This window comes from Sturnus vulgaris, chromosome 1, assembly GCF_052056855.1.
Source record: "Sturnus vulgaris isolate bStuVul1 chromosome 1, bStuVul1.hap1, whole genome shotgun sequence".
NCBI classification, from domain to species: domain Eukaryota; kingdom Metazoa; phylum Chordata; class Aves; order Passeriformes; family Sturnidae; genus Sturnus; species Sturnus vulgaris.
Window position 1 is genome coordinate 7,889,360 of NC_142243.1, and position 72,089 is coordinate 7,961,448.

The following is a 72,089-nucleotide window of genomic DNA, read 5'->3' on the forward strand; positions in this document are numbered from 1 at the left end:
CCCTGCTCCAGGTAATTTCTTACCCAAACCCTAAACTAGCAGACTGAGTCAGAGTTTGAAGTGATTATCCAACTTTAGAGTGCTCATCATAGTGATGTCTTTTCTTGCTCACGTATTTCTGTTGCTAATTGTAGCCCCAATTATTCTCTCTCATCCCATAGGGGAATAAACCAGCAAAGCAGTTGACCTACTAGTACATACACCCGGGAGGACCTTTCCCACTCAGGGTCTCCTCTAGTTTGGGATTTGGAGGGGACACTCAGCTCCCTGCAGATGTTAACTGCTCCCCAGGGCTCTCTCCTTGCAGCTTGCCAGCTGAGGGAGTTACATTCCTCACGTCGGTAGGTGCAGGATTCATCCCATGTGAAGGACAACTGTCACTTTATTAAATAGTGACATCAATGATCGTCTGCCTGGCAAGAGCTGTGCCTCGGTTCACAGCTCTGCACTCAGAAACCAGAGCATCTCCTGATCGGGGAGACCACTTTTTATAACCTCATCCCACACGGTTTTGCAGGCAGTAATACATCCCAGTGAGACTATTAGACAAATAAGGTCTTAAAATCTTATCTCAGATCTTGCTCAGATGCGAGATTTTTGTAATCATAAATGCTAAAAATACCACTCACATGTAAGAGCAATAACTGCAAGCAGGATCCAGGCTTGCCTGAAATTGCTGCAGTCCAGGCAATTCATAGTTAATACATAACTCTCTTGACAAACAGCTCAGATGACAACATACCTATAATTATAGTTATATCTGATCATGTCGCCTGGGGAAAAAGGAAGGTGATACTGCAAACACAGAGGGGCTGCATCCTACTCTCTATCTCCCAGCCAGTGCTCCAGACTCCCTTGGACCTCTCCAGGAATTACTGTTGGCTAGTCAGCCCTGGGAAGGGATCTGTTAGGGATGCTGTGTGCTCACCTGTGCCTCCCTAATTTTGGGAGCTGAGTGGTACCCATTTAGCGTGATGCTGGCAAATTAGAGCAGCCTGAGAACACAGGCAGGTAATAGAAGCAGGGTAGGCTTGAGCTTGTTTCTTCTGTCCCTGGGAGGTTTGCAGGGCTGGCAGATGGGAAACCAAGCACTGACACTGTTGTTACTGCTGGCACGGTGTCACTTGTGTGCCAGCTCCCCAGGGTGGGGACTGGCTACCGTGGCTGTGCAAGGGACAGAAAGGCCAGTGCAATGACAAGGGGGATGGAGAGAGGCCACAGGGCTGGGGAGGCAGAGGGGTTTGTGTCCTCCATCCTCAGGGTTCATCCTGCCAAGAGCCACCTTCCTGTGGAGCTGCCACATCAGCATCAGCCTGGGCCACCTCTTGGCTTGCCAACAGAAGTAATGCCCTTTGTACCCAGTCTTCAGTTTGGCAATCTCTTTGCACCCTATGTGCATCCTAAATATGAGAAAACCTTGACATGACTGACTCAGCTGGGTGGGTTTCTGCCTGTCCATTTTTTTTTCTCCAGGATGAGCATTTATCTCCATTGCATGCCCACTTTTTCAGGATGACCACTGTCTCTGGCACGGAGTGAGCACTGCTATCCTCTGTTTACACTGCTAGCAGAGAGACAAGGCTGTCCTTTTCCTTGAATTTGCTGTAAGCACTCACTGGATTCCCAGGACTAATATTTCCAGGATGAATATTCTTATATGATTTTGCAGCCTTCTTCTTTTTGGCTGAGACAGCAATGTTCCCTAATGTGTAAATTTTCCTGTTTTTTCCCTATGCATAAACCTTAAACTCTATCAATAACTAATTGTTTCATGTGTCTCAGACAAAGTGTAATCAACAGAGAGAATGGTGGGGAAGTGTGAAATGACAGAGTGACATTCTATGCTTAAATAAGCAAACTACACCCAAATCAAACAATGGCTTGGAAATGTTTCCATAATAAGGGTGCATAAATTACCTCTATTACTTGGAAAGCTCTTACTTGCATCTTACCAGCCACATTTGTAGTATTCACAAGAGCTGATACACTCCGATCATGATAGACATGCCTCTGTTACAGTAATTATAAAATGCTTTGTGAAAATATCATTGTGTCTACAGAGCTACTGAAGTTGTACTGTCTCCTTGGTGTTTGTTTATTGCCTCTGTGAATTTAAAAAATATCATTAAAAAGAGCAAGAAGAAATACCTTTGGAAGGAGATAGACCACTTTTTGATATTTATTCTCGGCAAGGGAATAAAAGAAATTGTGTCTTAGATTGTGCCAATATGTGATATTCACCATCTGGATAATGTAAAGGGGGTGTGATTCCTTGAAAAACGATGGACAATAATTCCAGATTGGATGGAAACATTTTAAGAGGATAAACTGATGGTTTCTTGTGTAAGATCTCAATCACAGGTGCATATGTCCATACATACAAGAAGGGCTGGGAGAAAGGAGATTTTGTGTGAGAGAGACAAAGCCACCCAGGGCTGGTGCTGCAGGTGCTACCTCTGGCTCCACACAACCCCTCTGGACCCCATGGAGGCAAGAAAATCACTCCTTGCTCTTGCTCTATCTCACAGTTTGAAAAGGGATTGCTAGTCTGTGCTTCTTTTATTTTTGGCATCCTACAACTTGAAAAATAGCAACTTCTATTTTTTTCTTTAAAGGAAAATCCTGTACAGTTTAAGCAAAAGCAGATCCCTTACAATTATTTATTCAGCCTATATATCTCATCATTTAATTTATTTTTCCCCTTCAAATATTTTGTTTTAGTTGAATACATCTAATGATCTAAAGCTATAAGTAGTCAAAATTCTTTTAGGGAATCATGGAAAATAATTATACTAATAAATGAAAAAGAAAACACAGTAATAAAAGAGATATGATTTGCTTTAATTTTGTGGCTGCATTCATCATTACACCAAGGCAATATAAAATATCTGACCTGAACATGATTTTGGTCCTTATTACAATCGCTGGATTCATTAAAAAGACCATGTTAACTTTATTTTAATAGTGTAGGATCTTGGAATAGAAGTATTTTTAAAATTAAAATCAGTCAACATAAGTAAAAGCCTTGAACAAATCTGAAAAGCCTTAAAGGATTGTTCTGAATTGATTTTAACACACAGTGTAAGAGGAAAATGTACTTATACACTGCTACTTTTATTAGAAAAATGTATGTGGAGGAAGTCTGGAGAGAAATTGTCCAAAAGCAGTGAAGTGCAAAGTGTGAAATATTAGATATACTCATAAAAAAAAAAAAAGAAATTGCCCAGTTTTAACAAGCCAAGAGGGTCTGAATGCATGAACACCATCAGCTGTATTTCAAATTAACCATAGCAAGTCCTACCACGTACCTGGAAAACCTGATCCAAACGCTAAGATTTTGTATGTTAATTTATACTGCAGAGTTCTTAACATCTGACATCGGCTGTAACATTACAAGTTGTGCTATGACTTTATTAAGGGATGATTTCCAAAGCCCTAAAGAATACTTATTATGTTGTAATATATATTTCTGAAGAGGATTAGGTCTTTGATGCTAAAACCTAGACGTTTTAAAAGCGAGTTTACTGAAATGAAAAAGATTACATATGTTCCTTTGTGTTGCACCAGGTAGAGCTTTTCCACCTTCATTTCAACTTCGTTTCACAAACCTCAGTGGTATCACAACCGAGAAATGCATTTAAAATCCCTCAGAGTTTCATTACTGAAATGGGATATTCTAGAAAAGGACCTGGGGCTTGTGCTGAACCACAAACTGAATAGGTAACAATGGGAAAAAAACTGGAAAAATACAAAAAGCCCAGGATACATCCCTTCCTGCAATGTGTTAATGTTAATATCAGACTGAGCAGCAGCTGGATTTCAAGGGCTGTGTCTGATTTTGGATGCCAGTCTTTTAAAAGAATTGAAAAAGTTGAATGAAGAGCAAGAACAACGAAAAAGTTTAGAAAAACCTGACCTGTGAGAAAAGACTGATGAAACTGGGTTTGTTTAATTTAGGAAACAGAGGACGGGTAATGGTTTTCCAGGATGTAAAAGGTTGTTGCAGAGAAAAACACCATCAGTTGTTCTCCAGATCCACTGGGGGTAGAACGAGAAATAATCAGCTTAATTTGCAGAAAAAAAAATGTAGGTTAGATATTAGCTAAAATGTCAAACTATAAAGAGAGTTAAGCACTGGGAGAGGTTACCTGGGAGTACTGTAAAAAATCTGGCACTGGAGGCTTTTGAGGCTGGGTCAGAGGAGCAGTGGGGGATGCTCCAGGTGCAGGACCTGCCTCAGGCATGGGACACAGCAGGTCCACGTCCTTCAGGGTGCACCAACACTGCAGCACTGCATGCTTGCCTCCACAGAAACAGAACCTTTTGACTTCACTGCTGAAATGTCTGGTCAGGTTGGGATTTTCAGACCAAGGGCATGTTGTAATTTTGTTTGAAAGACTCTTTCTTTTGGCATTCTCCCCTCAATTCATTGACATTTCAGCTCTCAGGTCAGTCCCTATTTTAATAGATATATTTATGTATATGTGTAGATATATAAATCTAGCTTTTAATAGGAAAACGGAATTATTTCCTTCTGCAAAAGCAGAAAGCTTCTTTTTTCCCCCCCTTCCCTGCAACTCTGGCCAGTCTCATCTCCAATACATGTTCCTCAGAGCCCAGAAGCCAAATCAAACTTGCCTTTCCCTGTGGGATGGCTCATAAATCTCTTGGCCCTCAGCACTGAAGTATACTGTATCCCCAAGGTCACTTCATGAGGAGATACTGGATATTGGTTGATACTGCCTTTCTCCTGCAGGGAAAATTCAACTTTCTGTTATTATGGTAAAATTCATTTGCTCAGAAAAGAACTTTCTCAGACACCCATTTGAAACAGTGTCATGAGTATGAGTCCCTTTACAAGATCCAGAGCACTGAAAACCCCACCACACCTGGGGTTTTACAGCAAAAATGAATGAAATCTTGGTTTTTCTAAGGAAAGGAAAGGGAAAGGAAAGGGAAAGGAAAGGAAAGGAAAGGGAAAGGAAAGGAAAGGAAAGGAAAGGAAAGGAAAGGAAAGGAAAGGAAAGGAAAGGAAAGGAAAGGAAAGGAAAGGAAAGGAAAGGAAAGGAAAGGAAAGGAAAGGAAAGGAAAGGAAAGGAAAGGAAAGGAAAGGAAAGGAAAGGAAAGGAAAGGAAAGGAAAGGAAAGGAAAGGAAAGGAAAGGAAAGGAAAGGAAAGGAAAGGAAAGGAAAGGAAAGGAAAGGAAAGGAAAGGAAAGGAAAGGGTTTTTCTTTTTGAGAATCTGTAAACAAATGTAAATCATGCATGGGCAAAAAAAGCATTCATTAACGTACACCACAAAGGCATTAAGCACAGGTATTAATAAGAGACTATAAGAAATCTGGAATGAGACATACTTTTAGCCTGACCCTACAGACAGGAGCTGCCATGCTCTTTTTTCCCTCTTTGCTGTGATCCTGCTCACTCCCACACCGGGGTTTGCACGGAGTCCTGTGTCCTTCCATGTGCACTCCCACCCTCCCTGCTTGTGGGCAATGCAGCTGGGGAAGGGTCTGGAGCACAGGTCTGATGAGGAGTGGCTCAGGGAGCTGGGGGTGTTCAGCCTGGAGAAAAGGAGACTTAGGAGTGACCTTACCATTCTCTACAAGCACCTGAAAGGAGGGTGTAACCAGGTGGGAGTCAGTTTCTACTCCCAAATAACACGTGATGGGACAAAAAACAGTCTCAAGTTAGAGCAGGGAAGGTTTAGGCTGGATAGGAAAAATTTCTTCACTGAAAGGGTTGTCAAGCATTGGCACAGGCAGTCGAGTGCAGTGGTGAAGCCCCCATCTTTGGAGGTATTTATAAAAACACGTAGATGTGGCACTTGGGGACATGGATTAGTGGCAGACTTGGTGGTACTGGGATAATGGTTGGACTCAATGACCTCAGGAGTTTCTTCCAAGCTAAATCAATCTATGATTCTATTGTTCTATGGGTGGTTGCAATGAGCACCAGCCTTTGTGCATGTCTGGTGCAGGAGTGGGAGACTCAGTGGGAGAGATCCTCATGAGATCATAGCCAATGGCTTAGGACAGGAGATCCACTGAATCTGTATTTTCTATTAAACTGGGTAAGATATAGAAAGTCAAGAAGAAGCTCTTCTTAGCCAGGGATAGGTTTGGTGAGGCTCCTTTTGGGGGATGCAGCTGCTGGTTGCAGATCCACCAGTGCAGGCTCAGCCTCTCACCCTGTATTGTCACCAGGAACAAATGTCTTTGTCTCTATCAGGGCTGCTGGAAACCTGTGCAAATCTTAAATGTATTTTAAATTTATGAGATGAAAAAAAAGGAGGGGGATGTGAATGGAGCACATTTGCACAGTAGCTCAACTTGAGAAGAAGTGTGTAAATCTGTACTCTTTTCATCCAGCTCTGTTCTCTTCTCAAAGAAAATCCCCAGTGAAATACTATTCAGAAAAAGAGTCACTTTCAAACATGGAAATGACAGTGCTTTTAAAGCAGCATCTACATGCCCTAAATCCAGAGAAACCTAAAAGACACATCATGAATCTGTGCTCAAGCACTGATGTCCTGATACCTTTAGACATGGAATAAAACTGCATGTGATGGAAAAGTTGCTTGCCAGGCTCTGTGTGATGAACAGACCTTGACTGTATCCTGGGCATTAAACCAAACACTTCTCTTGCACAGTAAAAAAGAGCATAGATCTGCAAGAATTGAAACAAACACCCACAGGTGCTACTGGGAGAAAGGGCACTGTGTTTAAGTGAGGTGTTACCACCCCACAGCCAGGTGACCTCAAGGCACTCAAACACTCACAGATCCCTCACCAGGACAGGGGAGCTTTTAGGATTTTTACAAGATATTTTCCCTTTGCTACTACATTTAAATTGTGTGTTTAAAATTTCTGTTTATAAGGTTCATCAAAGGATGATTTAGGATATTAGAAAGGTTTTAGAAAGGAACATCCCTGTTTGCTCCAATAGCAGAACTGCATCCTATCACTTTGTTTTATTGGTCCCTGATGTTGGCAATATTTGCAAAATTTCTGTAACAGATATTCTTCCACTGTAACAAAGAGCTCTTATCATGACCCTTTCTTACTTAGTATTTCTCCCCAACAAATTCTTTTTCTATAGAAAGAGAGTTAAAATAGGCTTCTCTTACTCTGCAAACCTTTTTATCAACTCCCAGAGACTCTTCCATTTACCTGGGCTCCCTGGCCTCTGACTCCTCCTCCACTTCCTGTTCTGCACCTTCTGTGAAGAATTCTTTCTCCAATTTTTCCCACCTTGACAAATACACTCGCATATACCTCTGGGGGAAAAGAAAATAAGAGAAAGAAGAAAAAGAAAAAAAAAAGAAATAGGAAAATTCAGACATGCACAAGAACGCAAATTTCCAGATTTTCAGTTGTGTTGATACTAGAACTGCAAAGGTTTTTGCTTTCCATCCCTCTATCCTCAGCCTTTCCTCCCCTGAGCATCCATCTGTCCTGTTGCTTCCATAGTGCCTCTACCGTTCTCATTTCATCTTTTTCTTTGACTTGCTGTAACCCAGAGCTTCCACCCATCTCTCCATGGTAGCTCACAGGCTGATCAGACACAAAGGGAAAGGCTGGAGTGCCCAGCCTGTGTCTCTTCTGCCCCTTTCCTTCCCTGGGCTGGAGGTGGAGCAGGTGCTGCACTCAAGGGGGGTCCACCAAGCCATGACGTGGGTTTCAATCTCCTTTCCCTGGGGTATTCATTGACACCTGATATAGCACCCCAAACCTCAGCTCAAATATTTGATTTTTTTCTTCTTTCTTCTCTTTTCTGCTCCCGTCTCTCCATGCACGCCTCAAGTGAGTCTGGCAGCCACGAATTGCTGCAGCCACTCTGCTGCATGCCCACTCCTTCACCAGATGCTGATGCTGTGGGCCATGAACATCTCCAATTTGGTGTTGAAACAAGGAAGAAATGGTGAAATACAGCCTCAGCTTTGCCATCACACACCCCAGCTTGTGGGGATAAGCACCTTCTGGCGTGAGCTCTGCGTCTGTATTATTCTGCCGTTTCATAACTCAATCCTGCCAGCCTCTGAACTATTTTTATTGCTCTCCTCTGAATAATTTTCAATCTGTCACTATCTTTCAGGTAATATGGTGCCCATAATTAAATACTGCAGGCGCTACCGCACCAGAGCCATATGCAGACGGACTATTACCTCCTTGTGCTGTGATGTCTTCAGCCCCAAATCAAATTGGCCTTTTTTTGCTGCCATATCTCAAGGCAAACTCATGTCTAATTTACTCCACGCTATCATCTCTAGATCTCTCACAGCATTATGGCTTCTCGGGTTTTTATCGCTGATTGAATATCTGGGGTTTAGATTATTTTTCCACAAATGTCGTAACTTCTATTTTCTATGTTGAATCTCATTTTATTCTCCACTCGTTTTTCCTGCCTTTTCAGATTCCTTTACATTATTTTTGCTTTCATATTTGGGATTTTCCAATCCACCCAGCTTAGTTCAGTTTGCATATTACGTCCACAAAACATTCACTCCTTCCTTTAGATCAGTGAAAGAGTTGGTGAACAAGCTCCCCGTTCAGAGACTCATTTCAGCACGTGCTTAAAACCTTTAGGAGCCAACAGTGCTCAGGTATGGGATGAAGCACCTGTTGGAACACATTGGTTTGGTAATAGGGAGAGCACCCCTCATATTTGATGTGCAGCAGGTTTCTACAGTAGGGTGAGGTGAGGGAGGGACAGGTGACGTGGGGCAAAGGATGCAGCGAATGTCACTGGTGAAGCAAACCCATCCCGGGCTGCCAGGTGCACCCTCACACCCTCACCTGCATGGCCAGGCCTGTATTAGGGCTCTGCCCTGTTGAGATGCCACCAGAGGCTGCCCCAGATCAGCTCATGGCCATTCCTATGTCCTTTCTGCTGAGAGACATTCGAAGCCACGTCAATCTGAATTAATGTTGGGAGTGAGACGCTGGGTGACAGCAGTGACTGTTTTATTAAAATCCAAGGACCCAACTGAACACTCCTGAACTGTGCTCACATGAATAATCCCACGTATTTTGAGCATCAGACTTGAATTCATAAATTTTCTATTTCTATAAAAAGGAACCCAGTGTTTGGTGGTCAAAATTTGCCTTATGTAAATCTATGCTGTTTCTTTTCTCTGTTAACCTCTAAGTTCCCAATCCCACCAAAGTCAATGGAAAGATGCCCTTTGGCTCTCAATATCTTCAGATCTGGCTGCAAGGATTTATCCACCTGGAGAAAAATATCTGGAATATCTATAGTGAAATAAAATAATTCCCAACATCCAAAATACATTATTTGGATAATCTCATCTAAAGTAAAAAACATTTGTTTCTGGAAAACTCCACTCAGAAAAGATGTTGATTATTTGGAAACAAAGCCTCATTATTTGGGGATAATGACCACATGAGGAGGTGCTTCAGACTAGCTATTTCTTGATCTGACTCTTTATTTTTCAGGGATGCAGGGTGGTGGGTGGTAACAAAGTGGCTTATTTTGGTCAAATTCCCTATAAAGACAAGCTCAAAGTGATGTTTGTTTTATTATGTTTGTTTCTTTACTTGAATTAGTACAGCAGATCTGTTATCCTTTCTAGAAAAACAGGACCATCTTTCTTCTGGCATCACAACATTTTCCTCCTAATTTTCTTACAGCTCTTCAGTTTTTCATTAAGAGAAGCAAATAAAGTGGCAGTGCTTTAGGAAATTTGTTAATTTCCTTAGTGGTGAAGAAATCCAGGTTAGGTACTTTACATACGTGGCTACATTATGTAGAATCAGACTGAATTGCCTTTTCCATTCTGCTTGTCCTTAAGAAATTCCATTTCAGATCGTGTAGATATTTGGGTAAAGAGTTTTGTTGTAGGATTACTTTGGAGGCTTCCACCCCCTGGCCCAGGGAAGAGGAACACAGACTCTGACCTCTCCTCAGATGAACTCACTTGGCCTCAGGTTGGAGGAGCAAATGCTCATAGTGAACAACTTGGTATCAACATGCACCTCACAAATAGTTTTCATAAAACACCATGTAAGGGTATTTAATAACCAACATCTCAGAAAGCTCTAATACCCTTCCAGACAGTCCACGACCAAAAAGCAGGAAAAAATTGAGCAGGTAATTTGCTATTTGTTTTCCCACTGTTTTTACCTCTGCTTGCTTATTTATTTTACTAAATTTTCTGACCTTCCTACAAAAATTACATCAATTAATTTAATTCTTAGTAAGAATAATTTATTTTTTAAACGTTCATCAGTCCAGCCATTTTTTTATTCACCCTTAATTTAATCCCCTTCTATTTAATTAATGGGCCTGCTGCCTCTCTAGAATGTATTTTCCCTTTGATATACATTTTAAAACCCTTTAAAAGTTCTTCGGTTAGCTCTAAATTCTTTTTCCCCCCTTATCCTTATTATTTCCCCTATAATCCCTAAATGAATTTGAGTATGCTTGTTTGATTCCTTCCCCTGCCCCCTCTTGCTTTCTAATTTTGACTACAGCTTTTTTCTTTTTTTTTTCTTTTTTTTTTTTTTAATTAAAAAAATTAAAGCCTCAGATCTTTACACAGTCCCTTATGAAGCCACATTGGCCGCTTCTTTTTCTCTCTGTTCTTCATTTTGAGAGGAGCAGGAGTCTCTTGCAGCTTAATTATGGTTTCTTGCAGGAGTCCCCCTGCTTCCCCTCGCACTGGTGGCTGTACAGTATTCCTCCTCCTCCTCCTCTTTTCCCTCCTCCTCCTCCTCTGCAGACTTTTGTTAAATACAGTATGCACAGCGCATACCAACCTTTTAGATCTACCAGATTTCTCCCTCATTGGTATAAAAATATACCTGCCTAAAGGTTTACACCCATGCAGGTTTTTTCCTGTCCTTTGCCTTCTTTCTGGAATTAAATCCACTTCTAGAAGGACCAGAGGATGCTGCTCCTTTTTCTTAGCTTCAGCGTCTATTTTTAAAAAATTGTTTTCCAGCAACTGCATCTTCGAGGTCACAGTTGATCCATGGCCAATGTTTTGGCACATTTCATACATTTCAGCTAAATACTGGGGCTGAAACGAGGGCCAGATTCTGTGCTGGGGTAAATCTCTGCAGCCTTTTACTGCCTTAGACCTGCTTTCTGCAGGCAGCAGATGCAGCTCAAAGTTCCTCAAGACACTTGGGAGCGATTTCAAAGCCCTTCTAATTTTCCTGATAATATTGGCACTCCTGGGTGCTGGTTTCCTGGTAGCTTAATTTTTTTTCTATATATATAAACCTGCCAATGTTGATAGCTTGAGTTTCTGGAATCAACTCTCAGTCCTCATGAAGCTATTTTAATTAGAATGGGAGGGCTCTGTTAACTAAAAGTGGAAGAAATATTGATATGAGGATGCTCTGAAATGTGCTCAGCCTAGCGAGCATCTTGTAACTGCTTGTGAACGCTGAACTATAAGACAATTTGGACAGAGTTGGGGGTGGGTGACTTTTCCCCCTCCTTTTAAAAATCTTTTTTCCACTCGTTTTTCCTTCCTTTCTTTTTTCCCCGACCTCTTTTTTTTTTTTTTCCTCCCCTCCCTTTCCCCCCATCATCTACTATTACCACCTAAAATCTTTTGTTCTCACATCTGTAAAATACCACATTCCCAGCCACCCTTTCCACAGCATGCACGGAAACCCAGAAGGTTTGCAGGATCTCCCCTCACCGCTGAGCCCACATTCGGTGCCTTACAGTCCTGTCTTATTTGTTTACATCCACTTGGGTTTAGTTCCTCGCTCTTTCTCCCTGCAGAGCCTTGCCCCCCGGTTCCCTCTGAGCTGCCTTTGATGCCAGCGGATCCTGGGTGGTTGGATGGTTGATTATCCAGGATAGGCGCGGCTGAGCCGGGCTGAGCGCGTTTCTCTTGTCCTGACAATTGTCCCGGCTGCTGGCCGCTCCCCGCTCGGATGCTCGGATGCTCGGATGCTCGGATGCTCGGATGGGTTTTCCCCCAGCGCTGCCCGCACGGTCTCTGTTGGCTCTCCCGCTCCTCCTGGGCTCAGCCACATCCCCACACGGCTCTGCTTCGCCTCCCCTTCAGGGACACTTCACCTCTTCAGCAGATTTTTGGCCATTTGGGGTTGGGTTTTTTGCCATCTTCTGCCGAGGCTGGGCTTTTTTTCTCAGAGTGAGCGTTGTTGTGCAGGCTGCCCCAATATTGATTCCCAGTCCTCCCGGACTCTTATTTTATTTCATTCAATGTTGGCACCATATGGCAGCTATGGCAACTGAATATATAACCCTATTCAGTTTCTGACTCCAGTCTGGTCTGTTAAAGGGCTTCGTGTTCTGGTCTGGAGGAAAAAAAAAGTGATTCCTATAGCACATAGTGGTAGAGAAGTTCAGATAACACTGCTCCCTTTAGAGTTCCCCTTTTCTGATACAGCAAACAAAAAAACAGAACACAGATCTATTTTACAGGGTTTCAAACAGGGCAAAGATATATGCAATTGAAAGAGTAACAGGTTAATTTGAATTAATAACACAGTTAATAGCATATATAAAATCACAATGTCTGTAGGGTCCACGAGCATCATATTTGTGGTTATTTTTGTTTCACTGTATTTGCAGAGAAAGCTGCAACCCACTGCTTCTCAGGAAGCCAACTGCTAATAAAGAACCTAGCTAATAAAGGGCAGAAATAAATGTCTGAGGGAAATATTTAAAAGCATGCCACTGACTTAGGGACATGTGTCAGTTGGGACACATCATTTATTTAGGCATTTTCAGAAATTGCAAGTGGAGCACACACTCTCTCACATGAGTAGTTTTACTTGTGCACTGCCTTTGAATTCAAGTTAAGGTTACTCATGTGCATAACTCTCCTCAGGACTGGGCCCTACGGCTGTTTCTTCCTCCTGAAAAGATACTGAGGGAACTAATTTTTCTGATGATTAATCTCCAACGCTGCACCTGCAGTGCCTGCTTTCACTTGAATGAGAAGAGATTGATTTATCTAGCTATCTTTCTGTCTGTCTCATTATCCATCTCCCGTAGCATCATGGTACCTCAGAAAATGATGACGAACTTATCTTCCCAACAGCTGTATGGGGCAGGACAGAATTATCTCCACTCACCAGATGGGGAGATCAAGGTGGGAATCAGCAAAGTGACATGCCTGAGGCCATGTAAGAAGTTCGTGTCAGAGCCAGGCAGTGCAGAGAGCTTCCTGGACTCCCAGACCCATGCCATAATTCCAGTGCCATCCAACTGTTTTTTAGATCCCCAGCAAAGAATTAACAAATCTTGCTGCTTGAGCCCAGCTCCACTTCATGGTGGAGAAACACTCGCTGTGGTCCAGCACTGCTGATATCCTGCACTGCTGCTTGAGCAGAGAGCTGCAAAACACACGTGCCCTGGCAAAGGGAGCTGCAGGGGGATAGAAGAAAGGAGCAGCTTTTCCTGTGCTTTGAGAACACTATCAAAGTTAGGATAAAAAGTAGAGATTTGAGGTTCCTCCTGTGATCCCTGTGGTGCAGGACTCCTGCTGGCAGGAGCAGCAGTGGGGAAGGTGAGCATGGGGGGGCTGGTTATGGGGAGCCCAGTGACCAGTGTGGCATGGGCAGAGCAGGGTTGGCATCTCCTTTGGGTGGGTGAGTGTGTGAGGGGCCAGCTGGGTGTTCCCACCACTTGGATCAATGGCAAACCAGTGCTGGCCATGCTGTGTGGAGAGAGAGCCCTTGTGCCACCTCTCTTGACACAAAGTTTTTGCATGAATATTTCAATGTTTGTGGGTGTGATGCTCTGCCAGTCCTGAGGGCTTTTCACACAGACATGCAAGTCCATCCACCTTCCAAGGTGAACCAACAGAAAGCAGCATGTGGTACACCTGGGGGAACCTGTGCTTTTTGTCTGACTCCAAATAACAGCTCGAATGCAGGCTCCTCTTAGGTGTGACTCAGTCCCTGACCATCCCTGGTGCTTCCCATCCTACTCTGTGAGTCCCAGCCAGCTGGAGTGCAGATCTGACCTGCTCCTGACAGGAGCTGACTCCATGGTGATGCCACCAGGAGTGTGCCATGAGAGAGGTCATCTGACAAACTCTCAGGTACCCCTCGGTAAGAGGAGGTGACATTTTCGCAGATATTGGTGAAGGCAGACATCAGCCAGAGTGCTGAGCCCAGAGCAGGGACATTGAAGTTTCTGGCTTGCCAAGATGAACTCCTACAGCTAAAAGCAAAATAGCATAAAATGACATTCCAAAAGCACTGGTTTTAACTAACTTTTATCCTGTCCCAGTGCCCAGCAGCATCTCTTGTGGGCTTACTGCTCCCACTCTACCACTGTCCATGGGGATTCTTTCTTTTTCTGAATGAGGCAGAGAGATGGGACTTCTAGTTGCTTTAGAAAGTGTGGTTTATTTTTTTTATCTTCTACAGAAAACATGAGTTCTTGTTACATGTATTGAGAACATGGCTAGAAGTCACAAGACTTATGGTAACAAGATTTTTTAAGGATTTATTAACCAATAAAACACCGTCAACAAAGATATTTGTTTCTAATCCAATAGTAAGAAATTTCGTCTAATTAGTGTGACCTTTCTTAGCCAATCCTGTTCTGATGCACAAACCTCTTCTAAGACTTTTTGTCACCTTTACACCTATTTTATTTTTTCTATATATTAAACTCTATAGCTAAACTTTTCTCAACATGTCTCTGCTTTAAGCTTTAAATCTACATTCTTGCTTCTAGCACCTAAGCTTGGAAGCTTTTCCCAAGGCCACAAGTCAAATCTTGTGTTCTTTTCTCTTTTATTTACAGGCCCAATGTTTTGAGAATTCCTTACATTTTGAATTCCAGCATCTCCTACCTCCAGCACCAGGACACTGCGGTGCCCACCAGGTGATGGTGGTGGCACTGTGATGCCTGTGATGTCCTGGCCAGGTGCCAGTGAGGCTGCTGGGGACACAGAGCCCACAGCACAGCCAGGTCCCAGGGGAGATCTCTGCTGAAGGCACTAACTTTTCCAGGCATGTCAGCTCCATTACTTTCAACAGTGCTACAAGCACGGAGGACCTCACCTTTCTTTTTTCTTAATGTGTGTCTTAATGTGCAGTCGATGGGGATGGTTATCCTGTCAGGGGCCTGGGGTGAGCGGGGCCTGATGGGCCCTGGCAGCCAGCAATGGTTCTTCGCACACCGCTTTGTAGTGTGCACCCAAGAATTACAAGCCTGGGCCCAACACAAATAAATAATTAAACACTTTTCCTGGGGCAAGAAAATGAAGACTTGGAGCTGTGGCAAGAATGAATAAGTGTGAGACCTCTAGACCTGCAGCGTGTGACTGACAGTGGGTTTCTTGCAGCCATCACATCAAAGACTCTGGGAAACCGCTGTGCTGGGAGAGGAGAGGAGAGGAGAGGAGAGGAGAGGAGAGGAGAGGAGAGGAGAGGAGAGGAGAGGAGAGGAGAGGAGAGGAGAGGAGAGGAGAGGAGAGGAGAGGAGAGGAGAGGAGAGGAGAGGAGAGGAGAGGAGAGGAGAGGAGAGGAGAGGAGAGGAGAGGAGAGGAGAGGAGAGGAGAGGAGAGGAGAGGAGAGGAGAGGAGAGGGAGGCCCCTCCAGAGGGGGGGAACCCAGCAGGCCAGGTGGGGGCTGTAAAGCAGCCCATGGCGCTCGGAAAATTGGGAAAATTTTACAGGAAAATTTGCTATTCTTCAGGTAGCACCATCAGTTCTAGCAAGGAGTGAAGAGGAGGGTAAAGGCCTTCCTCTCCCCAGCCTCAAAAGTGGAGAGTGGCTGCATGTGACAAACCAGACGCAGCCCAAGGGAGAAGCAAATTGTCACCTCTGTCCCCACAAAACTCCTGGCTCCCTCCAGAGCAGGCTCTCCTCCCATCTCCCACCTTCCATCTGCTTTTCCTGTCCTGCTCTTCTCAGGACTCAGGGCTCCCTCATCTCCTCAGAAACATTGGTACAAGCCTTAAGAAAGGAAGGAGCTCTAATCTCCGGTGCTAAAGATCCTCCCATCATGTAGGATGCCATGCTGGGGATGCCTGGAACTACCCCTTGATACCTGGGGCTCTCGAGAGGTGTGCTGGGAAAATGGGTCAGCATAAAAGCCATCCTTTTATGGACCATACTCGGGATGCTCCTAAATGTATTTCCAATATATAAAACAGTGTGGGGATGGTTTGGCATGGGCAGCAAGAAGGCTTTACACACACCTCTGTGCTCAGCTTTCTCCCACAGAGGGAAGGAGCCAAAATTAGATTCCCCAAAAATTCATCCATTTCATCAGCCAGGCTTTTCTGAGGCCAGCTGGAGTCTCTGTAGAGTCTCTCCATTTTGGAGCATGTCACCTTTGGGATGAGGTCTGAATGTTGCAGCAGGTTGATATAGCACAAAACACTGCCAGGGCATCACTCAGGTCTGCACATTCACCACCAGCTCTATCACAGGCTGTTGTAAAACAGACATCTGGTATCCCTGTTTGAGTTTGCATTTTGGCCTCAATCTTTTCAATAAACTGAGTTTCTCCTCTTCTCTAAGTTACTTTAAACTTAGCATTTATTTAATTTCCTTCAGGGATACTGATTTCTGTTTGATTTTGCAAATATATTTTCTCACCTTTGAGGGGAAAAGAATGCAGCCCAGTGTTTCCTGCATCCCACAGCAGTGATTACAGTACCACTTGCACTTACTGTTTGGGGGAAGGACTCTCAACATCTTCTTAGTTTCGAACAACTTTGCTAGTTTGTTCAGTTGTTTTTATTAAAAATTCCTCTAAAAGGTAATTAAAAAAAAATAGCAGTAGTACTTAATTTTGCCTGGTACATGTAAATGTCTCTGCTCCTGTCCTAAGCTGGTTTGGGTTTTCCTCCTTCCAGTTCCTGGTACCCCTTGTGCCTTGTGCAGTCCTACTCTAACTCCTGATCCACACTAGATCTTTTCTCTCTCTTGTCTTTATTCTCCTGTTTCCTCACTCCTTCGGTTTTATTCAGCTTTCCTGACTCCACCTCAGCTTTTCTCTTCTTTTCCACAGCCTGGCTCCTCCCCAGGGTTCCCCTTCTGCTTCTCCCTAGGATTTTGGAGCCTGTGCTGGGGAAGACACAAGCACTCAGAAGGACACAACTGATTTGGAAAATCATAAAACTATTTTTTTTCAGATCTTTCTCCTCTATAGGAGGACAAAGATGAAAAACACAACAAAAAAACATAACCTGTGTTTTCTAGATATAATTCATTCATGATTCAAGATGTGATCCTGAACAAGAGCTGCTAGAAATGGTATCTGGTGATGAAAAGACTGTTCTAGGTCTGCAAACTTGCAGACAAATGGAAAGATGTTTCTGTTGATATGGACAATGTCCATGCAGTGAAAAAAAATCTGCTGATTTGTTCTTAACTTGTGCAAGAAAAACTCAAAATATTAGATGACTTGCCTTGATTTGTTATAGAATTTTTATATGGCGATCTCAGCTCTCTGTGTTTCTATACAACCCAGCTTTTCCAAGAATCACCCATTCTTAAAAAGTCTAAGACAACTCCTATATTCTGTCTGAGCACCTTTTAGAACTGCCTTCAGGTAGTAGATAACAACGAAAAAGTCTTTTGAAATAGAAAAGCTTAGATTTTTTGAGGTGTGCTTTAGATGAACTCTCTGTGTCCCATGGAGGTTCATTAATTTCTGCTATCCAGATTTTAAAAATTTAAAGTATGGCAAAGAGTAACACTTCTGTGGAAGAAACAGCTGTAGTCAGAAATATTATTTGGACATTAGTCAATAAGAAAAACTTCCCTGTAATCATGTCAAGATGTTGAGTTCATTTCTCCTTTGGGAACATCAAGAGTAAGTTCAGTCAAATCCCTGCAATTTTCCTGGTATTAAATAAGTCTCATCAAGAAGAGAATGAAGCACTTCAAACTTTTTGGCAAGTGCTACATCACAAAGCAAGCCTAAACCCCTCCCAGTGTCTGTGGAACTGGAAGAGAGTACATACTACCTGAAAGGTGTTCTGGATACCTTCTGGAGATGTTCCCACAAACATCATCCAAACAGGACCTCCCATACAAACCTGTGGCTTATACACAGTCTAAAATCCTGAAAGCATTGCTGTAAATGGGAACACATTGTGGGGATTTGAAGAGAATCTCAGAACACTGCTGGTGGCTCCAGCCCACATTCTGTATGCAAAATTCTGGCTATATCCAAGGTACCACAAAACTTCAGCTACATGCTTTTCTTCCTTGAGTCATCCTGTAAATAAATGACCAGAAGGACAGGTTGTACAATCACTCCTTCCTTACAGCTTGTGGGAACTGGAAGTGTCTGGACAATAATTCATCTTGGATGTGGCTCTGAACAACCTGGTCTAGTGGATGGTGCCTCTGCCCATGGCAGAGGGTGGGAACTGGATGATCTTTAAGGTCCCTTCCAACCCAACCCAATCCATTCCATAATTCTGTGGTAATTTTCCCTGTGTGTTTCATGTGCTTAGAAGTCACCCTTCCTAATTCCTTGCACAGTCAAGACAAGGTCTTGATCTCCATGGGGCAGGTGCAGCATTTTCCATGCAGACACCAACTCACTGCTGAGACCTCTGATAAGGAAGCGGAACCTACCTGCCCTCCTGAATGCAGCCATGACAAATCAGCTTCCAGTCAAGGTAAACTAATATTTTATTAAAAACTGTTGTCACACAGAACTAAAACCCAAAGCTGTGAAGTATAAAAGAGGCTTTCAAGCAATCTTCCCTTGAACTGAGGCAGCTTAAGTCTTGTTGCCATTGATGAAGCGCATCAAGAAATCATTTGAAGGGCTCAAAGGTTAAGAATCTGTGTTTTCATCTGCACAGAAAGGTGAAAGATCAGATGGCTGACTTCAGCTATTTGTGTTTTGTCTTTTTATCATCATCTGCAAATGAATCAAGGAGCTGTTCATTCAGTTTCATGAGGGCAGGGCTTTCTTTCCTAGACATATCAGGGTCTTTATGGGCGTTTACAAGCTTTTCAGGAGAGATGTAAGACCCTTCCCAAAGAGAAACAGCCAGAGGTTGTGACAATCTTTGTTATTTCCATCACTGTATTGCTTCAGGAGCCCCCTGAAATTAGACAGCCCATGACGTTAAGTTTTGTACCAATATGAAACAAGAAACATGAGCTCTGTCCTTACTATTTGGAGAAGGAAAACAGGTGGAATCAAATAAGCAGATTGGACAGGAGGATGGAGGAACATCTCCCATGATGGAGACTTTGCAAAGTCAGTCAGAGGTGAGTGACTGCTCGTGCCTACACTGCATCCCACCTGGTGTCCACTAAGGAGAGAGCAGCTCTCTCTTACTCCATTTGTGGGTACTCCAAGGCTCTCCTCTGGTACTTTTTAAACCCTCCACAGTGCATTCATTCTGGTCAGAATGAACATGGGTGACAGAATCCCCACTGAGAAGTAGTCTTAACCTACAAAGATTCTTCTTATCATGGAGAGAAGATATCTGTTCCTTTCTAAGTATCTCACTGTCCTATTCCTTAGAGGTTCTGTGTGGGAAAGGGCTGCAGGCAGATAGACATTCATCCCTTTTTCGAATCTAGGACACAGCAGACAGGAGGCTTTCCTGAGAACTTAAGGACTGACTGTACAGGAGAAGAATGAACATGGTGCAAATGTGAGGGTCACTCATTTTGGGAGGATGAGGTAATCTGAAAACAGGAAATTCCCTGTGCACTATGCTATGCTATCACACCAGAAAGCCTCACTACCACAACCTGCCTTAGTTCACGCCTTTCCAAATGTTCTCACTGCCCTCAAGTGTCCCCAGCACAAGTGTGGCTCAGCCCAGAATGACCTTGGCTGTCATCCTTCCATGTGCTGCCATATGAAACACAACTCAGCCTCAGAAAACACCAAGCATCTCGAAATTCCTTTTGTGATCTTACCCAGTCATGTAAAGTTAAGTCTTTGAAAGTCAAAGCAAAATTACCCTGAGAAAACCAACCTCACATATTCCCATAATTCCTGGGATTCAGGCTGTGCCATCACCAGATGACCACAAATCCCTCTGCTTCCAAGTGGGTATGACATGGCCAGGAAGGCTCTGGGAAACAGTCACAGCCCATTCCAGGTAGGTGAGTACTGAAGTACCAGGGGAGTGTTGGGGTTTAATTGTGCATGGGAAGCTCCTTTAGGAAAGGCAACATCACAGGATGGGGGCTGGCACCACCACCTGGGATTAGGTACAGGGGAGAAGGAAAGGAGGGAGAGAGGGAGGGAGGAAGGAAGGGAGGAAGGGAGGAAGGAAGGAAGGAAGGAAGGAAGGAAGGAAGGAAGGAAGGAAGGAAGGAAGGAAGGAAGGAAGGAAGGAAGGAAGGAAGGAAGGAAGGAAGGAAGGAAGGAAGGAAGGAAGGAAGGAAGGAAGGAAGGAAGGAAGGAAGGAAGGAAGGAAGGAAGGAAGGAAGGAAGGAAGGAAGGAAGGAAGGAAGGAAGGAAGGAAGGAAGGAAGGAAGGAAGGAAGGAAGGAAGGAAGGAAGGAAGGAAGGAAGGAAGGAAGGAAGGAAGGTATCTGAAACCATAAAGCCTTCCAAATCCAGACAGTTCATTTTTATATTCTGAAATTCACTGTCAATGGGGAATTCAGAGGGAAGGACACACATGAAGCATATTGATAAGCAAAGCCACAGAGGAGGCACATCTCCAGTTCCTCCCTCCCTTTAGCCATGTAGGCCCATTTCACCCAGAGGCTCATGCAAAGTGCTGGGGTGCTCTCTTTGCATCCATCAATCATAAATTTCACAGATTAGCAATGACACTGATTCTTCTTCTTCTGGAAGAATCAGGAGGATCTAGCTGGATGAAATGGATCATATTTTGCAGTTTATTTTGTGTGCTGTAATGGGCAGAGCAGTGGGCTGGATGCACAACCACACTGTCCTGCTTCTGGCCAACATAGCTGAACACAGCTCAGAAAACCCCTAACTCAGCTAAATACAGTGAAAATGTGAATATTTAGTCATCATGATATAGGTTACACAGGGAAAGAAGTTGAGACAGGGCTCCATCTCCTTTGGCATCAGTCGACAGGCTTTTAATCAATCTTCCTTGTCCCCAAATAATACTTTATAGTAATTTAACATCCCTGTGGAGGCCAGAAGACATGGCCATGTGGTTAAGACTAGGCCATGGCAAGGCAAAGGTGTTTACTGTCTGCCCATTCTGAAGCTGTGTCAATGAAGGAGCAGTGATCCTGCATCAGCTGGTGTGTGATAAGCACTGGGTGAATTAACTCTGCTGCTTGTGCAAGGCTGAGCACAGGGGATCCCAATCCTGACCAGGGCTGAGAGCCACCCCTCTAACACAGCTCCTAACAAACAACAGTCATAATGAAACCCAAGCATAAAACAGATCAGCTCAAGGTAACCTGGGCAAGGTGAGTTGTGTGACACATTTTGCACAGTGCTCAATCTTCACTTTCCCACTCTGTACAAGTACTAGTGTCGTGCTGAAAATGACACCCCAACCCTCAGTCCCCATCAACAGCAAATGGCTGGTGCTGACCCTGTGTGTATTTGGTGTGTTTGGCCCTGATAACCATGGCAGCCAGGCACTGCTCCTGTGCCTTTGCAAGGCTGGTGCTGGCTGGAGCTTGGCCCTTGCCTTGGACATTTGCAGAATAGATCAACATGTGCAGCCAGATAAATACAGCCCTGCCAAGCACCAAGGCTTTCTGAACTCTCACCTTTTGCTCATGTCACATTTAATGTGATAAGGAAGATTTTTTTTTTTCTTTTTTTCCCCCTACCATTTAAGGAACACTGCCATATTGAAATATTTTTCCTTCTTCCTTCATTAATGTCTGTGTCACCTCAAGGGTTGTTGTAATTCCTTATTGGCTGCTCTTCTAGAATTTGCTTTAAGAAAACTTCAGCTAGTTTTCAATGTGGCTGCGAGGTTAACTAGAAATAGAAAATGTCATGAACATGCTGGATATATATCCCTTCTGCTTCCCTGCCACTAAGCCAGCTTTTCATAAAGTTTGAAACCGATATTAATATTTAACTTTTAACTCACAAGATCTTTCATGGTCTCAGCTCTGCTTAATTAGCTGACATTTAGCTCCCTCTATTCCACAGCATACACCTAGGAGTCCTTGGGTACTGGTTTATTAACATTCCCCAAAGTAGATTGGAGCAGGCGGTTACCAGAACCTTTATCAATTGCTCCCGAAGGCGATGGAATTTATTGCTGAATGCCATTAAACCAGCCAGGTCTGTAAATATGGTTAAAGGCACGAAGACATTCTTGTTTTCCAAAGCTTCTCGCTCGGTTTAAATGAGCTTTGTGAATTGGTCTCTCCTTCTCTCCCACTCTTTCTCAGGCAGCCTTGTTGAGGCGCTCCTGAAGAAAGGCTCAGTGTTAACCTGTGTTAGCTCTGTGCTGCATTAAGCACAGTTCTGCTGTTAATCAACGCTCGTGCAGCGACCGACGCTGCAGCATCGCTCCGGCACAGCCACGGCTGGGGGAACCTGCCCAGTGCTGAAACTCCACTTCGCAGTTATTTCCTAACCTTTCACACTCTTCCCTCTCTACAGGCTTTCCTTGTTCTCATCCAGTCTCAGAAATCCCCATGCTCAGGCAATAGAAGGTGTAAGGGCTGGGTTTACCTCCACTCTGTGCTCCCAAGAGCTTTTCTCTCCCTTCCCTACCCATTGCCACCTCTACCCTGCCTGTGGCAGAGGTGCTCCTGCCCAGTGGGGAATTCCAAGTGACTTGTTTCAGAAGTATCCAACCCAGCACTAAAAGTAAGGGCAATTTCCAGAGGCCAACACAATTTAAGATCACTCGCGACTCCATAACCAAAATGCTAATTACCTACTTAAGCCCCAGAACAAAGTATGCTGCACTCGGATGTGTACACCATAATTACAAGGTATTCCTCACTGCTCCTGCTGTAAGACCCACTAATAGTATTTCATTTTACATGAATCTGGCTCTCCTCACTTCTGGTAAACTTCATATGTATTAGGGACATCATAGGAGTTAATATTTTTCTCATAAAATTCTAACATGCTTGTTCTTTACGTCAGTGAAACAATGACAAGCAAGATGGATTTTCAAAAAACTGTATTTTGATGAAGTTATCACAAATGTTATACCACAAAGACAAATATGAATAAAAAACATGATTAGTTAGTGGATAACCTTGTTTTAGGGCTTATCTTAATAAATATAGCATTGATTCTGACCATTTAAGATCTTGCTTCATCCATTTTTGTTCTTCGGTAAAATGAACTTAGTGACCTCCACTTATTCAGCATAAGCCACATTTGAAATAAAATCTGTCACCAGAAAAGTGTTCATTCCCTGGTATATTTGGCATGAAAATGAAATTAACTGTTTTTAAATAAAAATATTAACAGTCCTTACGAACTGGGGAACTCAAATCTCCCCAGGTCAAATGTGACAGCTCTATCCCAAGTCAACAGACTAAAGCTACTGGCTTTGGGCAAAGATCTGGTTCTCCTTCCTTAGAAATTACCTTTACACTTCTGTTGCACGATAAAAGGCAAGATCAAGCCTTTGGATACGTCTCTGACTTCATCAGAGTAGGGTGAGATAAATAAGGGAGAAAAGACAGGATCTGAAGTCAGGACGCATTTCTTTTCCATATGGGTTTTGAGCTGTTCATTTCTTGGAGGGAACCAAGGAGACCAGCTGAGGACAGCTACATAAATATCTGCATAGATGGGACTCCAAGCAGTTCATGTCATGTCACATCATATATATCATATCATTTTATCTAATCTGCTAATTCACAGATGATAGAAAGCATGAATCTCTTTTTTCTTTTTTAATTGAGCACTTCTTACTGAACCCAAGAGGAGTTTGGCTTCACGAAGATCTTCACAAAATTTAAGTTTGCATCTCAGTCAGTATCCTCTTCGATAAAGTGACAGTGAAACAATCTGAGTATTTACCCCAAAAATAAATACCCCAGGGCTGGGGAGAGTGTATATCAGATTGTCCCACTGCACCAGGTCACATCAGGGTAAAACTGGAGCAATACTGGGGCGAATTTGCCACATCTCTAAACATGGGTGCAAAAAGCAACAGACACCAAAAAATTCTCTGGCAGTTTTGCAGTGTGAAATTCAAAGACAGATTGCAAAAGTGCAAATGTGCAAATCTTAATTTAAAGACAGGCTTTCCTTCTGGGGGAGGGATATCTCAGTGCTACCATCTCACAGCGTTTTCTCAGCACAAACCACACCAACCACAGTGGTTAATGCCTGCACTGAGCACAGCACTGGAGGACTTGATGCTCAGGAAAAAAAACCCAGCCAGGTTACTCAAGAACTCTTTTATAGCACGACTGTGATCAACTTTGAGGGCATATCAAAGCACAAGACAGCACTTAAATTTTAAAGAGACATTCTAACATATCTGCCTGAAATAATTCAGCACTTACTGTTACAGAAAACATAAAAGTTTCCTCTACTATAAAATACAAAGTAAAAAAAACCCAAGAGTTGCTCCCTATTGCCACCTTATTTTATTTATTTTGATAATTTTCTAATGGTTGCACTATGCTGTTCTCCTAGAAAATAAATTTTCTTAGTTACTTTTATGGGTTTTTCATGTTGAATGATAAAAAGGATGCTGGAGAAAAGTAAAATTATTTTTAAATTTTGGGGGAAAAATATATGATAAAAAAGGTGAGAATTAGCTAGACTTAAAAATAGCTGCACACAGAATCCCAGTGGCTGTCTTCCTTTTATGTGACATGGTAACATATGTTTTTTTAAACATACTTTGAGACAAATCTCTCTTTTCTACCCACCCAAAAAATCAACATATTTAACAGAATGGTAATAGGAGGGGAATCCAAACCTTTCCCATTAGTGTGATATGTTTATGTCTTAGTTTTATGCACAATAAGAAACATTTTCTTGCTCTCAGACTTTAAACAGAGCCAGCTTATTGTGAGTTTTGTGTGTGAGGTGAGCTCAGTATCCACACTAAAGGACCCACCTCAGCCTAAACTGGTTATTTGGCAGCAGAATGAAATAGAAAAGGAGTTCAAATATTTTAAAGTTTCTTTTAAAATTGCTTTTTACAAACACATCAAAGAAAGTGTTGGATTGGATTAAGTGTGAAGAAAGTCTTCCTTAAATACTGAAGGCATTATTTCCATTTTATAGAGTATAGCTGCTCCATGATACTCAAATTCTAACTTTGATAAAGCATTCTGCAAATTTAGTCTGTCAGTAGGATATGGCAGAGAATGTTCCACCTGAAGCAAAAACTTCAGTCTTTTTAAAAACATGAAATCAAACAACAAATCTTTGTGTTACAGATTTAGGGGACAAGACATTAAACTGCTGTAAATCAGCCTTGCTCTAATTGCTTCTGTGAAGCTCCAGCAATTTACAAGCATTGAATGATGGATTTTTATTGGAGTTTTATTGTTGAAATATTTAACTTTAGAAATATGGTAAAAATCTATAAATAAACTTTAACATATGTGACACTAACAGATTTTTAATCAGAGAGGGGTTTTGTTTTTCATGATACAATTCATCATTTTATATTCTTTGGTGCTTACTCAATCTGTAATAAAGGTGACCTATGTATTTTCAGAACTTTTTCTTTGTCAAAAGCTTACTTTTACCATAAATATTCTACTGCTTTCAATGAACTAGCCTTGTTACCTTAAAACCATGGCTAAGTAGTTAACATCATTTTAAAGTGTTTTTATAGAGTATTGGAGCCCGAAGCAGATATTCTCCCACTTTATCTTCTGGATACACAGCAACAACCTGAACTGAGTCCCATCTCTGGGTGAGATTTATGACCAAATGTTTTATACTGATTAATAAATATTTTGGACATAAAAAACCACCCCAACGATGAAAGGCATAACCTCTGTCAGGAATATTTTGATGTTTTTTGCCATTTCTTCAGCAAGAAAGCTTTAATTAAAAAAAGTTATTACACTAGTGGTGCTGATGTTGAGTGAACGTTTATATCAGGATCAGTAGGACTTTGATATGGAAATTTTAAAGGAATGGCTTGTTTTAAGGACTGCACACTCTCTACTAAGTTATTTCACCTTTAAAAGGACAAATGATTTCAAAAGTTTGTCATCATCATCTCAATAACAGGGATAGAAACTTTGCAGCTCTTAGCTATAAACTCTAAACTCTTTCTGCTCTGGATAAACAGATGAAAAAGTCATCTGTTAAATGCATGAAAAAAATAATGGCTTTTTTGTAGTTCTCTGATTTGCCTTTTTCTGCTGGAGCAGGAGACTCAGTTTTTATAAACTAGCTCTGTGACAATCAGATGTTGATTTTATGAAAATCAGCACAAGTGAAATGAATACCTTGGGGTAAATAAAAACCTGAACATAGAAATAAGGTTGAAAAACCAGTTGCCCATTAAACTCCACATTCTCATCAGAAGTGCACATTCTCATCTGCACATTTATTTCATATCAAAATATCAGAAACAGAAAAACAGTTAAAATACTACTACTACTACTACTACTACTACTACTACTACTACTAATACTAATAATAATAATAATAATAATAATAATTTAAAACTCCCTGTGGAATGTAGGCACATTCAAGGATTAGGATTAGAATTAGAAACCAGCAGAGATATTACAATAGCAAAAATTGACTAAGCAAGGAAAAAATGGGTGTTGTCATCTTACTTCAGTCTGCAATGAGGAGCTGGTCTCTTCTGCAACCTTTGTGAGCAGCAGCCTCTGCCCAGGCACCTAAGGTAGGAAAAGTTCCATGTGATTTACTGATGTCCTGAAGAGTAACACTTTGCTGAAAGTACCTGTTTCTTTAATCAAAAATACATATTTTTCAAACTAGAGAAACACAGGTATTCTTCTGGAAGCACTTCCACCAGTGAATGTGTGAAGGTGAAAATGAAAACATGTTAAACAACTTTGGGCAATAAATCAGGAACGAGGGACAGCATGAGGCATAACCATGACACATTGACAGTGAGTCAGACTCTTTGAGATATTTTCTATTGAATCAGATAAAGAAGGATTTTTAAAAAGCAATCTATTTATTCTCAATTCCTGTCCTCAAATGTGCTAAATAATTCAGTGTCTGGCTCTTCCCTTGCAGGGAAGGGACACAACTCATGCATCCCCATGTGAGAGGGCATTTTTGCAAAGCCCTGAAAACGCTGTCTCATTTGAATTGAAAAATTATCCCACCACATCAGGCTCTCTAATGATTGCCACATTACATAGACATAGTTTCTGGAGTTTTTTTAAACAGTTGCTGGAAAACCACCTAGGAAGCGCCCAGGCTCTCGTGGTGAACCTGTCGCTGCCCAGGTGGGTTTCACATCTGGCCTTGGGGTCTTGCTGGTGCTCCTGTGGGTTTGGCCATGGATCAGCCTTGCAGAACAGACCCCAGCATACTGCACAATATGACACCAATAAATACAGAAAATATCCTGGTTTCCTCTCCGGAGGGGCCCATGTTAGTCTTCAAATTTATTTCCCTTGTCTTCCCGGTATAACCTCATTGCTGCAGCTAAAATCTGATGGTATTTTTAGATCAAACTTTGTATTTTAAAACAAGGAGTGTTACAGCCCAGTTCTTTAATAAACCCCACCGATATGAATCCTCCAGCCCCTTGTAGCATTTGGAGAAATGCGTGCTCACAGATCCTATTTCAAGGCAGGGACGCAAAAGCTAATCTCTCTCTCTCCTGTTCTTTTTCCTAGTTGCACGGGGAGAAAAATGTGAGAAAATATGTAATTCCAGAGTGCTGTGGCAGCGTTAAACTACAGCTTCTCACCTCATATATTGCCTCTTTCAACCACAATCTTGCAGAAAGTGTTAAGGTGAGCGGTAAATGACTTAATGGCAGCTTAATATTCTGTACATACCCATAACAGACATTTTAGTTGCTTTTAATTGATGTAGCTGCTAGCTTTGTTAAACTCTCCAGGAGAGTAGTTCTCACTGGGAATGAGCCTCCTAGAAAGTATCAGTTTGCAAAAACACAATAGTTTGAGCGATAATTGTGCAGAAAAAGACTTCTGGATTTCTTTGCAGTTGAATAAGAGCGTTTTGTTTCACTTTTGTATAACTCAACATCGGGTGCCTAAATTATAGTCAAACTTTCCAAACAGCTAAATAAAGAAACACATGGGGTAGGTCATTTTTAAGATAAAATGGGGACTATAAGATTTTAACCAAACAGAACATTTTTATGGCTGTGAGCACATAAAAAGAAAATTATGTAGGAGAAGTCCTGCTGTTACTTAAACAGTAGCTTTCAGCACTCATAAAATACGTGGTGTTAAATTATTTTCCACTTCCAAATCAGCTGGCTCTGGTCTGTACATTAGCAAAAGCTTTAACTGGTTTCTGGCTCCTTACTGGCCTTCACATAACTCCATTTAACCCTGAATGAAATGCTGCTGGCATGCCACTGAGCCTCAACCATCACAACTAAAAATATATATAATCCCAGAAAGAGCACACAGAAAATGATTGCAATCAGCAAAGAAAATTAAAGGGCAATTAAAAAAAAAATCTGAGTTATTCCATTGGGCCGACTGGCAACCGCGTCTTCTGTTTGGGGGGGGGGATAAAAAAAAAGGTAATCTCCTCGAAAATTAACTTTTAGGGGTTTTTATAAGCTTGCAAAAATAGTAGAGGATCTGAAGGTGCGTCTCAGCAGGTTTTGCCTGCCTGTCTAGCACTGAGACTTTTTGCGTGATCAAAGAATACATGACAGCGAACGGATCTATGCTTGTAAATATCAAACGGTTTGATCACGCTAAAAGACTTTATTGAAGTTTCCCACTTTTTAATCAAACAAGAAACATCCATCTCCAGTAGCCATAAAGGAAAAGAGAAATTCTGGTATGATATTAAAGAAAAGTACTGAATGGGACTTGCAGAGAAGGGGTTTGCTTACCATAATATGGGACTTTCATTAATGCCATGTTTGTAGGCTGACAGAAGACTGCAACCCTTATTATTTTACCACAAGACGGTAGAAAAAGGACTTGATCTCACCAATATTAAGTCTGCAATGACCCACAAGAAATAAGGTATATTCATGTACACAGCCTTTTAAAAGAAAATGAAAAGTGTAATAATGAAATGAATACTGACTTGGTTTGTTGTTTTTTGTTGTTTTTTTTTTTTTTTCTCTCCTGCTTTATGGTGAAATCCACAGCATCAAAATCTACTACTGGCCTTGGAGAGGTTTTCTATACTATTTCCATCACTTAGTATGATAATTTGCACCACCGCCCCCCCCAAAAAAAAGAAGTTAAAAATGCCATTCTGAATGAACACACAGAGCTCTGAATAAAAGGAGCCAATAATTTACAGTAGGATGATAAAAGTGTAATATTGCTTTAATATAACGTATTAATGAAAATTGCCATTGTAAGATAGATAAGACCTAATAATATAAGTCTCATTGTGTTCTGTGAGTTGGAGGCTTTAGTAAGTTATATGTTGGTGCTGTGTGGCTGGCATGAAGCCTGACACAATTTCGAAGACTCGCCATTTCCAGTGCCACTGGTGCCTGAATTTTATTTTTCCTGGAAAAACCCAAGCAGGGACTTCTCTGCTTTGTCAGGTACTACTGTGCTCCTCTGCCATCTCCTGCCTGCTGCAGAGTTAATGAAAACATGTTTTCATTATTTTAATGCAATTTAATACATTTATTTTCATTCCATTTTAAACGCTGGGAGAACTAGATTTTAAAGAAGTCCCTGTGGCTTTTTTTAGTCTTTACTGTTAAATGTACTGACATTTTTAAAATGGGCAACAGGGCGATACGGGAAATGGCAGATTAATTTCTTGCCCTTATTTTACATCAGCGTAGCTCAGCATCGCTCTGTAGTGTTCCTGCTGCTTTTGCAAGCATCCTATATTTGCAACGACGAGGACTTGCACTTCTGTTTATTAAATGGCAGCTTGTTTATCTGTGCTAATTGCCAGGAAGAAAACTAAACTACTTTCCCCTCTGCGGACCACTATTTATAGTCAGGAAGAGCAGCCCTGCACATATGCAGGGGGGTATTTTTTGATGGAGTTACAGCAATCTCGTCTGCCAGGAGGGAGGAAATTATCTTTCTGGTGTAAGAAGGCTGGGTGAGAACACAGTGTGGGTTTTAAACCCAAAATATATTTCAAGGAGAGGGGAGAAAGCTTTTTGAGCATATCCATGAAAAAAAAAAAAGAAGAGATTTTTAACAGCGTGGGCTTGATACTTTCATATCAATATTTTGCCTGTGTCTTTGGAAAATATTTTTACAGTGTTACTAACGATGCACAAAACTGCAATTTGTTCTCCAAAAGGTTTAGAGGCTGCTATAAGAGGAGCCAAGAAGGAAAGCAGGTTTATCTCAGACTTCTCTGAAAAAATTACTCAGGAAGGTGATGATTTTTCTACACTATCTCACAGACTCTTCTGTGAGAGTTTTGGGTTTTGTTTCTGAAATGCTCAGAAAGTTTTTCTGTGCAAAACCCACTACCAGAAATCCTGCCGTCCATTTTGGAGGAAGTGTGTTGTTTTCAAAATCATTTATTACTCGCTGTGTCTGTTCTGGCACGACCAAAAGTAGCTCCATGATGGCAGAGATGACAAATAGTAAATATTTGCAATAAATCAAATTTGTTCTGGAAAGTTTATTTTTTAGAGTTTATTTGTCCAAGAAGATTATAGAGAGAACTTTGTGTCTTTACAGATGGAGTTCTCCTGTGCTCCAGACTATGTGTTTTCAATAAATATTACAAATACTCTGGTGCTTTAAAGTATACAAACTTATTTCTATGGACTTCTTTTCCACCCTCTAGTACTTTTCATGTCTCTTACATCCCAAATAATGCTTACAGCCTTTAAATCTCAAACCCACAAACCACTGTTTACAAGCGTTGATTTGGAGATCGATATTTTCATGCATATTCTAGCACTGAGGGCTGCATGCTGAGGAAGGATAACCCAACTTCATTTATAATCTTATAATACCTAGTGCCTCAAGTTATGTGCTTTTTACATTCAGAAATGAAAATAAAACTTGAAAAAATGCCACAAAAACTGAAAATGAGGGAAAGAAACAGACAAATGGAGGATGATTTTAAATAAGCTACAATTAATTTTTGAAATAATTTTCTTACTTTGTCAGGATTGAAAAGAGGCCTTACTTATATGGAATTATATATTTTACAGAGAAAGAAAACATTAAATGATTATAAAATACATTTTCCCCAGGAGGTGATGGCAGTGGGCTGGCCAGCCCTTCTAAGGACAGCTCCTGTCTGATGGCAATGAAGAGTTCACCTAAAAATGAACAGCACATTTCTAAACCTGCCCTCTTATGGCTCCCATTTCAGCTTAGTGGATGCGATTAGCAATTAAACAGGAGAAACAAATGCCTGTATTTTGTTGCAAGAGGGTTAGCTTCATTTCTGACCTGGAAATGACAGCACAGACACACAAGGAGCAAAAAGTCATGTAACACCAGGAGAAAAACACACCACATTAGTTGGGATGCTCAGATCATGCTGCATTAATATGCACAAAAGAATTAAAAGAATTAATAGCCTTAAAGAAAGGGGATGTTTGGTTGTTTTGTTTGTTTTTTTTTTTTTAAAGCCATGTAGTGTCATTGCTTATTCAACAACAGCCCACTTCTCCTGCAAAGCAGTACGCTGGGTTTGAAAAAAACACCCAACCCCACACGGCTGTAGAGAGAGCACATGTTACATCAGACACAGTACCTGATTTTTCACTGCACAGCTTGTCAGCTAGATAGTCTGCCTCTTGGGCGATAAGTGAGAATATTTCATCTTCATACTCCTCTATGATACTTTCCCACTGTAAGGATGGAAAAAAAAAAAAGGGAGGATACTCGTAGTGTGCCTTTTTTTCCTTTTCTTTTTTTTTTTCTTTTATCTTTTTTTTTCCTTTTCTTTTTTTTTTTTTTTTTTTTTTTTTTTTTTAATCTAAAGGCAAGCAGGGCGGCTGCGAGGAGCCCTCGGCTGGCTCTGCTCTCCCTGCCCTGCTCAGCGTGGGGATGAATGGGGGCTGCCTGAGAATTCATGCTACCAAATATTACTTAAACTTCATGCCCAGCCTCACTGTTGTTTCAAAACCACATTCATGAATTTTGGGGCGGGGGGGACACCCCTCCACCCGGCATTTCTCTTGGTTAGGGACACCACCTCCCCCCCGCCCCTTTCAGCACGGACTCACGGAGGAGGCACTGGAAATTTAAATAAAACGAGCCCATTTTGTAGTGTGGTATTAGTGGTGACGGTGTGCCATAAATGCAGCTCTGATTTCAGTGCAGATAGAGCTGCCGAGCTACCCCCCACCCCAGGATTTAGGGAGCTGCTGGCAATTCCCCTCCGTGCCCCAAAAAACGCATCCCTACCCCCGGGATGGGAGGGCGAGTGCAGGTCCAAGGGGGTGCAACACCCAGCCTGGCCTTTGGCACCTTGGAGGAACTCGGGGTGCATGTTAAAAGGGAATTCCTGCCTCCAAAAATACAGCCTCCAACCCATAAACAAGGGAAAGCCCTTTAAGGTGGGCAGAGAAAAACCACAGTGAAAGAAAATCTGCCTGCTGGAAGTCGTACACACACACACACACACACACACACACACACACACACACACACAGTCAAATAAAAGCCATTTGCTGTGCTTGACTGAAAAAATCAAAGCAGTACCTGCCAGGACACGCAATCACCGTGAGCTGGCAGGGACAGAGGCAGAGCTCCTCACTCTGCCTCTTTCAGTTGCTCAGAAGGCCACGGCCAGAACAACCTCCTGGCTTTTCAGGGGTTTTTTTTCGTTTGTTTGTTTGTTTTTGCTCACTTTCCACAACAGTTTAAAAAGAAAAAAAAAGAGGTCCCAAAAGCATTAAAGAAAAATACATAAAATATAATTTTGAAGAAGACACTGGCATGAAGCCAGGCGGAGCACCTCAGTGTTTTTAGCAGAAAAACCCATCTCTACACCACAAGGCCTCAGGAAAAAAAAAATGACATCCCTCCCCTCCTCCCCTAATTTGTCTATAAATATTTGAAACTCTAGTTAGTAATCTGAATTTTAGCCACTTGTACAATTCCCTTATTTCCTGCACAGAAATCTGCAGAGATTTTTTTTTTCTGGGAAATGCTAATTTATATTTAATCACTTAAGAAAAAAAACACAAGTAAAATGTAGTTTAGAACTGTTGAATTTTAGGAAATTTGTAATGTATAAAGCATCTGATCTAATCTGTGGGTTACTTCTGCCTTTTGTAAATGCTTTATTCATATTTATGAAACCCTAAATAGATCCAAATATGTTTCTAAATAACGTTTTAAAGCATCTGACAAAATGCAGTGTTATCACAAAACACTCAGCCAGTTTCTGTAAGGAACCAGTACGGACCATGTCTAAAATATGGCAAGAATATTAAAACAAGGCACGATCTGCATGAATTTCCAAGTGATGAGAAAGAGTGGGCACACTGACACAGCTGTGGCTGGAAAAATAAAAGGTTACTTGTTTGTTCTGTTGGCCTACCCCAAGTTTCAAAGGTTGGTAAGCATCAGATTAAATACTGATTTTTTTTTCTTTTTCTATAGGCTGCATAGATTTTTCTCCCCTCGCCCAGGAGTAAATCCATCCCATCTCCTTTTCTGTCCCAACAACTCTGTTAAGTTGCTCTCTGACTTTGCTAAAGAAACCTCAAGGAGGAAAAAACTGATTCCTTTTGCTTATTACACCACCAAAACCCCACACTTCACACAGACAACGCCTAGCTAGATGGCAGAAAGAGCAAAAAAGAGCATCCCTCTGGCTAGGTAGAACCGCCGACACATTACATTACGCACATCATTTCAAACGCCAGCTCCGGAGAAGGCGGCCCTGGAGAACCTGCGTGGGCCCTTCAGCTCTTAGCCCGTGCCCCCCACACCCCTCGCCCTCCTCCAAAGCCAGCCTCCCATTTGGAAACCTCCCGGCAGCCCGAAGACACGGCGGCGAAGGGACACGGCCGCTGGTGGACGTTCGGGCCATGAAAGCCCTTGGCGCTCCAGCCACTTGTTTCTCTGGTTGAAGCGCAGTTTGCCAAAGTCCTGGGCTCTCAGTTGTTGCTCTGTCTTTTAGCCGCTGCTCGCCAGCTCAGATGCAGCTGTTTAATACCTCCCAGGGGTTTTGTGCAGAAAATAATAGCTTACAAAACCTAGCTTCTCCCAGGTTCTACTATTTCAGCTTTATTTCCGAACAGCTGGTCCGTGTCTTTGTCCATCCCCTTCCCTCCCGGCCGCGGCGAGAATTCGGCAGGAAACCTCTGGCCGCTACCTACGCCCCGAGAGCCACCACCGCTGGTGGTGGGGGTCAAAGAGCAACCCTCGCCCTTGGAAACGGGGACAAAAAAACCCCCCAAACTTCGCACCCCGTCTAGACAGGTCAAGGTGCAAGATGCTCCTCTCCCTGTTGCGTCTTCCGGAAAGGGGCGTGAACCGGAGCCAAGTGCACAGCAAACACCCGCGCCGCATCCCTGCCCCTTTAGAAGACTTCTTCTTCTTTTTTTTTTTTTTCCCCCTTCTTCTTCTTTTTCTCTCCACCCTCTGCTGATCAAAGTAGGAAGTTTTCATGACAACCATAGTCAAAGGGCCTGCATCGCAAATGAACTCGATTTCGGCGATGTTGATATATCCCGGCTCCATTGTCTCTTTTCAGACACAGTATGAACCCTTCCGGTCTCAATGATTACATTACAGAAGGACTTTCACATGTGGGCTTCATTTGCACAAAGGGGTTGCCTTGCTTCACCACCATCTGGCCACAAATCAGATAAATAAAGGCAGGAGAATTAAAATTAAAGCTTAGAGGTTTTTTTTTTTTCCTCTCTCTCTCTCTCCCCCTTCGTCTTCTCCTTGCACCAGGCCCATTATGAAATCCCTCCCTCCCCCAGTCACATACGGATGGGGAGTCTACTTTTTATGAAAACTGGGAAGAGCAAAAAAAAGTGTCTAAAAAAAAAAGACACAAAAAAAGTCTGGGAAAAGTAAAAAAGTGCCTAGTAGAAAAAAAAAAAGGACAAAAAAAAAAAAAAAGACAGCAGCCTTTTAATGCCAACCCTGTTTGTAGGGAAGCATAACTTATTTTACAGCAAAGAGTGTCTGACAAAACTACATTTTGCTATTAAAATTCCATTGCATCCGCTGGGATGCAAATTTGTCTTTTTTTTTAGGAAAACATAATTTTCCAGTTTTGCAAACTGGAAAAAAAAAAAGCTGGTGGAGGAAGAAGGTGGTGGCAGAAGTGGAGTTTGAAACTTGTGCTCCAAACTCTGCTGCTTCTTCCTATCACCGGGACAGGGACTGCAGAGGCTCCGGCAGCTCAGCCACAGAGCAAGCACTTTCCCCCCCCCAAATTCCAAGAAATACGTGGCAGTTTCTGAAGGTAAAAAATAAAAACACCTGTGAACGTGGAAGGGAGGTTTTATAGCCCTTATGACAGAAGGTGGGACTCGACCTCACAGTCTAATTTCAGCCCTGGAATCCCTTTTACTGAGGTCAGTGTTGCTCTGGGGGGGATTGGGGGTTTTTTGAAATCTGACTGCTCTAGCCATAAATTGCACAAAACTTCCTCCTCTTTCTAATTTTGCATCCAGGACAGTAACTGAAGTTAGTTGATAGGGAAAGGTACTTTTTGTGTCTGTGTTTCATTTCACATGGAGAGATTCAGTATCTGCAGCAGAAGGGTTTTACTCTGCAAGTTTTGGAAAAAGTGGTATTTCTGTGGCTGCACTCCAACCAATATTCAGGTGTGTAGACATATCTCCTGCAGCCCTTTTCTGGCTGGTCAGGAATGTGTGAGTGTGGATGCCACAGGGTACCCTGCCCAAACACAGGGCACTCCCTTCTCCTGAACATTTTCATGTGCACCACAGCCAAGGACTGAGCTGGAGGAAAATGTATCCAACATCAGAAAGAAATAATGAACCCTCAAAATTCATGTGATGATCCCCACAAATTTACAGAGAGGGTTTTGCTGTGTGAACTTTCTTTTGGATGCACCAAAAGTAAGTTTTTGTACGTGTATTAGGACTTCTGTGATGTGGTTCAGGCTTTTATTTAGTATCATATTTAGATTTGGGAGGTATTCCCTTGCTACAGTAATGAAAAGTATTTGAGAGATGGCATAGACGTAGAGAAGATGAAAAAAAAGCACAAGAGATTAACTTGCCAAGAGCTGGATTTACAATTTTTTTTTGTTTCTGTCTAATAAATTATATATTGGATGCGTAATCTCTGCATAACTTTGCGTTCCCTCATATGTTTGGAGTCAGATTCACAGTTTGGGTAGGAGCTATAATTTATATGAGCCTGCTTCTTGCAAACCCATGGATGTAGAAGCTGCCAAGACTATCTGTTAGTTCCTGCTGTCTGTTTGTTGGGTTTTACCGAGGGAAATTTTTGCAGACATAAATGCAACTGGAATTTAAGCAAAGTATTTTTTTTGCTGAGCTGTGCTCTGCCCGGTGTACAGGGCTCCAGGCAGTTGAGAGTGCTCTTTCTGCAAGTGTTTTAATAGTAAGAGAGGAATAAGTATTTGGACAAGTGGTGGAAAACTAAAGCCTTTCTTTCTATACTGTGAAGATTTTGAATAGTACTTGTCAATAAAGCAACTCCTATTGTAATTGTACCGGAGACATGGGCCTCCACCCCGAAAAAGCTGTCTCAGAGATACTAACCTCATTAAAATATGAATGAAAAGGCAGCCATCATTGTAATGGGAGAAAACCTTGTACTCAGCAACAAACTTTATCTTCTATCTTGTGCAAAAATATAAATATGATTTTTCATTGCATTTGATGAGATTGAGGAACACATAAATTTTTTTTTAAGTTTTCACTTAAGTCACGATATTTGCTCCTTCACTCTCTGATTTTTCTACTGAGCATTTTAGAATTGGAAGCACCTCCAAATAATTTGAAATCTTTAAAAACAACAACAACAAAAAAGGCTTTGTTTCTTTGGGGCATTTTTTTGAAGGTTGAAGGAAACTTTTGCGTTTGTTTTTGTGGGTTTTTTTTTCCTTCTTTTTTTTTCCGGAATATCTCATCCAATTTCAAAAGAAAACAAGAGAATTCATTACAGACTACTGTGACAACACCTTAATAACAGTCAATTATAGGGTGCTCAAATGCCTGTTCATTACTATGTCTCTGTTAATCTAGTCCTAAATTTCTTGCTTGATAGATACCACAACTGGCCAAGAATACAATTGCATTACAAAGTGCAATGAAAAATATACAAAATGTAGCTGCAGGAAGGAGGCAGTTTCAAAATAATCGAACTGTCAATCCAACATTTGTCAAAATAATTAGACATATCTGGTCATTTTTTAAAATAAAATATGGACAGACTTGGAATGGATAATATGGGAAGGTTTTGGTTTAAATAGGAATTGTTTCAATGACTTGGAAATAAGTCTTTTAAAATGTTTCATGTAGTTTAATCATTATCTTTTCATCCACAAAAGTGTTCAAATCATTTTTGATATTAGTTAAAAGTCAATATTTAGAAGTGAAAATTCAAACCTCCTTTGCTCTAGGCTAAAACAGGAGCAACATGAATGCTGAGCTGCTCTAAAGGCTGATGGGATATATAATTAGCTATTATGTTAATTGAATCCACTGTGAGTTTGTTGTATGAGATTTCTTCATATAATATGCAAATAGCTTCGAAGGTTTAGTTTTATTAGACAATATAATTAGAAATCTTCTAAAGGACTGAATTCTAATGAGGCGTAATAGAGCTTTGTAAAATATCTGTTTGCTGGGTGAGCAGACCACCTGGGCTTAATCAATACCGGGAAGTTTGTTGTGTAATGGCACATTTTAAAGAAAGTTTAAGAATTTACCTTTCTAGTCCCATTCATCATAGTTTTATTTCAGCGGAAAGAGAGTTCATTTTGACAAGGAAGGAGATGAAATTCTTGTAATAAGCAAGGAGGTGAAATTCTTGTAATCTGAGGGAGGGGAAGTAACTTAAAAAATAAACTACTTGAATTGTGCTTATTTAAAATAAAAATAAATAATAATAAAAACCTCTCCCAGCTGTAGAGTCAGTTATGTGTATCTCTTAAAGATCCTTAAAGTGAAATGTTACATGAGCAAACTTAGCCATTATTCCTGCCATTAAATGCCTGCTTCAAGCAGATGTACATACTTTAGCTTCTGTAGTGTAACTAATCAGCGTAACTTCACTTTTAGTAAAATAGCCCAACATGTTAATATGTGGAATTAAACACTCTCTTCTAAAGAAAGAAATTCACACCAGGGTATTCCGGAGCCGGTCCTGAATTCCACCTTTGCATTCCACTTGCTTTAAGACCACCACCAAAGACAAAGCTTAAATTATTTTAGTTAATGCCAGAATGCCAAAAATGTGTAATCTCTCGTCTAATTCGCCTTGTTCACAATTTAGGCTGTGCCAAGGCTGCACTACTCAGTCTTAATATTAACCTAAAATAATGCAGACAGGACACTTTGTGCTGGTGTAGCATTCAGAGAAGGGCATTTTTTCTCTCCCTGTCAACAACAATCAGTAGCAACACATTAGGAAAAAATCAGAAGTGCTGATTTAAGCAGTAGATTTAACCAAATCTAGAGGAAGTATGATCCCAGTAAGTGGCCTGCCAGCCTGCTGGGAGGAGAGGCAGAAGACAGCACAAACTGCAGCCAGGCTGAGGCTACCTAGCAAATGTTTCATTTCTTTGTGCCTTACCAAATACTTCTGGCCCTGTGCTTCACAGAGATGCTCTCTGCAATGCCAAAAATCTGACAAACCCACACTTAAAAAAGGCGATGAATATATTGTTTTGAATATATTATAAACTTACCATGCTTTGCATAGCATATTATAAAACTGTTGTACCTATGTGTGGGTGGAGGCTACTGCATGGTACCAGTAGCTGTCCATTAACACTTTTCTGATCCATGCACATGAAATCTGCAGCACCAAGTGCTTGCTCCTCTGAATAATGAGAATCTCAGCATGATAGAAAAGGATAATACTGTATACACCATTTTCAGCTGAAAGAAAAAATCTTTGAGTTTGTTTTTCCAGGTTCTGCCTTAAGCTGTCCCGAAGTTGTTCATGATCTCTCAGAAACTCCCCCCACTCCCCACCACCATTTGAGGAAACAAATAGTCAGTCAAAACCAACCTTCCTCCCCAAATGTGAACTCTATTCACACTCTGTTTTTATTTCTTCCTTATATTCAAAGCGTCTAGAGAAGATAGCCTGGAGCAGCCTTCAGAAATCAGGACTGTGCCCTGGAGAATTAGTGTCAGAAGAGGATGTTACCTGTTTGCCTTGCCTGCTATCCTCCCCTTATCCCCTGAGGGAATAAAACCAGGCTGATTCTGCCTAATGTTAATTAAATCACTCTGTTAATTAGAAGTAAGGTGCTTTAGCAACAAGCAAACAAAGGGCCCTTTTCCTCCCTTGCTCTGCAGGATGAACTCAAATGCATTTATACGTTGACTGGATAAACTCAGGAAGCAAAAAGGACTGAGGAGGAGCCCATGAGCTTTGATCATCCCTTCCCACCTCTTCCTCAGGCACAGGAGCTCTCCTAATGAAGGGCTGCCTGCAAGAGATGCTGGATACTGCTAGGAAAACCTGGCTGGGCAGAGAGCCTGGGAAGAGTTCATATGTGTGACAGAGTACTCAGCAAAGGAAAGAAAATACGAAATAAAATTGAGTTTGAGAGTCTCTTGTGCTGGAGAAGGTTTAAGTGTTCAGACACAGAGGCCTCATCTGGGTAAGACTCAACAGGCAACACTGAACACTGAAAAGCAGCTGCCTGTGCTGGTGGGCTTGGGCTTGGGGCAGCTCTTTGGAGGGGATAGATGGGCAGGTCTGAGGGGTGAAGGAAGCCAGGGTGGGGATGAACACCCTGTCTTGGTCCTCACATCCATCAGGAGGCCTCAGTGCTGGAGAGTACACTGTGGAGTTTACCTGAGGAAAAGAGTGCTGAGATGAAGTGCTGGCCCATGGGATTCCCGTGGATACAGATCTGAGCACAGTAAGTGCATCCCTGGAGCCATCGGTTCCCAGAGAAAGGATGACATTCCCCACTGACCCACCTCCTGCCTGGGAGTGACACCCTGGGCTTCCTGAACCTCTTTCTCCATCCCTGGGAGCAGGTGAGTCAAAAGGGTTGCTACTCCCTGGTGCTCAAAAATAAAACAGCAAGTTCTTCTCACTGCTCCATTAAAGTTGTAATTTTAAAGCAGTGACATGCCTGCCAGGGGACAGGCTGTGACTGGAGTGCAGGAAATAGCACTGATAAAGGGAAACCCCGCTGGAAATTTTTAACCAGTCTTATACATGACAGTAGATAAAATTTTCTAATCCGTGGACAATTTCTATGCTTCACAGATATCCATGCTAAAATCTCAGAATTTCTCAAACTGCTCTGTCCTCCTGTGCCAGCAGTCTCTGCTCAGGAAGGCAGGTCTTCAGCCTCCCCCCATGCTCCCTGGAGAAATCCTCCACATCCTCCACCACACTAAACCTGCCCCAGGAGCCTCCATCCACCCCTGCTGTGTGCACACTCCCAGGCCTAGGAAGGGGTGGTAGGTTTCAGCTACTTGGCTGCAGCCCTCTAAGACCACCTATAGACTTAAGCCTGTTAAATTAACCTTAATACCTTCATTATTCCTCTGCTGGATGGTAACCATCTGGCCATGACTTCGAGTTACAGTTAACCTAGGCTCCTGCTTAGGTTTCAGCTGGAATCCCTGGGTTTTGCCTGCACTGTCACAGCAGTGATCGAGGCTGGGACAGCTTTAAGCTGGTACATGTCTCCCCAGCATCAGTAGGGATGTGGAGTGATGAATCCTGTTCCAGCTTACCCCAGAGCTGTGCCAACTGTACAGAGACTGCACACTGCTGATCCTCTGCCTGTCCTTTGGTACCCACACTCATCCTTCCATGAGTGCAGGGGTCTGGGGCAATAGGTCTCCAAGTAAATGATCCTTTTATCTTGGCTTTTCTCTTTGCCTGGGGACTCAGTTAAGGCAGTTCCATTTCCACTTAAAACTACCTCTAACATGGCATTAGCAGCATGGATGCTAATGCAGCTAGAGCTCTCCGTGTTATCTTAGAAATGGGATGGATTTTGTGTCTCCCCTGCCCACTCCATCCTCACTCACTCTATTGTGTCTGAGGTTACCCACAGAGCCCTGACCCTGGCACAAGGGACACTTCCCACAGCCCCATTTACCAGCCCCTCTTCTACAATGGGGCCTTTTCTGCCCTCAAGGTCCCATGAGCACATCCCCACTTTTACCAGAAATGATCACAGGATCAATTAGACTGGAAAACACCTCAGTCATCATTGAGTCCAACCTAGGACTGAACACCACCATGCCAGCTGACCATGGTACTGAGTGCCATGTCCAGTCTTTATCCATAAACATCTCCAGGGATGGTGACTTCGCCACCTCCCTGGACAGTCCATTCCAAGGTCTAAATGATGAAATACATTCTTGTGGACAGCAGCTTTGATTGACATTGCCTGTCCTCAGTTAACAGCAACAGGATTTTTCCCTTCCCTATCTCAGGACAGAAGGCAATACACCCTTTCTCTGCCCAAGAAAGTTCTTCCCAACTCTGTTAGGCCACCCCAGCCCAGTGACACAAGACTTTTGAGGAGAGAGCTATAAATTATGAGACAGAAAAAAGACTTTGCTAAAGAAACAGAGCCCTGGCTGAGCTGCCATGCCTTCTTATCACACCTCATCACTTATGATTTCTTTTTTATTTATTTATAGGGCTTCCTGTTGCACGCTGCATTGGCTTTTGGGTGTCCAGGAAACAAGAAGTGAGCAGGAGGTTTACTTTAGGGATGTTGCTGGGTCACAAAGTACTACAGAGCCATGGCAAATTGTCCATTTGAGGTGTGTTTGAAAACATTGCAGAGAATCATGTTATTCCCCATCTACAGTCAGTGTTCTAAGCACTGATGCTTTAACTCCAGCAGGACAAAAGTGTATACCTATGTATATGTGTGTTATATATGTAATATTTGTATCAAGCTTATGGAGGGTATCCAAGCACACTGGATCCAGAATGTCCAGAAGAGCAAAAATTCAAATCCACTGGATCCAAAATGTCCAATTCTGCAGCACAAGATAAATCTCTGAGTGTGCCTGTCCTGAGAAAGGGCATCCAAGTGCAGCTTCAGTCTGCCTGAATGTTGGACCAAGAGCAGAGCTGATCCAGGTGAGCTCTGCACACAGAAGAACAATTGGCTCTCCAGGAGGTTTATGTATTTTATGCCAGGTTTTCTATGGCAATGCAGACTCCCAGCCTATGTCTTGCTGGTATAAATCCTGCTCAAAACTGGGGAGAGCTGAGCATGTCCCAGCTGCAGAGCCCTGCCAGAGACAGCTGAAACTCACAAAGCTGGGGTGCCTGGGACATGGACAAGGAGTACAAAAATCACAGGTCTGCTCCCCACTGCCCCAAAGAGCATTGCCAGCATCTCAGCAGCTATGAGAAAACCAGATACTGCCTCTTCCCTCAGTCTGAACAAAAACAAGGGCATTTAGCATTTGTGAAAGGTATTCTAGGAATGCTGAGGATCTTGTGGATTTTTACCTTGTCTTTTTCCAAAAAATATCTACTGCAAACATTTAGAGCTGCCTTCTAACACATCTGCCTGCATACCTGCCCAGAGGAAGCCAGCAGAAATTCATAACCTCACCTGTGAGCAATCTAAACCGAGCTTCCTTATCCCCCCAAAAAATTGACTCTGAGCAACTTAGTGGTGAAAAGAGCCCCAGTTGATAAATAAACATCACTGAGTAATTCTGTGCAGACTTATCAGCTATCACTTACCAGAGGCACAGGGGATTATCACCCCAGCTGGCAGGAGTGGCTGCCTCCCTGCTGCACTCACAGGTACCAAAGGTCAGCTCCTTCCAGCCACTTGCTGGGACTCCCTGCCTTTCTCCAGGGAGTTAACCCCCATTCTGCAGAAAACTAAGATCTGACTTTACTTAAACACTGGGAAATGTTTATACACGTAGGGAAATTACCAGTAAGAAGTAGTTTGTGGTTTTATCTTATGGGGATGGCTGTCCCTAAAGCATCCCTTGTGTACAGCTGGTGGGGCAAAACCCAAGTCTGTCTGTTTTTCTGTTCAATGCAAAAAAGTATTTGGTAAAATTGGATGTTATTTTAGTTAAAAGAAAATATGGAGAACAGTTGCTTTCTTGAAATAATCCTAATTTTCTGAGTTAAGTCTTTCTAATTTCTAGCTTGGTTTTTAGAATGTTTCTAGGGATGGTGTATCCAAATATTCCAAGCACATGCATATTTTTATGGGCCATCTGCTCTGAGGATATATTTGATAGTGCCTTAGATACAGCTGTGTAACTTTTCCAGATCGCCCTAAACATTTATGAGTGCTTTTTTTACAGTAAAAGTGAATAGAAATCTCTAAATACCACAGTCATCTGTTTTCAAAGCAAATGCAAATGAAGGGGGATGATTGCACATTGAAAAACGCTGTACAAAAGCAGGCATACCTGCATGCCATGAGCTAAACACCCCGAGCATAAATCCGTGTTGGAGCCCAGGCACCCCCAAACACCCTCCCGACCCCATTCCCCATCCTGCAGCCACAGACTCCACGTGGTGTTCAGGAGATGATTACCAGCACATTACCCCACCTAGCACTGCTGAGGAAAGGCTCCCACGCTGAAGGGAGTCACAAATAATTAAATGTTTCAAAACACAATGGATATGACATGCTTTCAAAATAGCATCTATAGAATCACTTCCACTAGGGCGAGGAGCTCTCGGGAGGAAAAGCCCTTTCACTCACTTCAGTTGATTACCTGTATAAAAGGGCTTAATTTCTCTGGAGCGTTTCCTTTCCAAATCACCTCTTTTCACCAAAGCCATTGCAGCAGGAGTGGCAGATACTCCTACAGCCCACGAGGTGATGCTTCCCCAGACAGATCTATGAGAACGTGGGTCCCAGCTAGACTTAATTTTTAACATGCAATTAAAAAAAAAAATAAAAATAAAGGAAGAATTGGGGGAAAATTGCCATTCTTCATTTCGTAGCTCACTGGCAAAATGCCCAAGCTATTTACCAGGTCTGACCATGATTTGAGTCTTCAGGATGTTTCAGCAATGTCTAGGAGCTTTTTCTTGGAAATCACCTTTTCCATCCCAATTCTGCTAACCTAGACCTTTTGAGAGATGCCCTTTTTTTTTTCTCAGTTTGACAAGCAGAAGGTTCCTGAAGGATTTTGACATCCCCAGACCAGCTCCTGGCCTCCTTCAACACCCATTTGGGAAGAAGGGGTTGCCCAACACCCTTGGCCATGGTGCCCTGTAAGTCATTTCCAGACTAAAACCTTGCATTTCTTTGATGGGTAACTGGGTTTGTGTCCTAAACTGGTGATGCCATTTTCAAATGCGTTTTGATGGGAGATACTGGATAGTCTGTGGTATTCAAAGATTGCCTGGCTTCTTTCAGTAAAGAAACAATTGTTGGAGAATTGAACTGCAATTGCTCTTTAAGAAATTCTTGGTCAGGTGAAAATAAGTTCCTTAAAAACTCTCTCCACATGTTAAAATCGACAAATACATTAAATACTTCAAGAAAAAATAAGTATGCCATTATAAAGCTGTGTAAAACCAGATACCCAAAATTGTAGGGAAAGACAGTGCAGGACACAAGGGAATTATATCAACTTCTGTCACGTGAGGTGAGCCGTGATCAATTCCCCATGATCAGTGATTTGAACAACTGTCCCTCCAACCCTCCCAGCCTATGGCTAAATCAGGATCTGTGTCCCATTGAAAGCAATAGTATTCTCCATTTATTCTGATGGAAGCCAGATCAGGTCACTGGATACTTCTGTGTTTATTACCTTAACGTGCTTTTAATTCTTCGGTAGTGTGTATTTATATCTGGGCTTCCTGGGGGGTTTATGATCTTTTTAAGGATAATTACAACCTGCTAGGAAAATGCCCTTAAGTTCTATAAATACATTCTCAACTCTGATCTTCATTTTACACAGATGTTGTCTCTGGGATTTTCTCTCATTTAAAAACATAAAATTTTAAAGGGAGAAAGGGAGTGAGAAAAGGGAGTGAACAAGGGAGTGAGATTAAGAAATACAAGATTTTTGGTAGGCATGCATTGCTGGAGTGTTCATGGATTTGTGAGCTTTCCCAAGGACTTTATGAGACCTAAAAGTTTTACCAGCTTGAGACTAATGAGGATAAATCACATGTATCTTCCAGAGAAACTTGATGGAGATAAATACAGCTAGTCTGGGCATTCTTATTGTTGACATTGCATTTCAGAGGGAAGGTTGTGTGTTGGCTGACTGATAAAAAAAGGATGTTAGTGTCCCAGTGTGAGCACGGGCATGAGGCTGCTGCCAATAGAAATGCAGCTAGAAGAGAAAAGGCACAGGTTTTAATACCTGTGAGTTTGAATGTGGCATTTACTGGGCACTGGGTTTTTTTCTCTGGAATGTTGTGCCTGTCCAGCTGGCCCTGATACCCTCTGATGCAAATCCTCATTAGTGCTGGTGGAACCTTTTTCCTCAACACCTTTGAGCTCTCTCTTGGGGAAACCTCTCTTCAGAAAAACTCAAATCACCAAGCAACTAAACAACTTAAAACTCCAATAGTGACAGAGAGAAGAACAAAAGAAGAATAATTAAGCATTAAAAATCCTATGTGAAAATGACTTCATTCTCAAGTGGGTATAAAACTAATATACGTGTGGGACGTTTGAAGAACACCAAAGGCTCATGAGATACCGCGATGAAATTTAGACCACAGCTAATTTTATCTTCTCTGATGGAATGGGCTTTCCTTCTATCCTCTGGTGTCCAAATTTGCTGTGCAAACTCTGATTTCCTCTATTTAAAATATACCTATTTTTACTATTAAAATTGTTTTGATTAGAAACACCTTTGGGCAAAAGCTGATTTCTGTAGTGTCTTTGTGCTGGGTCATGTAGAGTTGGTTGCTCCATGACTCAGACTGTTGGCTGTACTGAGGTGCCAGCACTGAGCAGTAGCAGCTTCTTAATGCACCCTTCTTTTTGTATCTCATCCCTTCAGGAGAGGTCGTGTAAATACCACAAAATTGGATAATTGAAGAAAAATCTATTTGCTTTGTAACAAAATTAAAAAATCATTTCCCATGAAAGTTTCTGTTTAGCTTCCATACAACAAAACCTTGGAAAGATCTGGGGGCGACAAAGGATCTGTTTCCTTCTTCAAAATCCTGCACAGCAGCTCTCCATAGAGGAGGTGACATGGTCCAGTGAATGGTGGCACCAGGCTCCAGATCCCTGCTGCCAGGGTCACTTTTGGCTCTGTTTCCTCATCAAACTCTTCAGAAACAGCAGCTCTGCTTCTGTGTACATGTGAGGGGCTGCTCTTGGCTTGGATGGAAATTTTTATTTCCATTAGGATTGTTTGGAGGGGTTTGGGGAAGCAGACAGCAAGGATGATCTGTGCCTGTATTCCACCAGCATCTTTGAGGTGTTGGACTTTGTCTTCAGCTTTAACTCCTCACCAGGAGTGCACACCAGTAAAATGGGTGGCTCCCAGGATGGGAGATTAAAGCTGTTCACACCCCAGGGGATATTGGAAGTGACAAGAATATCTAAGAAGAGCTTTAGAAGTACAGCTTATCCTCCTTACATTGCCAATCTGCCTTTTGCTGAGAGCTGCTTGGGAGTGGATTTCCCATAGGATTAATTAATTCTAATTATGACCTTCCATCATCTACCCATAAATTGGCTTGGTGTGGACGTAGGTGAGATTTCAAATACGGGCTGCACATTAAATATGCAAAAAATATATATATATATGTGTGTGTGTGTGTGTGTGTGTGTGTGTGTACATCTGTGTGTGTGTGCACATGCACCAGCAATTCTCCATCTGGGACTGTGTGGTAAGTGAGCTGGATGCTGTGTGCACACACCAGCAAAGGATTTTCCTGTCTCCATTGAATGGAACCAGGCCAACAGGAAGGTCAAGAGCAGCATTTTATAAGTGACCTGTACTAGGTGTTGGGCTTTGACCAGATTCCTTTTTTCTTGGTTGCCTTTTCAGCAGACACACCCAGTCACTGCTTACCCTCAAGACTCAATGTCGGTTTAGATTCTGGTTTAATTTTCACCTCTCAGTGTTTCTGTGGCTCCAGTGTGCTCCAGGATCTCAGAACCATCTTGATGCAGCAGTGCCTTTGAGGCTGTCCTCAGGGCTGCTGCAAACACTCCTAAAAGCACCCACAGCCTCCACTTCCATCACACTGCAGAGCTAAAAAACGTATGGATGTATACAGGATACTGACAAATAAATTAATATTAACAATTCTGTTTAAAATAACACACTGGTGAGGGCCTGATGGGTGCCAAGCCAAGAAAATGACTGTAAATCTTCCATCTGCAGTTCACCCCACTGAGTGTGGAATGTGCAGTCTATCTTTGCTTGACTAACCCAACTTCCCAGACTGGACCAAGGGGCCAGGGCTGCCCCAGGCTTGCAATTTCCTGCCCTGGGAAGCACCGAGAAGGCAATATTGTCCCTGCCAATGTGAAGGTCTTGCAGTGTCAGCAGGGAGCTCAGCCACTGCCACATCCCTTGGTGATGTGCATGGCAATACCAGACATCCAGGCTTGGCCAAGTGTTTTCTTCTTCCCAGGAGAAGTTCTGAAGAAAAGTGCTTTTCATGCAGTATTTTGCTCAAGAAGATTAAAAAAAAAAAATTATCCAGATAATCTAAAGGGAGAGGATTTCCTTTTCCTGATACTCTGCTGTAAATCTTCTAGCACAACAGTTGCAGTAAGTATCAGCTACTGTTTGCAATCCATATGTGTGGAGCCAAGTGTGTTACAGTCTGGATTAAAGGCAACCAGAGCCCAACTGATCTTGGTTGTCAATAAATCCTACAGACCCAGAAAGACTCAGAGGAATCTCAGGAATTGAAAAGCTTTAGTTACATCTTTGGCCTATAATATTACCAATGATTCATAGAAAGTTTAATACTGAGAATACATAGAAAGTTTAATACATAGAAAGTTTAGACTTAAAGAAAACTCTTAACTAGTTTGAAAACTCTAGTCAAACATAACTACTCTGAAAATGCTCAGAAAGGGTCTGTTTTGAGAGCATGAAATCTGAATTGCAGGAAATTTCTGAAGAAAGTCAGTGCCATTATTTTATAAGCTTATTTTATTTTCGAGTGAAAAATTAATATGTACAGGATTAAATAATTTCGGTGATGTTTTTGAGAGCATTTCCCCTTTAACAATTTTTTGCGAGATCTGAATAATGGACAAGTAAAGCTCAAAAAGCCTCATTAGTTTCTAAATTAAGGAAATAAACGACAAAACAGCTCTTCCTTAAACCTCAAATCCACAGCTCCTCCCATTACTCACTTAAACCAAGTGCAAATTTTTCCTTGTTTTTTTTTAATTTTTTTTTTTTTTTGTGGAAATGAATAGAAAAATTATACTAGTTTACAAAAGAGGTAGTGCCATCTTAAAAAAAAAAAAAAAATCTCTGTTTTTCCCCTGTCTCTGAGTGCTGGTCGGGTCATCTTTGGGGGCATCCTTTTGGGAAAGCACTGCCCCGAAAGAGTGCCTGCCCTGCAGCCCAGAGGTGTAAAGGCAGAAGTGCAGTCCAGCCCTGCTCAGACCTCGGGGTGCCTCAGGGGCCTCTTCTGACCTGGCTGATTCTTTGCATTTCTCTGTACAGAGACACATCACCATCACACACACAGAACGGGGTTTCTGCCCTCAGTTACTGTAAAGGTGGCATTTGCACTACTTAATTAGCGGCTTGTTTGAAGTTTCTTTTGTTTTTACTCAGAGCTAGGATTAAAAAACACGAAGGAGACGAATTTTCTTGTGTTTGGGCTTGGTTGTTTATTAAATTTTATTTAAAGTACAAGAGAGTTCTGCAAAACTTGTAGCTACCAGCTAAAAGCCAGCAAAATGGAGATGAACTTAGTTAGCTACAAGGTCTCTTAAACAGTCCAATAGGGAATTAATACCTATATTATTTATACTTTTGACTCAATGACCAAAATTTTTGCCCTGCAGTACAGCACTAACTGTTTAATCAGGAACTACTGCCTGAAACCATGAAGAAGGAGGAGGAAGATGAACACTGAAAGGAAACACCACCCAAAATCCTCCATCTTGTCCCATCCCCATTACTATGTTATAAAAACCTCAAATTTAAACCCCTTGACCATGTGAAATCACACACTTCTATTTAACTACACACCTGTCACTTTAACTCCATCACTCAAATTTGGAAGCCTCTCCAAGGCCTCAGGTCAAAAGCAGTGTTCTCCAGGGGGTCAGTGCCAGAAAGCACAGAAAGCTCAAAAATCCCAGGTTTCTGGGATCCAACAAGTTACCTTTTCATAAACCAGGAGAGAATGGTACTGTACACTCAAGTTCCAATCTGTGAAATAATTACATACAGGGTTTTTTTCTCTTCCCGCCCCCCACCTTTTTTTTTTTTTGTTTTTGTTTTTGTTGCTTGGTTGTTTTTTTAAGGAACACTTGCTGTTCGTTTTACAACTCTATGCTGCACCTGGAAGCAAAATTCCTTCCCTTTTTGATTTTCAGCGTCCAGGTATCACAGATGAACTGAACTGTACTGTACTGAGCCCTGAGATGCGCTGCTTAAGCACCTCCAAAACACATCCTCAGTTGTTTCACCATCCAGAGCTGGGAATCCAAGGAGTTGCCATCAGGTCTGGGAGCCCATGGCCAGGGCAGCTCCCAGGGCTGACACTGCACGGGACAGGGAAAAGCCTCCATGGATCACAGTGTGCTGCTATTTCACCCCTTGCTGTCTCTTGCATTCACCAAGTGCCACCTGGGTGTTTCCTGCTGCTCTTACGAGATGCTTCAATGGCTGCACAAGTCATTTTCCAGTCTTTTATAAAAGAGAAACTCCTTTATTTCATTGCAGGAGTGAGATCTGCCCTGCTGGATGTTTTTGCAGCTGGGAGACCAACGCAATCAAATCAGGCAGATGCAGCATAGAGGAAATAAGGACTTGATGCCAGGGAGATGACACTTCAAATCATGTGCCATTTTAGACACAGGAAATGAAAATCCCAAAGAGATTCTGAAGAAATGAGAGGTTGCTTAATATTTTGATATTTCTGTATCAAAATCTCCAGGTTACAGCCAGTACTAGTCTTCAGTAATTTAGGAGGCTTAGCAGCATCACAAGGAAACAGAGATGAAGACTGCCAGAATCCAAATCCTGCAGCAACAGGGGGGACAGTGGGTGGTTTACTTGCCAGCAGATGGGTGGTGTTCAGTGGTGTACAACCCTCAAAGGCAGGCAGGTTACATGTCAAGCTGTTGTATAAAACATCTTCCTTGTATCTAATCTTTTAGCTTAAAAACTTTAACTCTTGTCCTATCACTATACGGCCAATAAAAAGTCTGTCCCCATCTTTCTTGCAAGGCTCCTTTATATACCAAAAATCTGCAATAAGCTCTGCCCAGAGCCCTCTCTTCTCTGAATTAAAAACCCCAACTCCCTCAGCGTGGTGGAGAGGGGTTCTATCCCTCTGATCATCTTCATGGCCCTCCTTTGAACATGCTCCAGCAGGTCCATGTCATTCCTTTGCTGATTAAAGTCATTTGGGAAGGTGGCACAAGGTAGATCATGCAGCTGATGGGACTTCTGTGCATCAGAGTTCAGTGTCCCAAAGGTGGCACCAAGATCTGTCTAGTTTTAGGAACAAGAAGAGGACAGAGAAGAGGGAGAAATTAATCTTTCCTTCCCCACATCACTGGGAAAAGGGGATGTTCTGCACAGAAGCAGAATTTAGTTTTGGATTACATTAATTACATTAATATTATTTTACATTACATTACATTACATTTCATTACATTAATATTTCCTGAAATGCCTCCAAAAGCTTATGGAGACACCAGCATAGCCCAGCCAGAGTTATCACTTCTAGCAATTTGTCATTTGAGGCACTGAAGTCCAGGCCAGTCTCCTTTCAGGATATGGGGACAGAGGAGATAGGGCTGCACTTGGGCATCCTGACCAGGGTTAGAAATATGGTGGTGTTAAGAAGAGACCAAACAAAGGCCAGGAGGTGCCACAGCTTTGTGGATTTCAGAGCTGACTTCAGCCAAGGGCTACCTTGGCACAGGTTAGTGTGTCCTGCACTGCTGCTGCTTGGGCATTCCTGGGGCTGCCCAAACCCTGTTCTTGTGATGCTGTTGTGGAAATAGCTGGAATCAGCTGGACCAGGCACGATGTAGAAGCATACAGAGAGAGATACCTGAATGTCTCCTGGTTTCCCTGGTAGTCTTCTCCATCCTGAGTCATGCAGATTTATCCTGAGTTCACACAGGCCCCATGACAGTGGAGTCAATCCTGTGGCTAGTTCTGGCTGAGTAAGATGTGAGATGGGTCAGCTGCTGAATTCTTCAAACTAAACTCAAATTAGACCAACATATATGTCAGAGCAGTTATTTGATGACTATTTTACCGTGAAGACCTCGTGGAATATCAAAGGGTCTAAGTTTCAATGCCCTGAGGTTAGACAAAAAAGCTCAAAGAAACACAACACAGAAAAACATCCCTGACAGGGGACTTTGGGGACAAAGAAAAACAACATGTATATGCACTGTGTGATAAAGCATCCCAGTATTCCTAGACAACATGCCTGTTCAAGTTGAATAGTATTTGTCTGTGAAAAAAAGTAAGGGTGCAGCATTAGAGGGAAAATAGGTGGAAGTGAGACTCATTAAAGAAGAACACAAGAGTGGGATGTGCTCACTGCCTGGTTATAGCATTGCTGAAGGGTGTTCAGGGAAATGTCAAGAGCAAATTTCCCTTTTTGCTACCACAGTCCAGTTAAGATGTGTTTGTGAAAGACTGTAAGCAACACAACTGATCAGCAAGTAAATGAGAGGTCCTTAATTCCCACCGAGCCCCCTGGATCATTTCCCTTTAAAGGCTCTAAAATGCGTGGGACTTCTGACAGATGAAAGCAGAATTGGTTCATTTGTTGAATGCAAACTGAAACTCCTCAAAAGATTTAAGTCCCATTAGTTGTGTCCCATTAAAAAAAAATCCAGCTCAGAAGTGAGCCTGCAGATTTGTGCTGTGGAAGACACAAAGGACGAGCTTTGTCAAGCTTGGCTCTGCAGAGCCAGGCTCTCCATGTCAAGGCTGTGAGAGCATTTTCCAGCTCCAGTGAGCAAACAACTCCGTACCTGGTGACACAGAAGGTGATGTCTGTAGTTTCTTCAGCACTTTGATTCAGCCCTTCAGGGGAGCTCAGGCTGGGAAATGTGGAAAGCTAGGGAATGAAAGGTAGGCAGGAGAAGCAGAGCAGGCAGAGCAGAGAGCTTACAGCACAAAACAGGAAATGTCTTCAGTGAGCACTGGGACCCAGGCAGTCCACCCCTCTCCAGTTCCAAATCTGTAGATAAATCTTGGGTATCTTGATAGCAAATGATAAGGAAGCCATATATATACAGGAAATAAAAGAGAGATCCAAATACTACATTACAGGTCTCTTCACACTGACTAGTCAGGGATATTCTGGATGAATATTTTTATTAAGGCAAAATGTTCTCTCTGTATTCCTTGATCCTGCCTGCAGTATCCAGTATCCAGAGCATGGCAGAAATGGGGCCATGAAGCAGTTGCTGAGAGGTGGGGTACAGTCACTGAGCTGATGATCTATAGGTAGCAGCCCTTACCAAGAGCTGTGCATTGCACAGGAATTACAAGCTATGGTCTGGAACAACAAATGGAGAACTGCAAGGAATATTTGCTCTATGTCTATGGATTAAGGAATTAATTTTATGCTTCCTACCCAGTTTACCTTGGCTTTGGAACAAATACATTAGTATTGTGCAAAGGAAATTCTGGAAGCCTAGGAATATAGTTTTACTCATAACATCATAAAGTAGGTGTCTTTGCCATGAAGAGATGGGTCTGTCTAGATTGAAAGCAAAATCTTTGCATTGTTGGACACTGCTGGTTGCATGGATGTTAATATTTCTGCTTGCTTCAAATTTTTCACTAAAGGATCTTGTAAATAGGGATGCTACATAAAATGCAAATATAACTTTTTGTGGAAGGGGAAGGAGATGCTTGCCAGTACAGCTTTTCTGGAAAGTTTTCCAGCAAAGGATTAGGAACTATGGATAGTATTTCCATAAGCTCTTGTTTTTGGCCTGACTATGACTCCCAGAGAAGCTGATGGCAAATCTGCCATTGTATCCAAGAGGAACAGACTTGAGACAGCACTGAGCAAACTGAAGATCCCAGCCTTTGACTTAGGAGTGTAAATATTTTGCTTTTATGCAGAGAGATTAGTAAATTCAGGGATGTTATTCAAAAGGCAGTTTGGTAGCTGCTTCACTGAGCAGCATCCATACACAGTGAGCATACTTATCTCCCCCAGTTTTAAAAACTGCTTCTTGTCTTTAAGGGACAAGGGCATAAACCACAAAGGCAGCTGCAGTCAGTGTCGTAATCTCAGCACAAAGGAGACAAACAGTTCACAGACACATTATTCCCTTTGCATCCCTTGGGATGCTCCCCCCACCAGGGGGATTCGTGGCTGTAGGGATGGGTGCTAGGAAATACCAGCACTGCTGCTGGCACAGCTGCCTGGCTCTCTGCAAAAGCTGGTGGAGTTGGTCTCTTCTGTTGTTGATGTGCTACTTTTAATGGGAAAGGGAAAGAACTGTAAAGGGGGAAAGGTAAATCCCTGTTCATGTTCAGAGTCAGAAATATTGCTGTGTATTGAGAGAATTTAATCCACTCAGTAGAAAAGCGCCTGTATGAAAAGGCATCCAATAAAGATGTTCAGATGTGCTTAAATGAGTGGATTTGCAGAGTTGTGGATTTTTCTGAGTTGTCTGTCCAACATATGCAGCAAAGATAGGAGATGAGAGCAACACTTCTTACATTGCTATAGCAGGAGCCAGAGTGGTCACAAAAAGCTTAGATATCCACAGACACTGTTACCCATAAAATGCCTCGTGCACTCAGTGTTAGAGGAAGAAATGGGATTTCAGGCTGACATTTCAGTCAGTCAGAAGAATATGTTTGTGCTTTCCTGAAGCACTTCATTTGAGCAAAACAGCCTACATACAGATCCATACCAGATTTCACCTGTACAGTCTGCCTTGGCTAGGAAGCTCTTCTGCCTTACTGCTAAAAGTTGGAATTTGATAATTAGTTGAAGAAAAAATAAATCTTGATCTTCTAAAGTTGGTTTGTTGTGGTTTTATATTTTTGGGGAGGGGGATATTTATTTTTTTTGTTGTTGTTGTTTTGTTGGGGTTTTTTTTTTGTTTTGGTTTGGTTTTTTTGTTAGGTTTGGTTCTGTTGGTTTTGTTTGTTTGTTTGTTTGTTTGAGACTTATCAGGATTTTCTATCTGGTCTAAAAAAAATGCAATAATGAAATTTGTCAAAGAATTCAATTCAGACAAATACCCTGACTGGAAGTTTGTGTGTCTGGAGACTCTACCTCTATCTGATGAAGAGAAGCAGACATCAGCTGGCACAGTAATGTAAGGTGGAGAACACCATAGCAAAGTCATGGTGTGAAACTGGAAGGGGGGAATTACAAGGAGCATTTATATGGCAGCAGTTTTATTACTTGGAACTTTTCCCAAGCAAGCTCGGTAACATCATGGCTAGAAGATCTGACATTCTGAAGAATTGACATTTTACTTAAATATTTTGCTCCTGCTGCAAGATCTGACCCTACAGTTACATTTAACCTGCCCAGAGCATTAGCTGAAGAGCAACCTTTCATGTCACACACTAGATTAAATCCTGTTCAGTGACTTCTCTGAGTGTCCAAGGCAGTATTAAGAAGTCCATCCATCTCTATGCTTTGGTCTGACAGACACTTTCCCCAATGAGTTTTTGCAACAGAAATATTTTTCTGGGAAAAAAAAAAACCTAAGTCAAAGATTCAGAGTAAAGACTTGAGAGAAATCACCAGAAAATCCATATGACAAAAAGGGGTGGACAGTAGCAAAGGTTTGCAGTCTTTCTATCTCCTGTACAGTTTTGGAGAACAGTAGAAAAGTGGCAAGGTACTGATTTGAGAAATGGTCCGAGCTTATTTATTCTCATTCATGTTACATTTTGAAAGATCCAGAGGAAGTCCATTGCCTGTCCACCAAAGTGACTTACATGAAATAGGATCGCTCCCTAATTTAATTTGTTTTAATGGAAGCCTCAGTGATATCCACCCTTGGCAGAAGTGTACACTGGTGGAGCACCTGAAATGGGGAATATCCCTCCACCTCTGTCCTGGGGTGACTTTATGATGCTTGTAACTGAGAAGCTGATCTATCTGAGCTGGACTGAGCTGGTCTTTTTCCTTTCAGTTTGCTTATGCCTGTCCCATCAGACCTGCTGAAACAAACAGCCCAGGAGAGCCTTAGCCCTTAGACATGAGTCAGAATCTTCACAAATCACTACTCTGGCTACTGAGGCCATCATTCACGGATTCATGAAGTCTTCTCATAATTCTGGAGATAAATGCTGGATTTTGAACTGGCACTTGAGATGATAACCACAGCTGGCATCAAAACCACAGGCACGTGTGTGTCATCACCAAGTGTGATATCCACTCACAGCAGAGACAAGGAAACCTCTCCCAGTCAGAGAGCATGAGATCTGGCAGAGACCATGAAGAAGAAGAGATGACAGAATTACTGCTCTGCCCTCATAGGAACAGGAGATCAGAATCCACCATATGTTTCTGTGAAAACTGGATTCTTTTTCAGTGTGGCCACTTTTTTCCTGTATGGTCATTGCAATCTTCTGTCAACTTGTTGCTGAGGTGATAATTCTCATACAATCCTGTTTGTCTCCACTTCCTTGGCTGCATCTGTCTGCATTTACAGTGAGTTCAGGATCCTCTAGAAACAAGTTTCCTGGTGTTTGCTCCAGCACTCTCTCGAGTCAAAAACCTTGACTAAAATCCACAGTAATTGTCTGATGAATTCCTCTTCCTTAAAACCAGAGTTAATGCTACCATGACCCAGAAAAAGAAGAATTTGACAGATCAAACAGAAGTGATCAGACATGGGGTAAGGGGGAAAGTCCTCCTCTAGATGCAGCATGGAAGAATCATATCAAGGGAATGTGAAAAGCAGCCTCCTTTGGGAACTGAGTCAGACACAGAGCCCTGCTCTGCTGGTTCCTATTGACACGGCTGGCAACTGGACAGATGAAGGATTGTACTGCCATGACCAAAAGCAGATGAAAAGGGATTTCATTCACACCCTGGTATTTCCCTGCCATGGCTTAAAAATGCAATGTTTGAGCACGGGAATGACAAAGTGGTGTTACAAAACTACAAAGTAAATTTTCTGGACAACATCCAATGACATTCTTCTGAAAAGAATTACAAGTAGTCATTTCCCTCCAAACTGGGGAAAAAACCTAGCCCCAGTCCTTGGGTGTGATTCTGGGCAGAGCCAAGGTGCTGGCACCAAGTGCTGCATCTCACACCACAGCCTGCCCTTAGCCTGCTCACCAGCAGTCAGGTGGTGCTTTATCCTCTTGCTGGAGTCAAGGGCTCCAGACATTTCCATATGGTTTGAACTCCTGCCAATATTATAAGTTGATTTTTTTTTCTGATGACTGAATAATCTGAGGGTTTGGTCTGTGACTTTCTGCCTCTGAAAGTATTCCCTCCATTTATTGGCACAAGTGCCTGGCCTGAGATGCCCATGACGGCCAGCAGTCACCTTTGTTCTTCATTTTGCTGTCACCTTTGTGTACCAATAGTATTTTGTTTCCCTTCTGGATGGATGTCACCCTCGAGATTAATCCCTATGAGTCCTCATCAGGAGAAAGAAATTCTTCCCAAATTCGTTCTAGTACCTACTCGTGTCCTTCATTTCCAAGACACTGAGCTTGTTCTTCCCCTACAACTCATATGCACCCTCCTCAAGAAAGGATCTGGAGCATCCCTGAGAGTCAGGGCATGCAGGGAGTGAAGAGGAGGGGACAAGGAAGCTGGGATGGGATGGTGGGATTTGACTCACAAGCAATTTTTTGCTTTCTTTTTTTTTCCCACCCAAAAAAAGCAAACCCAAGCACCCCAGCCCATGCTGTGCTATGGGATCCAGCCCAGTGGGCCAGCCTGGCTAACCTCCCATGAGGGGAGCATCAGGATATATGGAGTCATTGAACCACAAAATCATGGAATGGTTTGGTTTATAGGGGACCTTAAAGATCACCTAAATCCACTCCCTTGCCATGGGCAGGGACACCCATCTATACAGATGCTTCCTTCCATCTCTGCCTGACAGCCCCATTTCCCTGTGAAACCTGCAGAAGAGCCAGCCTCAGTGTACACTTTGAAAGAAAAAAGAAAAAAAAAAAAGAAGAAAAGCTCTGTGAGCAGAGAATCACCTCAAAATGAAAGTGCTGCTCAAAATGAAAGCCACATGCCTTGTATTTGGTAAAACCTTGAGTTCAGACATTTGTGCCACATGGAAATTTTGTGGATGGAAATCCTGGCCAAGCCACCTCCCACCCACCTCTGCAGGGTTTGTATGATGGCTACAGGATTTGACTCCAGCCTTTGGCAGGGGTTTGCTTGGGGGATCATGCAGGTTAACAGAGTGAAAGTATTTTTCTTTTACTGTAGGGATGTTGCAGAGGGCAGGGACACCTGCCCCTGCTTCCAGACTCTCTGGAGGCTGCTGCAGTCACTGGCTCTTGGCACAGCAAAGGCACTGCAATGTTACTGTTGTTTTAGAGAAATAATGGCTACAGACTGCCTTGCTCAATTGGCAACAATGTGAAAGAAAAACTTGGGTTTAAATAAAACTAGATTTTGGCAACTCAGATGTGATGGAACTGCAGATGTGCCTAAATTCCCTATAACTCCCTGCCTCTGAAAGTTATCAAAGTCGTGTTGCCTTCAGCCTGCTGAAAAGGCAAGGGGAAAAGTCATCCCTGAGCAAAATTCTTTCCCTGAAATATGTTTATCCTTGCTCTCACCTGATCAGAGCATGTCCCTTCCTGATGCTGCCACCACCACCACCTGTGCATGATGATGCTGCTGGAATGTGGATGGGGTTGACTCCACATCAACTCCACACCAGGTGTGTGTGTAGCCCAGGGTGGGGAGTGAGAGGGAGTCAGCCCGGACAGAGCTTTCCTCACCAGCCTGGCCTGGCTGCCCAGCAAGGCTTTAATTCTCTGTGCTTCCTGATATGATAAACCTCCTCTGGCTCACTCTTTTTTTAACCTCCTCTGACATTTAGGGCTGGTCTATACTGGGGATTTAATTCAAATTGTTTGAGGATGTGAATTTAGAGGGGAATAATTATTCTTGATTAACTCCCCATGTGGAAGTCTTGTTCCGAAATAAAAGTGCTTTATTTCAAATGGGTTTAATTGACTCCAAGAAAATCACTACGTTGTTTTCTTTAAGAAAAAGAATAGATACAAAATGAAGAATACTTTTCCCCCCACAATTTCTTGAAAAATGCAAGGACTTTTGAATGTTATGCAAGTTTTAACTGAAAATTGCTGTATGTTATTATGTATAATTTGCACCTCTGATAAACTGCACGCTGTTAAAATTATTGTTCCATGAAAATAATTACACAGCAGCCAACATAATTAGACAAGCAGTGCAAAATCAGAGGCAGAAATGTAGGGCAATACTGTGACTGAGAGAGATGTTTATAGAGAGGTTGCTCTGAGGTGTATTTTATTCTGTCCACACATTCACACAGAGCCTGATTTACTGAAACCAAAACTGATGACTGAAGGTATAAAGAATCACAAAAACTTGGGGAAAAAAAGGGTTCTCAGCTCAGCTTTAGGATGAATTTTCCATTAAAATAAAAAAAGAAGAAGATGAATCCTAGAATAATTACTACTTTTTGGGGAAAATCAGAAATTGGGGTGCCAAAAAATGTCCAGCAATACCCATAGTGGAGGCATTGATGCTGCTGCTGCCTGTGGTATCCAGAAGGGAGAGCTGGAGTCAGGCAGGGTTCTGGCTGCCAAGTGTCACACGTGGGCTCAGGCATTGATCTTGTCCCATCCATATCATTGAACTCATCTCAAATACCACTATTTAAGAATATTTTATGGGGACAATGCAGGATGCAGTGAGCAGTTTAGGGTGAAGAATGTTTAGCATGAATCCAGACCCAACCCATGTCACACCTTTGTTTACAGGGCAGGGAACTGGTCCCTGCCTTGCTGGGTACCAGGACAGACCTGCCCATGTAACCCAAATATTCCCAAATATTTGCTGTGTCTAGGTGAAATCCAGCCTTGCACAGAAATGTTCTCCTGGAACTAAAAAGTTTGCCCTTATGAAATTGTCATCAGAGCTGCTTCATGTGATTCTTCCAATAAGCTGTTGCCATCAGCAAATCAGCATTTTCTGCATTAAAACATGAGAAAAAAAACCCCAATCTACATAAAGCAACCAAACTCTTGTGTGAATCAGTAGATGGGAAATCTTATTCTGGGGTTTCCCAGGCAGTAGTAGCTACCACTGCTGGCCAGTGGAAAACACAAAACACAGGCTTTTTTCAGCTTCCTTTTTTCCACTCAGCAGCAATTTGCAGTGAAGCAGTGACAGTCAGCAGCCCCTGGATCCCAGCCCTGATTTTCAGGACACAGAGGAACATGCTGGGATCAGGGCAGTACAGAGGTTTACAGGATGGCTCATGTGGATAAAAATAGGCAGAGTTCTGCAGAAACAGAGCCTAGAATTGAGACTTCTGCAATCACACCATGAGAAGTGGGAATCTTAATGCTCCCAGAAAATGTTTTGTCTTTGCTTTTCTGACATTGCTTTCAAAATTGGGTTTCACTGCCCCTTCTCCTTTGCAAAGATGGAAGAGCAATGACTAGACAGGAGGTGATTATGCCATTCTTTTAAAATCTACTGTACATGTTACACATCTAACAGCTCAGCTGAGGAAAGCAAACCTATTTCCATATTTATCCATTCTTTATGTTCACTTCAACAATCATTATGAACCCCTACTCACACATACCAAGCCAAATCTTTGCCTTCATCTTGAAGACCAATATCCTAATAAAATGCATTCTTTTAATTGTCCAGCCCATCAACCTAAACAGATCATGGCCAGGTGTGTTTAACTGCCCATCTCACCATCCTGGTCACCTTTGCCAGGTCCAGAATGAGTAACTCTTCTACTTCTATGGCCCACAGCCCCCAGCTTGTGGTGGGAGGGAAGGCAATGTAGGGACATTGGAAATTGGATGTGCCAGATGCAGACATCTGAACTCAGGATCTCAGGGAAGATCTTCAGTGCCACGCTTTAGGTACAGCCCTAGTAACCTCGGGGACTTCCAGCAGAACTTGGGCTTTCTGGGGCCTGAGCCACTCTGAAAACAGGACTTCAGGATGCTTTTGTAAATTTTAGTCAAGGTGAATTTATACTGAAGTCTAAATCCACAGTTAATTACAATGAAGAATAAATGGTTCTGAAGAGATTAGGGATGAGCTTTTGAAGGAGGCCTCTGAATTTTAAGTAACCAATTCTCTTTGAAAGTCACTGGATTTGGGCTTCTAACTCCCTTGCTCACTTTTGAAGATCCAAATCAAGGTTTAAAATTCATTCTGTTAACAAGCTAGCCAATATTTCTTTCCTGGGAAAGTAGCCTTCTGTTATCCTAAAATTAAGACAACAGAGGGCTACATTTTTTTGTTTTATTCTCCAAGGCTAATAATGAAACAATATAGAAATTGTGAAAAATAAACTACAGCAATTTAGATATTTAGTTTTCAAATCAGTTGACAGGCACAGCAAGGAAATGGTTTTGCCTCTGAAGAAATAAATGTAATAAAATACTGTTTAAATAATGTTTAAGTGATGTGATGAAAGACGGGTTCACGAACCCTCTGTTATGTTAACAATTAGCAGTGCAGGACACGGATTTTGTTTAAGAAATGTGTACTGCTAATACTGGGGTCAACATATGAATAAACAAGAGTGGCACTATGCACTAGAGTCAGGCTCTATTAATATCTGCTTGGTTAACTGTATTGCTTTATTTATCCTACCAAGATCTGCTGCAGTCAGGCCCTGTGTGTCCACAGGCAGGGATGGGCAGCCATCCATGCCCTTGGAGTTGGAACTGGATGGTCTTTGAGGTCCCTTCAAACCCAAACCATTCTGTGATTTGTGTGCTGGAGTGGCTTTTTGCTCACAGTGAGGAAGAGCCACATGTTGCCCCAGTACTGAAGTCTGACCTGTGATGTTTGAGCCAGCCAAGCCCATGGGTTGGGGCACTGACCTGGGATCACCCCAGAAGATTGTCCTGCTGCAGACTAACCATGCAATGCCAGCCAAGCCACTGTACTCTCCTCTCACACTCTCTTGTAAGTTGTTAATCTTGCTTACCATGAGCTGGTCTCCTGCTGTTGGCCACAAGGGTACCCTGAGCATGGAGTTCTCACTGACAGGAAGGATAAACTCCTTGGAGTGGGACTTCAGAAGACTCAGATGGCTTAGGCAGCTTCTGGTCCTCTCACTTCTATCTGCCTTGGAAAGCTGCTGCCTCTTTCCAGACATATCCGTGGACAGCTTGATCCTCAGTCCTCCTCAGTAATGGCTTGATAATCAACATAATTGTTAAAGACAGGCCTGAGAATCATGAGAAGGCTCTACCATTTTTAAAGCAGCAGCTTCCATCTTCTTATGCCTTATATACTCTCTTAAGCCTTTGAGTTTACACTTGGGGATGATGGAAAGGTTTATTATCTGAGTCAACAACAATCCTCTGGAACCTTTGCTAAATTACCTAGCTCACCAAACATTTCCAGGGGTTTTTCTATTTATGTGTATGGAGCATGATCCATACACATAATTTCCACGCTGCAAAGCTTTGCTCCTGGAGACTGGCTCTGTGATGTCTTGGTCCAGGAAAATGCTGATGACCCTCAGTTCCTACCATGGGTGGTGGAAGTTGAAGGTATCCAGCAACCACAGGAAGCCCATGGATGGCAGTGGGCTCTTATTTGGACCTCAGTGCAATGCCTGATTAGATAACAGTCTGTCTCTAGGTAGAGAACACGTTGTCTCTTTCATTCTTCCTTTTTCGTTCTCTGTCTTAATAATGCATGTAGCTCTGATTTATTTTTTATCAAGATTAACAATGGAACAATACCACTTCAAATATTAAAAAGGCAAAGAAATGTAGGTACTGAAAAGGAAGGAAAATACCTCAATTTCAAGCCTAAAGATTACTTTGGGTCCCAGAGGAAGCAGAAGCAATTTAGTGGCTGATACCCTTAGCAAGAAAAAAGGTTGTAAGATTAAGACCAACTGCTGTTTGGATAAGTGGTTGGTAATTGCACATATCAGCAATTATGTGCTGTCATATCATTTTTCTGCTACCTTACTCCTCTCTTGTGTCCCGTCAGGGTTTACTTGGAATGACCCTACATCTATGGTCCTCTTTGGATTCACCTTCTTAATGTCATACCACAGTGCCTTGCAAGTTCAAAGAAAAAAGAAGTCATTATTACAGGAGGTGCCTGGTGGAGGTGCTCCTCTTCACTGATGTAGCTAGAGGCTACTGCTGTAATAACCAGGCTTCCAGGGAGAGGAAGAAAGAAAGGCCTCCTGAACCTGCAAAAACCCTCTTTGTCCTCCATCCTCACAGTGGGAGAAGGGGTGTGTGAGGGGAGAATTTGAGTGGGAGAGGTTGGATGGGGTGGGAGAGGGATGTGTGTGTGTGCATGGTTCAGGTGCCACCCCACCCTGGAGGGTGCAGCACTCACTCCAGGTGACACTGGGGGGACCCAGGGGAGCTGGGTGCTCTGAGTCTTGCCTTGTCAGGGCAGCACAGGTTATATTGATTCCTCTTCAGATGAAAAGGGGGAAGCTTCTGTTCTGTACATGTAGGCTGTTTATAACTCCTGCCCCATGTTTTGGGGGGTAAGAGAGGCTGGCCCTTGAGCTGAGCTCTGGGGTTCCCTTCTGTAGCTTGCCAGAGGCTTTGCACCACTCAGAAAAGCAAACACCATCAGAAACTCCTTTTTCCTCACAGAAGTAACTGATTCCCCAGTAAAGTGTCAAAAGATAACAAAGTCTGTTCCAGCTAAACTCATCTGTTCGTTGCCTGAGGGAAGCCTCCAGCTTTTATGGCACCGGGTGCTCCCACGGAGCAGAAAATATTTAGTTCACTAATCAGACTCAGGCAGGAGGTGTGAGTGTGGCTGCCTGCAGTGTACCTACAGCAGGTGTGGAGAGGACAGGCACTAGCTGGATTTCCAGTGTCCCACACTGACCCACAGTGATGCCTCTGAGGTCAGTGGCTCTACAGGGGCGTAAAGAAGAGCAGGGTTTTACACTCACAGGGATTCCACCACACAAGCAGAGTGAGCCCTGTCTCTGCAAGGGCCACCAGGGTGGGAAGGCCTGGGAAGGACCAGCAAACCCAGGTGCCAGGCTGTGGGAGCTGCCAAACCACAGCCAAATGCAGGAGTCTCAGCAGTGATAGTGAGGTGCTACCTCACAGCTCATGGAAGAGCTAATACCCTTTGAAAAGCAGATAAAAGATTCATCAGCACAGATGAAGATATGAGGGCTTGGGCTTAGACAGCCTGTAGCTCCTGCCAAAAAATTGTGTGGAAGGTAGAAATGAATTTAAAAGGTTGAGTGGGGGCCAGCAAGTCAATAACTGAATAATCCCACCCAGATAGGAAACCAAAGCATAAACAAGAGTCTCCACGTACTGACAAGTTAGCACTGGTTGCACTCTGGAAAGGATCCTAAAATAACAGAGATTCCTGTAGACAGAATAAACACATCTCTCAGTTGTCATCCTGAGCAGAGGGTAATTGCCTAGATGTCTGATTGACTCGCTGCTAGAACTAAATATGTACTTCTCTGACATGCTGTCACCTCCTTCACTGTACGTCTGAGATTTTTCAGTAAAGCACATCAGGAATCAAAGCAAATGTCCACAAGGAAAGATGCATCCCGACCTTGAACTTTAATCACTGGCAAAGGGCTGAAAATGTAGTTAAAAAGCAGTGAAGTTACTGCATTCCTGAGAGTGACATTTAATCTCAAAATTCCCTGGGGGCTTGTGCACATATGACCCAACCCCCAAGAGAGGAACAGGGTGCTGCAGCCCCAGTCTGGAGCTGGCACATGGCTTCTGAGCTCCCCAGCACACCACAGCTCCCCTCTGACCCCAGTCCTTTCCTTCTGGGTTTCCTTCTCGGTTTCCTCCAGCATGGCTCTTCCCAGTTCACACTCCTGGAAGAAAAGGAGGATCAGAGTTCCTAAATTAATCCTCCTTTTAGCAGCTCTTTTACCCTGCACAAGAGTGTTTGATGCCTTCTCAAAACCACTACAAGGCTCTGAGCTGGTGATTTCCATCAAGTGCTGAGCAGTCGTGTCCACCCTGCTGGTGGCTTTTCTGCCTTCCCACCTCAGAGCCAGTCTCTGTTTCAGCTCTGTTAAAATTCTATTTGGAGAAATTTAAGAGAATCTACTCAAAAGCCTTAACATTGGAACATTTATATGAATATTCAGTAAGCCCTGGAAGGTGCAGGGGGCTGGACACAAGTGTCAACACAATAGTGATTTTCAGAAGTAAAGTGACCTGGCCAAACCTAGACTGGCCCAGCTCATGGGAAGGATGGCATGCTGGTTTAGAATAAAATTCATAATAGATATAAAAAGTATTATACTAAATGCAATGCAGTGTGAATTCATGAAGGCTGTTGACTCAGTGTTAGAGTCTAACATGTAAGAGACTTGCATTTTACTCTATAGTATGTGACAGGTTGGGTACAGGATTCAACCAAAATTAACCTGGCATATCATATGTGAAAGGAAAATATTTTAAAAACACGCCTTTAATGGTAACTATGAAAGAAAACCATCAGTAATTGAAGGTAATTTTGAAAGAGTCCTGGTGCTAAGTCCTTGATCTTTCATATTTGCATCTAGAGGAAAAAATCAGATCATCAGAAGGCACAGACATTTGATGTGTGATTGGATGGAGCCCTGAGCAACCCCATCTAGTGGGTGGCATCCCTGCCTATGGCAGGACAGTTGGAACCAGATTTTCTGTAAGGTCCCTTCCAACCCAAAGCATTCTGTGATTCTATGATTAACAGCAAAAGGATAACCGTGGATGTGGGGTCACCTGCATCACCCATCAACTGCCCTTGGGCAGCTGGTGTGGCTGGACATGAAATAACTCCTCATCAAATGAGGAATGCTGGGAGAACTTCCATGCAAGCTGCACTGGAACCAGGCAAAACAGTCAGTGTGAAACCTGGGGAAAATCTGCAGATGGGAAGAGGAGGTCACACCACCTCCCACTGTGGGTCTGCTGTGGTCCCTGCTGCAAAACTGCCTCCAGGAGAGAGCCCAGCACTGCCATCAGGTGATGGAGCAGGACAGGCTCTGAGAAGCTCTGCAAAGGAACAGGATGGGTGGAAGGGCAGCTTCTCTTTTCTTCCCCCATGAAAGGGACACAGGAAGCATAGGAGGGCTCAGGCACATGGTGAGGAAGGGGAAACCATGCACCTCAAACCCGAGCTGGTGGCCCAAGAACAAGACTATTTTCTCCATCTCTCTGCATTTGAGAATTCACCCTGGAGGGAACCGAATCCCAGGTCAGAGTGAGGTTGTGAGGGTGGTTTACAAACCTGTCCCCTCCCCTCGCCTCCAGCCTGTGCAGGAAAAAAGCATTTTCTAACAGAAACTTTGACAGAGCCATCACTTTGTGAACACTGCAAATATATATATAAAGCAACCTGTCTAATACATGTTCAAGATAGAAGTTGGAGATGTCAGAAAATTTTATCTGAAAAAAACAGGCATTCATGTACGAGAGGATAACTTGAAACTATCTACCCATCTATTAAACTCCAAGCTTTAGGTAGATAGAGAAATCAAGCAGAAGCTAAAGCAGGCAGACACATGTAAAATGATTTCTGAAGGCAGAACAGGACATCCCTAGAAGTGCTGCTAAACTGGGTTTTGGGGGGGAAAGTGGCAATTACCCAGCCCATCCCTCCTGGCCCCAGGAGTGCAGTGATCCACTCAGCTGAGAGAGGCAAACGTGCCCCAGGGGACTGGGATGGCAGGATGGCACATCTCCACTGCAGCCAGCTCTTCTTCTACCCTTAATGACCTACTCAGCCTTCTCTTTTCTTTTAACTTGGGAATAATACAACAACCCAGGGGGAAGTGGGTTAGGAAGGCATCCAGAGCAGGCAGGAAGAGCCCAGCCCAAGCAGAAGATGAGGTGCTCAGTTGGTGCTCTCTTGGTCTTAGTTCATAACACTGATAAGAGGAAATGAACCCAGTGATTTAAAACTAGGATAAATGACTCTTAGCTTGGGCCTACCTTACAGCAAATTCCATTTTCTTCCAAAATGGTATTTGTCATGAAGAACTTTCTCTCAGAGAGACTGCAAAGCCAGAAGGCTTCCTCCATTCATTTACATATTAAAACTCAACAGAAGATGAAGGAGAAGCAATTATTGGAGAAAGCAGTAGTAGTTCTCTAAGTAAAGTTCATTAATTTTCTTTTTTCTCAGTAAAATCTATGTTCAACAGAAACCTGATTATTCGTATCCAGCACATAAAGTGATTTAGCACAGTCAAAAAGAATGAAAAAATGCAATGTGAAAGAAATGCATGGCACTTCATAGGCAGGGAGCCCCATCATTTCAGCTGGGCTGTGTCTGTCACTCTGTTAGAGGAGAGGTTTGTGCACAGAGCCAAGCACTGAGCAACACCTTGAGGCAGTGCTCAACTGCAGGGCACTGCTCCCCTGCCCTGGGCAGAGTTCAGCTCTGTCCCAGCAGCAAAGCTGGCTGTTCCAACTTCATCTTCAGGATTGCTAAGGGGATGATGGGTGCTCTTTTTCACCCAGACCCATCTGCACAGAAGATGGATCCTGAAGATGATATTTTAAACTTTCATTTTCCCTTCAAGTGCAATTTGGATTGTTTTTTTCCCTCTCCCACATTGTTTCACATTAGCTATATTCAACTGCAGGGAGTATCAGAAAATATTACCTCAGCTTGAGAATAGGTTTGCTCTCAAGTGACACTTTCCAATACTTCGGATTTATACTCTTTTCCTGCATTGTTCTGTTGGGAGATTTCGTCATCTATATCTGACATAAACACTGTATTATTCTGTATTGCATTATACCCTAGAAATCCACTCAAATCCCTTTGCTCCTCAAATTAAAGCAATATACATTACAGTGTCCTGATTTCTTTCTATTCTTGCATTTGCATTTTTGTATCATGCTCTAGATTACTCATGTATATTTTGGCATAAGCATCTCCCTGCTCATTTAAGAATATTGCCTTTAATCTTCATTGTACCTTGAAGCACACAAAACCCTGGCCCCAAAGGACACGTGGGGGATTTTAGTTCCCACAGAGGCTGAATTTCTGTGGAAGTTATTTAAATCAAATGTTGTGTTGTTCAGAAGCCCAAGCCTTGTTCCAGGGCAATCCCATGGACACCCACAGTGTCCCTCTGGTCTCACTGCTCCCCACAGCACACGAGGTTTGTGCCACAGGGCAGAGCACCATGGCTTTGGGAAGGGACTTCTCCTCCTTGCACAGTGGTGCAGACTGCAGCTCTGCAGCCAAAAGCTTTTCTTTTAGTAGCGTGGCTGTGCTGGGGTGCATGAGCTCCTCAGTGGTTTAACCATGCAGCTCACTTGCCTGCAGCTTCTTGGTGGCAGAAATGGAGTAGCAGCTGTAGGTTGTACTTTTGATGTAAGAGAATGGGTGCATTTTCTGCATCATTCTTATTCATTTGAAGTACCTTCTGACCATCAGAATAATCTATTACTGTATTTCTTACAAAACATAATCTACCAGAGAACAGCTCACAATATATCCCATATCCTGGTAGGATTTTTTGGTGGGTCTGCCTTACTTCCCAGATTTGTTCTGTAGGTCCAGTGTTTGCCCCAATCAGATACTAATGGTTATACTGGAAATGTATTCAGTCAGACAGAGCCCCGAGTTCAGTAAAGTTACATGACTTACATGAAAGGTCAGGAAATTCCTTGAAAGAGTAGCTTCTGATTTTTCTGACATAGGACATAGGCACATGGGTTCAGAATCTCTCTGTTTGATAACCAGTCTAGATAACCAGACATACTCTTGATTCTAGATTTTCCTGAGCTATACTATCCCCCAGAATATGGACTGAAGTAAAGCTGGTAGAAAAATATGCCTGTAATTTAGGGACAAGTAATACTTTCCGTAAGTGGGAAAGATGACCCAGGTTTTACTCCAGGTAATACTGAGACCATCATATTCAAAGCAACCCTATTGTTGTCTTATCTTATTTTTGAACATCCAAGATGTCCAAGATTTGGTTTAAAGATCTGGGCACAACAAACTGCAGGCATTCAGAGACAAGGTGCACAGAGACATTGGGTGGGCTCTCAAGAAGTGCTTGAAAGCTGCAGTCCTTTACCAAGAGCAGGTCTTTATCAAGAAACCCACAATGCCAAGGAAGATCCATGTGCAAGCCATGACCCATCTCAGTGAGCACTGAGATATGGGTCCAGTGTCAGCAAAAAAAAATGGAATATTGATCATTGTACTTGGAAAGGAGGAGCCTTTGTATAAGGCAAGGCAGAAGTCGAAGATGGTTTGACAAGAAAACCACTATCACCTGGATTCATAGGGAAAATGTGTCTGCACCTTCCCCATCAGCACAGGAAACTTCCTTCTCCTCTTGTATTTAGGCAATGCCCTCATGCAGAGCCACTGACCAGTGCAGCACTGATCTAGTAATGCAAAACTTTCCTTGGAGGACAGTCCAAGGACATGTCCATCATGTCTGTGAGGACACCATGTCCTGAAATCTCCCACAAAATGCCCTTCTCTGGCCTGTTCACATTAAAGGGAAAAAGATGCTATTACTGCTGAAAGTTAAAAAACTGTATGTCCAGGCAGAAGAGACCAACCTCTGCTAATGTCCACAGGGCAAGAATCAAAAAGGACAGACAAATAGAAGAGGGCAACAAAAACAGTTGCATTGTAGCTACAAGAGCAAGTAAAATACCATTGCATATTCATTAAGACTTGTTCAAAAGTTCAGAAAATTCCCTCCAGTAATATACTGGGTGATAATTCAATTTATTTATGTTTTTAAGGTATGAAGTCTAGCTTTAATTTCCCTCAACTGTGCCTCTATTATTATTAATCTACTTATCTTCTAAAAAGATCGTCTAAACTACACTTCAATAGGGAATGTGATCTTTGGCCATGTAGGGCTTTGCAATTATCCAGTTCTGAATGAACTTGTTGTTGAAACATTTTTTAAGTCTAATGAAAACATTAGATCAATTCCTTGCAGTGATAGCTGTCATTAAATCAATAGTGTGTGTAAGTCCATTATACTGATATTTGACATGAACTGCCGAAGGTCTGCTAACAATGAAACCATGCTGAAGTGTGTCCTCTGCTAGGCATATTTTATGAGATAAAAATCTGTTAAGTCTACAGTAACTGAAACTTTTCTTTTTTAACTAAAATAAACAGAGATGTAAAATGTTGCTGTAACTCACACTAGGACCACCATGATCACACAGGTTTTGGAGCTGGTCCTTTTATCACAGCTCTATCACAGCTGTGCTCTCAAATCAGTCAGAAAAGCTTTTTATGATTGTTTATCTGTGTGGCTTACAAAGAACAGGCGGAGGTTTCATAATAAAGCTCTGATGGAGGACTTGATTGTACCCCCTCCAGAAGCAACGGCACTGTCACCAGCCTCAGTGAAAGCTGGACTGCTCCTCAGGTCCCTGGGAAATGGACTTGAGGAAATTTCTGGCTGAGGATCTTCCCAAAGAGGAACAAGAGCAACTTGCATCACAGTGCTGCAGCTTGCAAGAGGAAAACCAGACCCTTTTCTCCACGGAAAGGAGCAGTTTCATTGTAAATGTCATTATACTGCAAATGAGAAAGATAACTGAAGGACTTCTGGCGCTGTAGTTTAAAAATATTTTCTGGTGCCCTACAAATTCAATTTCCCACTCCTAGCACGTGTGCCTCAATGCAATCCTGTGAGTGTGATGTCTGATGTCATATATCATGGGACTCTTACCATGAGAGAAATATAAAACTTGAGAAAATGGCCAGCTGATGGAAATGAAGACTGCTCAGCCTGCTACTTCTTGAGATTTATAAACCTAGCAATTCTTCACTAGTAGTAGGCAACATTTGCTCACAGGCAAGGGAGCTGTGAGTACACAAGGGTAATAGGAAATAACAGCCAATGGCAGATACCGATTCCTGGCTCAAAAGATAGCTTTAAACTGAAAATCCCAACTAATTAATTTTGAATATGTTAAAGATTTACCATGAAGTGGGCAGAGGACCACCTAACTTTTGGAAATTTGGTCATTAGAAAAATGTATTTTTTCACAAACAAATGCAATAATTGATAGGGAAAAACCCCGAAACAATCCCACCTGAGACATTCTCTGAGACTTTGGTTTCTGCAATATTTGCAGCAGAGAATCCCACCCAGTATCGAAGTGGAGGGAGCCCCAAGCACGGACGGGTCGTGCCCTGCCCTGTGCGATGGCTCCCACTAATGGCAGCAAGGGAAAGCTCGGGCACTCCCAACCGAGCACAGACGGAAAAAACCCTCTGCAAATCCTCCTTCAACCCATTTCTGGTGCTTGGCTTTAAATGTCTAAAAGTACAGATACCAACTAGACTTTCACAATTTTTTCTACAGCCAGAATATGAGCATGACAGAAAATAATCTGAATATTAGTCTCCTTGGATGGGTTTTATCTCACCATCAGACACCTGCAATGGAGACTTCTAGAGATACAAGGGAGCAAGATCCAGGATGTGATTCCCATTGATGGTCTGACCTATGTCAGGCATGGAATTAGTTATGAATTAGATTTTCCTACTAACTTCTATCTTAACTACACATGGAACTGGGGCAACTGGTCCAGACACGTGATGGAGATGCCCCAGTGTGACTGCAAGGTGATGCCACACAGGAAACACCATCTTTGTGCTCAGCCAGTGAGGAAAGCCATGGCTGAAAGGAGGACACTGTGTAGGACTCCCTTCTGGGGGGCCCAAACTGTGGGATCAGGGCCATGGGAAGGAGGTTCTTGTTTATGGCTGGGGAGAGTTTCAACCCTCGAATCATGGGGCCTTGGGATTTTGGTCAAGTCTGTGCTCCACTTCTGTTACAAAGCGAGAAAGTCCAAAAAACTTGGGTGAGAACTGGTAACCATGGAAGGAGATGGACAAATATATTTGTTTTACATTCAGTTTTGAGTACAATAGAGATTATCAAAACAGCTGAGTAATTTTCTGTTGGTAACGTTGCAGAGATATCTTCTTGCAATCAGGCACAGAGACCAGGTGCAGACTGTCCTTGGGTCCCACTTATAAATCTCAGATACATTTTTATAGGGTGTCTGACTCAAGGAATAAACATGAGAGGATTACTGCTAATCAGATAAGTATGTCTTTATTTAACTGTAACATCAAAAATTAAGCTTGCAGCATGTTCTTAAGAGATAGAGTCTTCAATCTAATTCAAAGATTTTTTTGAAAGATTTTTTTCTTTTTAATTAAATAATGTTGATTTTATTTGACATTTGATTTCAAGCAAGCCGCCAGAATTTCTCCTTCACCGTCTGCCTCAAATCAACATGTAACATATCACAGTCAAAAGGCCACCCTACTTCTCCTGAACATTTTTAGGTTCTCTGTGGGTGACACAGATCAGCCCCTGGAAGATTTCTCACTGAGGAGCAGGATTTCTGTCCTGTGCAGATAGCATGGTCTGCCTTTGGCACATGTACGTGCAGCAAAACTGAACCTGCTGGCACAGGATGGACGTTCTCAGTTATGCTGGGATCAGCAACAAAGCAAATACTCTGCAAACACCCAGGAAGGTATTTTCAATAACTTGTCCCCCTGTACTGGTCCACAGTGGGGTCAGACCAGCAC